General features: G+C 35.8%; 5 protein-coding genes across 10 annotated transcripts; 4 read left to right on the top strand and 1 right to left on the bottom strand.

The window, feature by feature from the left end:
- Positions 1 to 3,577: 3,577 nt before the first annotated feature.
- Positions 3,578 to 10,957, top strand: LOC136222312 (indole-3-acetaldehyde oxidase-like). Its single transcript, XM_066009938.1, has 10 exons — positions 3,578 to 3,890; positions 4,252 to 5,913; positions 6,241 to 6,500; positions 6,635 to 6,844; positions 7,009 to 7,227; positions 7,489 to 8,454; positions 8,740 to 8,835; positions 8,977 to 9,075; positions 9,612 to 9,801; positions 10,453 to 10,957. Exons 1-10 carry the CDS (start codon positions 3,740 to 3,742, stop codon positions 10,668 to 10,670), a joined length of 4,071 nt encoding a protein of 1,356 aa, XP_065866010.1. The 5' UTR covers positions 3,578 to 3,739; the 3' UTR covers positions 10,671 to 10,957.
- An 8,024-nt stretch (positions 10,958 to 18,981) lies between these two features.
- Positions 18,982 to 28,622, top strand: LOC136223264 (indole-3-acetaldehyde oxidase-like). Of its 4 annotated transcripts, none has more exons than XM_066011172.1 (10): positions 18,982 to 19,457; positions 20,109 to 21,482; positions 21,948 to 22,207; positions 22,342 to 22,551; positions 22,728 to 22,946; positions 23,636 to 24,601; positions 25,037 to 25,135; positions 26,615 to 26,713; positions 27,318 to 27,507; positions 28,075 to 28,622. In XM_066011172.1, exons 1-10 carry the CDS (start codon positions 19,307 to 19,309, stop codon positions 28,290 to 28,292), a joined length of 3,786 nt encoding a protein of 1,261 aa, XP_065867244.1. In that variant the 5' UTR covers positions 18,982 to 19,306; the 3' UTR covers positions 28,293 to 28,622. The 4 variants fall into 4 exon arrangements, with proteins under 4 accessions (XP_065867244.1, XP_065867242.1, XP_065867243.1 ...); XM_066011170.1 differs by having other exon boundaries at positions 19,821 to 21,482; XM_066011171.1 differs by having other exon boundaries at positions 19,327 to 19,457; positions 19,814 to 21,482.
- A 4,377-nt stretch (positions 28,623 to 32,999) lies between these two features.
- Positions 33,000 to 43,693, top strand: LOC136224460 (indole-3-acetaldehyde oxidase-like). Of its 2 annotated transcripts, XM_066012803.1 has the most exons (11): positions 33,152 to 33,283; positions 36,702 to 36,787; positions 37,554 to 39,179; positions 39,280 to 39,539; positions 39,614 to 39,823; positions 39,976 to 40,194; positions 40,558 to 41,523; positions 41,740 to 41,835; positions 42,096 to 42,194; positions 42,767 to 42,956; positions 43,351 to 43,693. In XM_066012803.1, exons 2-11 carry the CDS (start codon positions 36,751 to 36,753, stop codon positions 43,569 to 43,571), a joined length of 3,924 nt encoding a protein of 1,307 aa, XP_065868875.1. In that variant the 5' UTR covers positions 33,152 to 33,283; positions 36,702 to 36,750; the 3' UTR covers positions 43,572 to 43,693. The 2 variants fall into 2 exon arrangements, with proteins under 2 accessions (XP_065868874.1, XP_065868875.1); XM_066012802.1 differs by lacking the exon at positions 36,702 to 36,787 and having other exon boundaries at positions 33,000 to 33,283.
- Positions 43,694 to 53,400: 9,707 nt separating this feature from the next.
- On the top strand, positions 53,401 to 62,175 carry LOC136222166 (abscisic-aldehyde oxidase-like). Of its 2 annotated transcripts, XM_066009677.1 has the most exons (11): positions 53,700 to 53,819; positions 54,980 to 55,081; positions 55,227 to 56,912; positions 57,129 to 57,388; positions 57,495 to 57,704; positions 57,863 to 58,081; positions 58,778 to 59,746; positions 59,912 to 60,007; positions 60,148 to 60,246; positions 60,509 to 60,698; positions 61,417 to 62,175. In XM_066009677.1, exons 3-11 carry the CDS (start codon positions 55,448 to 55,450, stop codon positions 61,632 to 61,634), a joined length of 3,726 nt encoding a protein of 1,241 aa, XP_065865749.1. In that variant the 5' UTR covers positions 53,700 to 53,819; positions 54,980 to 55,081; positions 55,227 to 55,447; the 3' UTR covers positions 61,635 to 62,175. The 2 variants fall into 2 exon arrangements, with proteins under 2 accessions (XP_065865748.1, XP_065865749.1); XM_066009676.1 differs by lacking the exon at positions 54,980 to 55,081 and having other exon boundaries at positions 53,401 to 53,819.
- Positions 62,176 to 62,282: 107 nt separating this feature from the next.
- LOC136224785 (pentatricopeptide repeat-containing protein At5g16860) lies at positions 62,283 to 65,553 on the bottom strand. Its single transcript, XM_066013203.1, has one exon. It carries the CDS (start codon positions 65,398 to 65,400, stop codon positions 62,833 to 62,835), a length of 2,568 nt encoding a protein of 855 aa, XP_065869275.1. The 5' UTR covers positions 65,401 to 65,553; the 3' UTR covers positions 62,283 to 62,832.
- Between the last annotated feature and the right edge of the window lie 5,716 nt (positions 65,554 to 71,269).

Here is a 71,269-nt window from a genome sequence, read left to right as displayed (position 1 = left end):
AAATGTAAAATATTAAGGTCTCATTTGGTACATTGTAATGAGCATTGTAATGGAATGACCATTACAATAGTCATATCATTTTTTTTATCGTAATGGAATCATAAATATATGACTTAATTTTTCTTTGCAAATTTATATAATGAGCATTACGAACAAAATAGGTATGAATCCCCATTATGAGTAACCCTTGTATTTTTTTTTATTACTGATGGCAAAGTACGAAAAAAAACATGAAACTATAAAACCTAAAAAATGCGAAATATAGAAAAACATGAAAAAACCGAAAATGAGAAAAAATGCAAAAAACGAAAAAAGTGAAAATCGGAAAAAAGATGAAAAACACGAAATGAGAAAACACACGAAAAATGAGAAAAAGGAGAAAAACAACGCAAAAAAAGCGAAAAACGGGAAAGGCGAAAAAAAGAAGGTAAAAACATGAAAACACGAATAAAAGAAAAACCAAAAAACGTGACAAACGAAAAACATAAAAAATTGCATTTATCTATTATAGTGATAGTTGCACTTTGTGAATTTTATTAAAATTTGTCAATTAAACATTTGTAATGAAATTTTATAAAAGTAAATAAATAAACATTTTAATAAATACATATTATATTACAACATTTTAATAAATACATATTATATTACAACATTAATTAAATTACTATCAATGGAACAACATACCAAGTGCACCAACATACCAAGTGCATATTCTCTTAAACCAAAGAAAAGAAAAGTGCATTATTGATGGTTAATGACCTTTTTGGACACAATTGAGGGTCCTATTCACATATTCAAATATGTCATATCCATTTAATAATTCTTTCAACCTAACTGAACCTCAAGAATTTAATTGTATGATTGACATGTGTATCTGTAAGAGTAATATTTTTATTTGAAAATATTACTACCATTTTATAAAATAAAATAATATAAACACTTAATAATTTTTTCTAAGCATATTATTGTATTTAATATTACATTCTTTCAAAAGACAAAACCATTTAAATTCGAAAAGATGTGAATCCATGACCTAATTGCCGCGATGTTATTCAAAATGTTTGGAATAGTTCAGCTTTGGTTCATGAGAATGTTTTGTGTTAAATTATAATATTGTGGAGCTCGGTTAGCAATGGAACCGGGATTGTTTTGGTTTTATTGGAGCAAAATGGTAGCAATTATCTAAAGAGTTCATTGAAGCTAAAGGTAATTCATGTTCTATTATTAAAGCTAGGGAAATTTTATGTTTAACAAAAAATATTATGAAGTTATAGGAAGGTGAAGAAATTATATAGAAGCAACGTTCTAGAATTTATTGGTTACAGAAAGGTGACAAAAATACCAATTTTTTTTCTTCAATAACGAATGTAAGAAGAAAATTAAATTCTATTCAGCATTTGTAGGATAATAATGGTGTTTGACATAATAAGGAGGAAGATTTTGAGGAAATAGTTACCTCTTTTGGCTACTTGCTAGTGAAAGTGAAAAGACAAATGGGAGGTGAAAATTAGGTAAACAAACACCTTTTTATTCTGCAGACTTGTTTACTATCACAAATTTTGTTTGTTGTGTGGAAATACGTGATTCAGTTGCCTTGCACCTGACTTTAGATCAACAAAATGTATTACATGAGGTTTTCGAGGGTAAAAGCAAATTGATAGTTCAAAAATAGTATATCTGATTTATTTTACATGTGTTATTGGAATGTGGTGGGTGATAAAGTTATTTTGCTTGAATTCTAAAAAAAAATTAAAACTTCTTTTGTAATTTCATATTTCCATCTTATTCTTAAGTGGGTGTTTGTTTTAGCTTTTCGGAGGAGCGTTTAGCGTTTCACTCCAAACCGTAGAAAATATAACGTTTGGTTAGGTTTATATAACCGCAGCATTTAATATTTTCTCTAGAAACTGCAGCGTTTTGGAGTGTTTCACGAAAAGCTCCTATTTGGAGCTTTTCATAAACAGCTGTTTGTAGTTATTTGTTATTGACAAAATTATCCTTCTTATTTCCACAAAATATATTTATTCTTAGACATTATTTATATTTCTACAACATATAATTATTGGAAGAACAAGGTTTTGTTGCGTTCAATAAATTTTTTATTTTTTATATAGATTATTTTTATTAATTTGTGTAACACATTTTTTATTTTATAATAGAATAAGGTGCAAAAATACCCCTAATATTTATAGCTAGGAGTAATTTTACTTTTAACGTTTAAAATAGTGCAATTATACTCCTAATTTTGGCAGCCATGAACAATTTTACCCCTAATATTGACAAGTTGTGTCAATTTGAGAAATAATTTATCAAACTCCCTTATTGGTCATGAATATTGTCATCTACACTTCACATGTGTACCATTTTATCATCGTTAGTAGCAAATCACAAACATATGATTAGACATGAATTTTTTTTAAGAAAATAAAAAATATATTGTCTTTTGTATGAGTTGGACAAAAAAAAATTCAAATATTTCACCAAATTTATAGACATTAATTTTCAATTTTATTATTAAATCACAAAAAAATATTAAATCTCTTTTTTCAAAACTACCGATGTGTGCAATTGGTGTAGAATAAGAAATAAAATATCTATGTTTTCTAATAATATCTGAAATCGACCCAACTTGTTAATTTTAGGGGTAAAATTACTTTTAGCTACCAACGTTATGGGTAAAATTATACCATTTTAGACGTTAAGAGTAAAATTATTCCTAGTTGTAAACATTATGGGCATTTTTTCATATTTTTCCTTTTATAATTTCATCGTTGATTAATTTAAAACATGTCCATTTTAGACATTTTAAATCCGAACAGCAACAATTCAATATAATTTTACCAAACACTAGTAATTAAACAGCTAACAGCTTACTGCACCTACAAACAGCTAACAGCTTACTGCAACTGCAAACAGCTAACAACAACCGCAACAGCTATTAGCTAACAGCTGAACCAAACAGACCCTAAATTTCAATTCCAATTAGAATTAGATCGAAATTGTGTTTATATATTTTGTTCTAAAATTCTAATTTCAATTAGAGTGAGACTGAAATTGTGTTTATATATTGTTAGACGTGTGTTTATTTGGATTTTTTTTTTAAATGTGGAATAATATGTCAAAATTTTTAATAATGTTTTGTTTTAGTTAACAACAAACTATTTATTTTTATATTTAAAAGTACTAAATTGTATGGATTTTATATTACTTTAGAAAAAATATAATATGAAGTGGATATATTTATAGGAATTCCCACCATCTATTAATACAGAAATAAAGATAAATTTATCTATATTTTTTCAGAAGGACCGAGATGGAAAATCCCATTCTAAATAAGATGAGGATGAAATTGTTCGTCCCATTTCAACCGGCACAATTTATTAGCCTAATTATCAATAATAAAGTAAGGCATACCTTATAAAAAAACTTGTATTTTTTTTTTTTTTTTTTGTGTTGGGAAAAAAGATATAGCTTGTAGCTTATCCTAATAATAATAATAGTAAATAATAATAATAATAATAATAATAAATTACTACTATTTTTAAAGGAGCAGCTGACTTCTCAAATTCAAACGTATCTAATGCAGTACTCTGATTGAAAGAAACAGTGAAAGCGATTTGCTTGTGAGCTTTGACGAAGGACATTTTGTCTTCTTTCTTGCATTATCTTATACGATCGGTGGCCATTCGGCAATCATGATTCCTTTTCAGCATTTCTCCATCAGTCGTTGTCTTTTGAAATGGAAGAAGGAAGAGGAAAGACCACTTCTCTGGTTTTCGCTGTCAATGGCGAGAGATTTGAGCTCTGCAGTGTTGATCCTTCTACTACTCTGCTCGAATTCTTGCGCACCCAAACTTCTGTCAAAAGCGTCAAGCTCAGTTGCGGTGAAGGTACTATATCTCTCTATCTTGTCCACTCGTTTAATTTAATCTCTCTGTTTCGAAATTAACAAGTTTAATTCATAAACTCTTGAAAATTAATAGTTCAAAGATTCGCATAGGAGAAGATTTAAAGATTAGGCGAACAACCATTGTTTGAATATGTTTAGTTGTGAAATCAATATGTTTAAAGGCATTATGTCATTTCGTTTGAATTTCCACTTTTGACTTTTCTTGCTGGCCAAGTATAAGATCAAGGGGTTTAACTAATTGCTATCAGAATTTGGATCACTTCAGTGATTTTAAATTGCTCAGAGTTGAAAATTCAATTTATTGGTTAGTATCTAAACTAAATTTTAATTTGTGATTTTAGGTGGTTGTGGTGCCTGTGTTGTTTTGCTGTCAAAATATGATCCATTGCTCGACAAAGTTGAGGATTATACGGTAAGTGCTTGTCTCACACTGCTTTGCAGTGTAAATGGATGTTCAATTACAACAAGTGAAGGTCTTGGTAATAGCAAAAAAGGGTTCCACCCAATTCACCAAAGATTCACTGGTTTTCATGCTTCTCAATGTGGTTTTTGTACTCCTGGAATGTGCATGTCATTCTTTGGAGCCCTTGTTAATGCTGAAAAGACTGATCGACCAGAGCCTTCTCCAGGATTTTCCAAGCTGACAGCTGCTGAAGCTGAAAAATCTATAGCAGGAAATCTTTGTCGTTGTACAGGATATCGACCCATTGCTGATGCCTGCAAAAGTTTCGCATCTGATGTTGATATGGAAGATTTAGGATTTAATTCCTTTTGGAAAAAGGGAGAAGCAGAGGAAGTCAAGTCAAGGAAGTTACCTCAGTATAATAACGATGGGATTTGCACCTTTCCTGAATTTCTGAAATCGGAAATCATGTCTTCCCTGCATCTGGATTCAGAAAAGTCCTCTTGGAACCAACCTTCTAGCTTTAAGGAGCTAGAAGACCTATTATGCATGAATGACGGATCACATATGAAACTAGTGGTTGGGAACACTAGTGTGGGTTATTATAAGGACCATGAACACTTTGACAAGTACATAGATCTCAGGTATATTCCTGAGCTATCAGCTATTCAAAAAGATGAAACAGGTATTGAGATTGGGGCTGCAGTGACTATTTCTAAAGTTATTGAAGCTTTGAGGAAAGAAAATAAAGAGGAAATGATTTCAGAAAGTAATATAGTGTTCAAAAAAGTTGCAGCCCATATGGACAAAATTGCTACCAAATTCGTCAGAAATGTAGGGAGTATGGGAGGCAACTTGGTGATGGCACAAAGGAAGCATTTTCCTTCAGATATTGCAACTGTACTTCTTGGAGCTGGTTCGTTTGTTACTATAAGAACCGGTACTATGTCTGAGACAGTTACCTTGGAGGAGTTCCTGGAAAGGCCTCCTCTTGGTTCAAGAAGTGTACTCTTAAACGTTAAAATCCCAAATTGGACATCAAAGCCTGAAAGGAATAGTAAGTTGTTATTTGAAACATATCGAGCTGCACCACGGCCCCTTGGAAATGCTTTGCCTTATTTGAATGCTTCTTTTTTGGCTGAAGTTTCCTGCTCGAATTCATCTGGTGGAATTGTGTTAAATAGCTGTCAGTTGGCTTTTGGTTCTTTTGGAACCAAACATGCAATTAGAGCAAGGAAAGCTGAGTATTTTTTAAATGGAAAGTTGTTGACACTTTCTGTCCTCTATGAAGCTATTACATTACTGAAATCAACTGTCTTACCTGAAGATGGAACACCAAATGCTTCATATAGATCAAGCTTGATTGTTGGTTTTCTTTTTGACTTTCTTGGCCCATTAACGTGTACTACTTCTCTGGATGAATATCGTGGTGATATTTCAGTGTTTGAGTACACTAAATCAAAAGAGAAATATGACAAGCCAAATCTTGTTAAATTCCCCACTTTGCTGTCATCATCCAAGCAAGTGATTCAATTAAACCAAGAGTATCATCCTGTGGGCGAGCCAATTACAAAATCTGGAGCTTCTCTTCAAGCATCTGGTCAGTATTATTTTTTTGAAGATACAGAAAATTCTCTTTTGCATCTAATAGCATGGCTGTAATAGAATTTTGTCTCGTCTTGTTGAGGTCTATATCTCAAAGTTGACCCATCTTTGATTTAAATTTGTATAATTTTTGTTGTCAATAAATAATATGATCTATATGTGTGCTTGCAAGATAGACTCTAAAATTCCTTGTAAGTTTTCTTCACAAATAGTTGAATAAAAGAGTTTGTATTGTTTTTTTGCGTTCTGTTTCTAATATTTCATTTGACTTGGCTGACAGAACCTAATAAGCTAACAATTTTGCCACTTACAACTTGTGTAGGTGAGGCTGTTTATGTGGATGACATTCCCTCCCCCAGAAATTGTCTACATGGATCATTCGTGTGTAGCACAAAGCCTTACGCAAGGGTAAAGGGTATTAAATTCAACTGTACATCACTCCCAGATGGCGTCACTGGACTTATTTCTTTCAGAGACATACCAAAAGGTGGGGAGAACATTGGTGCATATTTTATGTTTGGTCCTGATCCTTTGTTTGCTGAGGATCTTGCTCTGTTTGCTGGAGATCGCCTTGCGTTCGTGGTAACTTCCTTATCCATCATCTCATCTTAGCAACATCCACTTGACTGTAATGTCATGAAGATGTATTAGACATCAATTTTGATGGATCATAGCAACAAATTTTCCTAATCTTGTTTATCAAATGATTTTCTTAGCTTGCAGATTCACAAAAACTTGCAGATCAAGCAGCAGATCTTGCAGTAGTGGATTATGACACGGAAAATCTAGAACCACCCATTTTAACTATAGAACAGGCTGTAGCCAGGTCTAGCTTTTTTGAGATTGTTCCATATATGCATCCTAAACAAGTTGGTGATGTATCAAGGGGAATGTTAGACGCTGAACACAAGATTGTCTCTGCCGAGGTAATTTTCAATGCCTGTTTCCTCTTCATTTGCCCTTGATTTCAAAGTTGTTGTTTTTTTCTCAAAGCATAACTGGAAAGCCTAGAAGGGCTGAGATAGTTGCTTTCTGTTTCATCTTTCACTGATTTCTTACTGTCAACTTTCTGCTGAACTATGAGATCCAGATAAAACTTGGGTCACAGTATTATTTCTGTATGGAGAATCAGACTGCCCTTGCTGTTCCTGATGAAGACAATTGCATAGTGGTTTACAGTTCAAATCAGTGCCCTGAGTATGCACATGTGACAATTGCAAGATGCCTTGGTGTTCCTCAAAATAATGTACGTGTGGTTACAAGAAGGGTTGGAGGAGGTTTTGGTGGGAAGTCAATGAAAGCCATGTCTGTAAGTATCTTCCTGTTCACATATCCATATTTCAACATGTTAATTATTATCTAGATTTAAAACCACTTTATCTAATGGTGGATTTTGTGTGAACCTACCTTCCTAATCCTTTGTAAATTGGTCTTAGATCAGAATCTGAAGGTTATCATTTTTTTTCAGTATCTTGCCTAAGCTAGCGCCTTAATTTGAAAAATATGTGTTATTCCAGCCCTATGTTTAATTGTTATTTGAAGTACTTACATACAGGATTTGATGTTTTAGGTTGCTACAGCATGCGCCCTTTCAGCATACAAACTACAGCGCCCTGTTAGGACATATCTCAATCGCAAGACTGATATGATTATGGCAGGAGGAAGACATCCTATGGAAATAACTTACAGTGTAGGCTTCAAATCTAATGGGAAAATTACTGCCTTACAGCTAGATATATTAATCAATGCTGGAATAACCATAGATGTGAGTCCAATGATCCCATTAAAACTTGTGTCTTCACTTAGCAAGTATGACTGGGGTGCTTTATCTTTTGAAATAAAGTTATGCAAAACAAACCTTTCTAGTAAATCAGCAATGCGGGCGCCTGGAGAAGTGCAAGGATCATATATTGCAGAAGCAATAATTGAAAATGTCGCATCTACTCTTTCTGTGGATGTTGATTCTGTAAGAACTATAAATCTCCACACGTACGATAGCCTTAAGTCATTCTATCACGATAGTGCAGGAGATCCTCTAGAATACACTTTAACTGCAATATGGGATAAGTTAGCTGCATCTTCTAACTTTGATCAAAGGACTGAAATGGTTAAAGAGTTCAATAGCTGTAGTGTGTGGAAGAAAAGAGGAATTTCTCGAATACCTATCATATTCGATGTGTTTGTAAGACCAACTCCAGGAAAAGTAAGCATCCTAAGTGATGGGTCCATAGCTGTTGAAGTTGGAGGTATAGAGCTGGGTCAGGGGCTGTGGACAAAGGTAAAACAGACTGCTGCTTTTGCTCTTAGTTCAATCAAATGTGAAGGAGCAGGAGAACTATTGGATAAGATACGAGTCTTACAAAATGATACCTTGAGTTTAATTCAAGGAGGTTTCACGGCTGGTAGCTCTACTTCCGAGTCAAGCTGTGAAGCTGTCAGACTTAGCTGTAATGTCTTAGTTGAGAGACTGATGCCTCTAAAAGAAAGGATGCAGGTGCAAATGGACTCTGTGGGATGGGAGATGCTTATTCGACAGGTAACTCTCTGCATTATGGAACATTGTACTCATAAATATTTTTTTACTTCATCCCATTTTGGACGTATTTATATCTTTTGAAAATTGATCCAAACATGGTGCTTTTCGTTTTTCGTTTTTCTTACCTTTATTGAAACATTTTTACATTGAAATTATTATATTTTTCAGTTTCTTGATGGCACCTTCTGTGAGAAGAACATCTTTTGTAGAATACTTGTTGTTAGTATCGTATTAGATAGCAAAAATACGCTTCCATCTAGCCCTGCTAAGTAATTTAAAATGCAGGCACATATGGAAGGTGTACACTTATCATCAAATTCTCACTTTGTCCCGGACTCTGCTTCCCAGACATACTTAAACTATGGTGCTGCAGTGAGCGAGGCAAGTTTGAACTCCAACATTATCTTTTTCTTCTTCTCTGTGCTTTACTTGATGCTCTGACACTGTTTCTTAATATAAGCTGGAGATGGGAGAAATTAGGATGATGTGATATTAACTCTAGCATCATAACATTTTGCACAGGTGGAGATAGACATTCTGACCGGGCAAACAACAATTTTGAGATGTGACATACTATACGACTGTGGACAAAGTCTGAACCCTGCTGTGGATTTAGGACAGGTTAGATTAGCACTTTATATACTTATTATGAATTTCAAATTCTTAAGTTTGAAGTTCATCCTTGTAGTTGCAATTCTCAAACCCTGGCCTGTTCTTGTCTATGGCTTGACAAGAGAAAATATATTCTGGTTTTTGGGGACAATACACCCATGGCCCCTCTAATTTGGCATTATTCACACGATGGCCCGTGTCGAAGTGGACATAAAAGTTTTTGAACTTTGACATATATTAATATAAAAGTCTAAAAGTCCAAATGACTATTCACTAGGTTAAATATTGGGGTTGACCACGTGAATTTGCTTATAAATCACACAGTTAAAATCCACTTATGACTCTTCAACTTTGGCGTTACTAACATGATAGACCCAACAAAGGAAGTATGATTTACCGGAAAATTCACGTGGTCAATAGGCATTTGGACTTATGTCCAGTTTTGAAGTTCACGGGACGTCATGTTAGTAACCCTAAAGTTAAAGGGTCGTAGTTAATTTTACCTTGTGGTTTTTATATTGAAAACTAAGAAATGGTATTTGCAGATTGAAGGATCTTTTGTCCAAGGAATTGGATTTTTCATGCTTGAAGAATACACAACAAACAAAGATGGATTAATAGAACAAGAAGGCACATGGTCCTACAAAATCCCTACATTAGACACCATACCGAAGCAGTTCAATGTAGAAATACTAAACAGCGGGCATCACCAACATCGTGTTCTCTCTTCGAAAGGTAGACTCTTTCGATCCTTGTGAATAACAAGCAGTATTTCTCCATAGATGCAACACATCAAATTAAGAATGCATTATCTGGAATTCTAAAACAGGCTATGATACATTCATTGTCAATGCTACTATTGCTTATAGGGAAAAATAATCTTGAGATCCCTGTTCCGATTATGGTTGAATCCTTCATCTTTCATCTTGACCGAATAAGCCATTGATCAACTATAATAGCACACATTGAGCCTATGGCTAACGAGACGAAGTTCAAACTCGGTTATGTAGTCCATTCCATTTGCATATTTTATTGTTCCAAAAGAAATTTTTATATGTTTGATGTTGCTATAGAAAAATTTTGAATTGTAAAACATAATTTTTAACCGAGTTTCATGTTCATAGTTAATAGGAGCTCAATGTTTGTTATTATCAATTGATCAATGGCTCTAGTGGCGGAGCAATTGCAGCTTCCCTAGGTAGAGGACCCCCTGGAACCACCCTTCTCAGGGTGGATTCCGGTGTCCGGATGCACTCTCTCCACCACTGAATGGCTTAATGTGTCAATTAATAGATTAAGAGCTTTATGTGTGAAAATTGAGAAAAAGGTGAGAGGATTTTTTTTTCCAAGATATAATTGTTAAAATCATATGTATTATGTATGCAGCTTCTGGGGAGCCACCACTGCTGTCAGCAGCCTCAGTTCACTGTGCTACAAGAGCTGCCATTAGAGAAGCAAGAAAACAGCTTCATTCATGGGGTTTTCTTGACAGTTGTTACTCAACATTCCAAGTAGGTGTCCCTGCAACCATGCCTGTTGTCAAGGAACTCTGTGGTTTGGACACTGTGGAGAGATACTTGCAATGGAAAATGACCACTCTTTGAATGCTTATTCAGGCCGGAATCAATAATATGTCATTGGAATAGTGACAGGACAATTGGAAATTTTTAAAATTTTTAAATATACAATAATTTGGGTGACAATTAGAATACCGAAGTTGTAATATTACTATATATATATTTCATTTTTAATAGGGAAAATTACAAAATTGGGTCAAATGGGAGATCCATTTACATTTTTAACCCACTTACTCAACATACTACATATCTAGACTATGTTTGTGTGACGTTACCAAAATACCTTCAATGTGTTTGCAATTTTACGGCGCGACTATCTTCCTCCCGTCTCACTTCGCGAATCGATGATTTCGCGAAGTCTGCAAAGCTAATGTTTGGTTTAGTTGATGATTTTTTTGCATATGCGAAATCTGGACGTGTTTTTAACAAAATTCGTGAAAGGGTATATAACAAAAAAGCCAAACAACAATGGATTCTAACATTAAAATCATAACATTATCAAAATTTACAACAAGATTGCTACAATAACAACATTAAAATCATAATATTATCAAAATTTACAATAAGATTGCCACAATAAACTTTTGACGAATTTGGATGGAAATTTCTCCCTGTATTGGAAGTCCAGACTTTTTGGGATGATAAATGGAAGTTCAGACCTTTTGGGATGGACATATCACATGGTACACAATAAGATTGGCACAATAACTTTTAACCAATCATTTTAAAGTAAATGTGACCAATCTTGAAATTGAAGTCCAGGCCTTTTGGGATGAATGTCTCTCACGGCATCTCAATACGCCGCCTTCCAGAAATGGATGTTATGTATTCAACTACCTTTAGAAAAATTTAATCTAGGCCGAAAAAATGACGATTTGGCTTCGCGAAATAAGGATTCGCGAAACATGCGAATATAAATGTGCAGGGAAGATGATGATTTTACTTCGCGAATCTATGATTTCGCGAAGTCTGCGAGGCCTGAAACATGACGATCTACTTCGCGAATCGATGATTTCGCAAGGTCTGCGAGTGAAAAATCATGAAATGTTCTACTCGCAGACTTTGCGAAATCATCGATTCACGAAGTAGATCGTCACGTTTCAGATCCTTTCTCATCGCAGATCTTCGTGAAATCATCAACTACGCGAAGTGATTTTCTGAAAAAACACAGAGAAAACAGTAGATACTTACATTTTTCGCGCCTTTCACCCTTAAAATCGACAACAACAGTATGATAAACTGGGAAAAACGATGAAAATAACGTAGAATAACCATTTCTTCAATGGTCATAAGAAGAAAGAAACCAAGGAACGAGCAGGAGCAGGAAGATGAAGAACCATGACTTCGTTTTCTAGGATTAGGAAGGTGAAGAATCAAGAGATGAAGAGAGGAAGAAGAGAAATACATGGTGATGTGGAGAAATGGTGCAGATTTCACGAAATTTAAAGGAAGAGAGGAATCAAAAGTCTGGGAGAGCAACCGTTTGCATAAGGAGGAGAAGCGGGAAGGGGGAAGATGAAAGGGTGAGGGTATTTTGGGAAAGTCACACAAATATAGTCTAAATATATAGTATGTTAAATAAGTGGATTAAAAATGTAAATGAGTCTCTTATTTAACCCAATTTTGTAATTTTCCTTTAATACTAAAGAATAAAAGAAGAGAAAAAATACTGAATGCACAAATGAGTAATACACAATTACACAAGCTGTATTTATAACAACTTTCCTAACTAACTAACTAAGGCTCTGTTCTTTATCGCTGAAAAAAACTGAACTGAATTGAATTGAACTGAACTGAACTGAATTGAATTGAACTGAATTGAACTGAATACTACTGAATACTGAACTGAATTGAACTGAACTGAATTTAACTGAATGCTACTGAACTGAATTTAACTGAATGCTACTGAACTTAACTGAATGCTACCGAACTTAACCGAACTTAACAATAATGATGATATTAGACTTTAAAATAATTTTAATGATAATATTGAACATTAATAAACTTATAATAATAATAATGATTCTAATAAATTTAATAATATCAATAATAAATAAATATATTATTAAAGATAAAACTAAATTGAATATCAAATAAAAGCTCGGGTTGATAAAATCTTGGCTCGATAAAAGCCTATGAAATTAAATAAAAATGAGTCTAATTTAAATTAAAAATACAAATTACATATAAACACAAATTTACATATAATTTAAAGCCTATGAAATTAAATACAAATTTTCATATGAATATCAACTCTTAACTTTTTATTCTAATTGAGGGTTAAAGTGCAAAAATAACGTTTTGGGTCAGGAGTAATTTTACCCCCAACGTCTAAAATTGTGCAATTTTATCCCTAACAGTGATAAATTCGGTAAATTTTAGAAACAATTTCTAATATGGATGCAATTTCTAATTTTTAAATATGGATGCATACTTTAGTTTTAATTTTTTATTAAATGATATATACTTTAATAAACTATTATTTCTTTACTTTTATCTAATTTTTTTTTTTTTTTTTTGGTAGAAAAGGAAAAGAAAAACGAATAAGATAATGATAAAGTATAAATAATAATAATAATAAATAATGATAAATTATAGATAAATAATAATAATTATTATAATATAATAAATAATGATAAATTACTGAATGCTGAAACTGGATGCTGAAACTGATTGCTGAACTGAACTGAATTGAATTGAACTGAACTGAACTGAATTGAACTGATTGTTACTGAAACTAAGTGATAAAGAACAGGGCCTAACTACTGGTTACATTAACTGAACCATATCATAAACTAGTAAAACTAATCTAACTATTAATCCTAACAACCCCTCAAGCTGGCAGTTGTGAACATTAATCAACTAAATTCTATGTAACAATGACTCAAAAGTTCGCACTCACAATGTGTTTGTAAAATGATTTGATTTGTTAGTTGATCCTTTGAAGCAATTGGAGCTTGCACCTTAGAACCAACGAAATGAAATGACAATTCATTTCTACGGTTTTCTCCTTTCATGAAAAGTATCATTTTTTTACCAAATATATTGTTAAAATATTGTTGCAATAGAGCAATGCTAGTTTTGAACGAGAAATTTGCATATATATATATATATATATATTTTCACCATTCCTGTACATATAGTGATATTCAAAACCAGAGTTTCTATTGATCTGGATTATTACTCCAAGAATACTAAAATTCAATGTAATTAAAATCTTAGTTTGTCCTAGTTGTAAACAAGTTAGGATCTCTATTAGATTGTTTAAAGGTAAAGGCTATGCTTTGTTTAAAACTAAAGTCAAGTAAAAACAATCTAATGCAATCAATTCATAAGACCAATATATTAAAGAAAATGAAAAATAATTTATTTATTATCTTTAAAAAATAATAAGATAATTAAGTAAGAAAACTAAAAACACATTATTAAGTTATTAAAATTTTAAGATTTTAAAAATTAAGTCATGATTATAAATTTTAATATTGATAAAATTGACATTGGAGCTCACAATTAATTAATTTATTGATTAAGCCGGATATATTAATTCCTTGATAAATTATTTTTAAACATATTAAGCCTTTGATCTTTTAAATTGATATGTTAAGTTCTTGATCAATTATTTTTTAATACATTAAATCTCTATTTAACACATCAATTATGCGAATATTTCAAATTTCGTATAGAATGCGTAACTAGATCATCTAAGAAGGGCTTAAAGTGTTAAAAAAATAAATGACCAATAGTATAAAGTCTCCATTTAAAAAAATTTAAGGGCTCAATACACATAAAAAATAATTAATCAAAGTTTAATATATCCATTTAAAAGATTAAAGGAATTTAATTTCATAGGTTTTTTTATTAGAGAGGTGGAGGCCGGAAAGGACAAAACCAAACCAGACCCAAAATAAAGAAAACAAGAAAATAAAAAGTTATACAAGCAATCAAAAACAGAAGATTAAATAAACCTATACTGAGGGAGGCCTAAAATGTCATCTGACACAAAGATTACACAAATGTCCCACCATACTAAATGATCATCAGTGAGACCGTGATGAGCAAGAGCGCCAGCGACTCGATTACCTTCCCTATAAATGTGTGAGACCGTGACAAGCATCTGTGAAATGAGGTGAAGACATGCCAACCAGTCATGACAGATTTCCTAGGGAACGGCATTAGATTTTGACTTAAACAGTTCCACAACAAAGGTTGAATCGGATTCCAACCAAAGTTTGTGCCAACCTCTATCCCAGGCCTGATTAATCGCAAAAATGGCTACACGCAGTTCAACAAGAAACACAAAAGAGGAGGAGATCGAAAAAGAGAACATACCAAGAGGAAAACCTTAACAGTTTCGAAAAATACCCCCACTTCCTTGAGTGCCTGGAGCACCAGTAGCCGACCCGTCAGTATTTACTTTAATCCAGTCAAAGGATAGTGCACTCCAACGAACCATAATAACAGATGGTGCACGAGGCGGGCGCCAAGGTAACAATAACTGATCTAAAATATGACGATTTACCGTAGAGGTGCCAGAGGCTCCAATATAAACTAAATCCACTTCTATGATAAAGTTCCAGAGTTTTCGGAGCACTAAAGAGATATTAGGAGTCACACCGTTGAAAATAGCATCATTCCTAGTATACCAAATAAGCCAAATAGCAGAAACAATCGCTGATGTCCATAAGGCACCAGTCTGAGGTCTGAAATTATGTTCCATTGCTTTGGAGACTAATCGCAACAAAGAATGTTGATAATAAACTCGACAACCAAAAAAGTTTGAAATTGCCTTCCAAATGGTGATTGCAAATTGACAATCTAACATGATATAAAATAAAGTTTCTGAAGCATTTAAGCAAATAAGGCAGCGAGAGACCATCGTGATGCCACGAGCCTGCAGATGATCCTGTGTAGGCAGGCGATTGAAAAGGGCTCACCAACATATCAGTGAACGGGAAGGAGGAAGAAAATGGTTCCAGATAAATTTATGCCAATCCACAATAGCATGAGGCAATGAGAGCGAGAGATAAAAAGCTTTAACCGTGAATTTCCTGCTTGAGCAGCCGGTCCAATAAGGAACATCTTCCTTATGAGACTCGATTTTAATATCCTTGATGTCATCCAGTAGAGCGGAATCCGAGAAAGGAAGGTGAGCCCAATTCGAGTTGATGAAAAAATGCGAAACAAGAATGTCCGCCAGAGCCACATCGTTTTCAGGAAGATGAAGACGTTGCGCTATTGAAGGGCGAATCCAGTCCCCATACCAAAAACTCAAAGCTGACTGTGAATCGAGCCACCAAGAAATGCAATCTTTCACCAAAGAATAAATGTGTCGAACAGAACTCCAGATTGAAGAGCAAATCGGTAATTCGAGGGGTGGAATAGGGTAAAAGGAAACGTTTTGTAAAGATATTAATGGGGAAATCCGATTTTGTAATGAGATGCCACACAATTTTACCAAGCATGACTTGATTAAGAACGCTGCAAATTTTTTATCCCAAGACCTCCTTCAATTTTAGGCCTACAACAAATTTTCCAAGGGACCGTAATAAGTTTCCTAGTATCAGGATTACCCGTCCAAATGAAGTTGCACATAGCTCTGTTTATTTTTGAGAGAAGACCGGCAGGCCATCTGTAAATAGCAAAACAATGCAAAAATGAACTAGTAATCACAGAATTGACGAGCATAATTTGACCTCCCATCGAGAGCAGTTTCCTTTTCCAAGCAGTAAATTTAGAAAGTTGCCGATCAGCAATTGGCTTAAGAAACCTACTCCTTAGAGAACCAGCGAAAAGAGGGACTCCAAGGTAATTGATAGGTAAGGACCCGACCTTAACCACAAGAATGTTGACAAGAATTCCACTCCCACGCACACTGATTTTATCGCTGAAACTAACTTCAGACTTGGACCAATTAACTAATTGTCCTGAAATGTCCCCATATGAATTGAAAATATCAGAAATAACCCTTATGTTCCGAATTGTGGCTTTGCAGAACATTAAAATATCATCCGCATAAAGCAAATGACAAGGAAAATTCACATTTCGGACATAACGCATAGGCTCTAAAATCCCAGAGTCCACCATCATCTCTATTTTCCTACTCAGGAAGTCTTCCGCTAAACAAAAGAGGATCGGGGAGAGGGGGTCTCCTTGGCTAACCCCTCGAGAGCAACAGAAATAACTATGAGCCTTCCCATTGATCATGATTGAAATTCTTGCGGAGGAAAAAATATTCAAAATCCAGTCACGAAAAAGAAGAGAAAATCTGAAAGCTTCAAACACCCCTAGAATAAAATTCCAATCCATAGTGTCAACAGATTTTTTAACATCGATTTTAAGAGCCATGTTACCTCCGAAGCAAGGCTTATTTAGGACGTTAACCCCCTCCGAGGCTGTTGCAATACAATGATGTATGTTACGGTTTCAGATGAAACCAAACTGATTTTTCGAGGTGATTCTAGCAGCAATGGAAGCAAGTATGTCTGCAAGAATTTTAGTAATTATCTTGAAAACAAAATTACCCAAAATGATGGGTCGGTAATGATCAATAACACTCGTATCGGGAGTTTTGGGAATGAGGACCAACAAATTGGAGTTCAGACCAGGATGCATAAAACCTGTGTTGAAAAATTGTTTTACCACAGCACAAACATCAGAGGAAACCACATCCCGGAACGATTTATAGAATATTCCACCAAACCCATCAGGTACAGGCGCACTGGATGGATCCATAGTGAACACAGTGCGCTTAATTTCGTCACTAGAGGGGCAAGCCGTGAGGGAAGAATTTTCATTACCCGAGACTAAGGATGGAATATAATCCTTGATAACCTCAATTGAAGCATCATGTCTGTCTCGGGAGTGAAAGAGATCAGAATGAAATCTAATAATATGGTTTCTTATGTCTTCAGAATTATTTGTGACTTCCCCATTCACCATAAGAGAATTAATACCAATTTTCAATTTTTTAGCTGAAACATACCGATGAAAAAAGGCGGTGTTACGGTCTCCCGCTTTAAGCCAGTTAATACGGCTCTTGAAAACCTAACTGAAAAAAACTCTTCTTCATCCAGGTTTTGAGTTTTTATTCTGGCTTTTAGCCCTTCTTCTTTACTTTGCGTTGTTTTTTAATTGATTTACTATGGTAGATTTGATAATTTCTTCTTTATTTGTAGTTTTTTGTTATTTCTCCCTTTACGAGTAGTTGTGTTCGGTCTTGTGGTTGTTGTATGTTTCCCATAAGAGTTTTATTACTGGCTCGTTGAAATAACATGAAGTCATTACTGAAGAAAAAGACTATAGAGTCGATTCCACGTACGCGTATTCTCGCTAATATGCCAAAAATAGTTTCAATCATTGCCTACCATTATTGTTTTATCACATTTTATTGAGATCTTATATTAAGTGCCCGTTTGTTTTACTTACTGTTTGCTGTTACGGTTTGCTATTTGCTATTGCTGTTGGTTGTTGCTGTTTGCTGTTGGAAAAAGCTGCTTTTCCAAAAAGCAGATTCCACGTACGCGTATTCTCGCTAATGTGCCAAAAATAGTTTCAATCATTGTCTACCATTATTGTTTTATCACAATTTATTGAGATTTTATATTAAGTGTCCGTTTGTTTTACCTATTGTTTGATGTTTGCTGTTACGGTTTGCTGTTTGTGGTTGTTGCTTGCTGTTGCTAGTTGCTATTTGCTGTTACGGTTTGCTGTTTGCTGTTGGAAAAAACTGCTTTTCCAAAAAGCAGAGATTATCTGCTTTTGTAAAAGGCTGCTTTTCAGGTGTAAAAAGCAAACAAGAGATCACTAACCAAATACCTAATACTACTTTTCAAGTGTAAAAGGCAAACATGAATATCACTAACCAAACACCTAAAACTCTCCATTTCGAACTGAAAAGGCAAATAGAAGCACGAAAAGGAGCACCCAAACACCCCCTAAGCATCCGGTATTCCATGTCACTTGGAAGGCTCCCAATTTACATTTGGACACGTGTAGTGTGACCCCACGTAATAATTAAATTAGTGGGGTCTCTTATAATATATGTAGGTCCGTATTACACGAGTCAAAATATGTATGGAATGTGCTCCATTTGACATGGAGAACCGGTTACTTTTAATAATTTGCCCAATTTATCACACGGGAGATGGAGAAACTTATGGTAATCTTAGATTTTTTAATTTACAAAAAAATCAAAGTTTTAACTAATAAAACTTAAATTGATATAGATTTTTCGTTTAATTGGGAGTCATCATTCTTCACTTAAATATTTCCAAACCACCTTAGTTATAACATATACGTAGGCACATGAAACTTTAGAACAAAGAAATTTGATGAAATCCCAAACGTAATGATATTCAGAATGAGATTGCGAGAAAAACATTTATGAGAAATAAATGCTCATAGCTATAATAAGAAACCTCATAGTGTTTGCAAAGTTTTAAGATCTTTGAATTTTATGAATTTTTTGCTGAGTTTATGAATTTGTACATACGTATCTAACGCAGCACCTGATTGAAAGGAACACTGAAATCGATTTGATTGCGAGCTTTGACAAGGAGAAGGAAAGTTTCTCCTCGTTCCTGCATTATCTTATATACGATCGGTGGGCATTCGAAAATCATGATTCCTTTTCAGCAATTCTCCATTACTCGATATCGTTTGAAATGGAAGAAGGAAGAGGAAAGACCGCTTCTCTGGTTTTCGCTGTCAATGGCGAGAGATTTGAGGTCTGCGGCATTGATCCTTCTACTACTGTGCTCGAATTCGTGCGCAACCAAACTTGTTTCAAAAGCGTCAAGCTCGGTTGCGGTGAAGGTACTCTCTCTTGTATATATTCATCTTGAGTTGTGCAGTTCCATTCTGTTTTAATTTTTATATTGTTCATTTCTTGTTGCAAGTTGAAGGTGATTAATGCAGTCTTCTCCCAGTAAAAGAATATCTATTGTTCTTTATCCACATATAAAATTAAATGAAAAACTATTGTTTTAATGCGTCTAGTTCTGAAATCAGTATGTTGGAAGGCATCATGTCTTTTGGTTTTGAGTTTTTTTGTTGGAGATCAAGGAGTTTAATTAATTACTGTCAATTTTGGATTACTTTAGTGATTTTAAACTGCTCAGAGTTGAACATTCAATTTATTGGTTAGCATCTCAACTAAATTTTAATTTAAGATTTTAGGTGGTTGTGGTGCCTGTGTTGTTTTGCTGTCGAAATATGATCCACTGCTCGACAAAGTTGAGGATTATACAATAAGTTCTTGTCTCACACTGCTTTGCAGTGTAAATGGATGTTCAATTACAACAAGTGAGGGTCTTGGTAATACTAAAAAAGGGTTCCACCCAATTCACCAAAGATTTGCTGGTTTTCATGCTTCTCAATGTGGTTTTTGTACTCCTGGAATGTGCATGTCATTCTTTGGAGCCCTTGTTAATGCTGAAAAGACTGATCGACCAGAGCCTTCTCCAGGATTTTCCAAGCTGACAGCTGCTGAAGCTGAAAAATCTATTGCAGGAAATCTTTGTCGTTGTACAGGATATCGACCCATTGCTGATGCCTGCAAAAGTTTCGCATCTGACATTGATATGGAAGATTTAGGATTTAATTCTTTTTGGAAAAAGGGAGAAGCAAAGGAAGTCAAGTCAAGGAAGTTACCTCAGTATAATAACGATGAGATTTGCACTTTTCCTGAATTTCTGAAATCGGAAATCATGTCTTCCCTGCATCTCGATTCAGAAAAGTTCTCTTGGCACCAACCTTCTAGCATTAAGGAGCTAGAAGACCTATTAAGCATGGACAACGGAGTACAAATAAAACTAGTGGTTGGGAACACTAGTGTGGGTTATTATAAGGACCAGGAGCACTATGACAAGTACATAGATCTCAGGTATGTTCCTGAGCTATCAGCTATTCAAAAATATCAAACAGGTATTGAGATTGGGGCTGCAGTGACTATTTCTAAAGTTATTGAAGCTTTGACGGAAGAAAATAAAGAGGAAATGATTTCAGAAAGTAATATAGTGTTCAAAAAACTTGCAGCCCATATGGAGAAAATTGCTACCAAATTTGTCAGAAATGTAGGGAGTATTGGGGGGAACTTGGTGATGGCACAAAGGAAACAATTTCCTTCAGATATTGCTACTATACTACTTGGAGCTGGTTCATTTGTTACCATAAAAACCCGTAGTATGTGTGAAGCAGTTACCTTGGAGGAATTCCTGGAAAGGCCTCCTCTGAATTCAAAAAGTGTACTCTTAAATGTTAAAATCCCAAATTGGAGATCAATGCCTGATAGAAATAGTAAGTTGTTATTTGAAACATATCGAGCTGCACCTCGCCCCCTTGGAAATGCTTTGGCTTATCTGAATGCTTCTTTCTTGGCTGATGTTTCCTTCTCAAACTCATCTGGTGGAATTGTGTTAAATAGCTGTCAGTTGGCTTTTGGTGCTTTTGGAACCAAACATGCAATTAGAGCAAGGACAACTGAATTTTTTTTAAATGGTAAGTTGTTGACATTTTCTGTCCTCTACGAGGCTATTACATTAGTTAAATCAACTGTGGTACCTGAAGATGGAACACCAAATGCTTCATATAGATCAAGCTTGACTGTTGCTTTTCTTTTTGACTTTCTTGGGCCATTAACGTATATTAGTTCTCCGGAGAGTTATCATGGTGGTATTTCATTGTTTGAGTACATTAAATCAAAAGAAAAATGTGACAAGCTGGATCGTGTTAAATTCCCCACTTTGCTGTCATCATCCAAGCAAGTGATTCAATTAAACAAAGAGTATCGTCCTGTGGGTGAGCCAATTACAAAATCTGGAGCTTCTCTTCAAGCATCTGGTCAGTATTTTTTTTTTTAAGATACAGAAACTACTCTCTTTCTTTCATCTAATAGAATGGCTGTAATAGAATCTTATCTCGTCTTGTTGAGGTCTATGTTCTCAAAGTTTCCCCATCTTTGATTTTGAATTTATATAACTTTTGTTGTCAATAAGATTTTTTTTTAAGTAAAGGCAGAGAGCAAGAAGGTTGAGAGGCAAGACTCATCCCAACTAGGTTGGCATCAGCCCCTACCCACAACCTCCAAACCCCTAAATTTTATTAAATGATTTGTTGTCAATAAGATGATCTATGTGTCTGCTTGCAAGATAAGACTGTAAAATTTCTTGTAATTTTTCTTCACAAATAGTTGAATAAGGCTAAGAGTTTGTATTGTTTTGCTGCGTTCTGTTTCAAATATTTTTTTTTTGACTTGGCTGACAGAACCTAATAAGCTAACAAATTTTCCACTTACAACTTGTTTAGGTGAGGCTGTTTATGTGGATGACATTCCCTCCCCCAGAAATTGTCTACATGGATCATTTGTGTATAGCACAAAGCCTTACGCAAGGGTAAAGGGTATTAAATTCAACTGTACATCACTCCCAGATGGCGTCACTGGACTTATTTCTTTTAGAGACATACCAAAACGTGGGGAGAACATTGGTGCCGATTTTATGTTTGGTCCTGATCCATTGTTTGCTGAGGATCTTGCTCTGTTTGCCGGAGACCGTCTTGCGTTTGTGGTAACTTCCTTATCCATCACCTCATGTTAGCAACATCCACTTGACTGTTATGTCATGAAGATGTATTAGACATCAATTTTGATGGATCATAGCAACAATTTTTCCAAATCGTGTTTATCAAATGATTTTCCTAGCTTGCAGATTCACAAAAACTTGCAGATCAAGCAGCAGATCTTGCAGTAGTAGATTATGACACGGAAAATCTAGAACCACCCATTTTAACTGTAGAACAGGCTGTAGCCAGGTCTAGCTTTTTCGAGATTGTTCCATATATGTATCCTAAACAAGTTGGTGATGTATCAAGGGGAATGTTAGAAGCTGAACACAAGATTGTCTCTGCCGAGGTAATTTTCAATCCTGTTTCCTCTTCATCAGCCCTTAATTTTAAAGTTGCTTTTTTTTTTCTTTCTCAAAGCATAACTGGAAAGCCTAGAAGGGCTGAGATAGTTACTTTCTGTTTGATCTTTCTCTGTTTGGATTTCTTCTAACTGTCAACTTTCTGCTGAACTATGAGATCCAGATAAAACTTGGGTCACAGTATTATTTCTGTATGGAGAATCAGACTGCCCTTGCTGTTCCTGATGAAGACAATTGCATAGTGGTTTACAGTTCAAATCAGTGCCCTGAGTATGCACATGTGGTAATTGCAAGATGCCTTGGTGTTCCTCAAAATAATGTACGTGTGGTTACAAGAAGGGTCGGTGGAGGTTATGGTGGAAAGTTCATGAAAGCCATGCCTGTAAGTATCTTCCTGTTCATATATCCATATTTCAACATGTTAATTACTTCAATCTAGATTTAAAACCACTTTATCTAATGGTGGATTTTGTGTTAATCAACCTTCCCTAATGCTTTGTAAATGGGTCTTAGATCAGAAATTGAAGGTTATAATTTTTTTCAGTATCTTGCCTAAGCTAGCACCTTAAATTCAAAATATATGTTCCATTATATATTGATTTTTTAGTAGATCAACTAAAGTTAAGCCTTTCGTTTACGGAGATTGTTCCATTATAAATTTTCCTTGTGGAGAAACTTCTCTTTCTTTTTGTTTTTTGTATTTATTTTTTTTATGCATATTTTGGAAATAAAAGTAGCTATGGTAAAAAAGAGGAGTGTACCAAGTCTGACTTGGACGTGATTATATAAAAAAAAAAGGACCTGGAATTGCTAGATTTCTCAAAGGATCATACTTCTATAAGAACTTGTTGGAAAATAGAAATGTTAATAAGATCCCGACTACTTAGGATTATGGCTGGTTGTTGATGACATTTTAAAGGGAGCATGCATATATGAATTAGTTCTGTGAACTTTGTGCTACATCATTTTTATATTGAAGTGTGCACTCCGCATTATGTAATAAGGGATGCTGTTATTCCAGCCCTATGTTAATTGTTTTGAAGTACTTACATACCAGATTTGATGTTTTAGGTTGCTACAGCATGCGCCCTTTCAGCATACAAGCTACAGCGCCCTGTTAGGACATATCTCAATCGCAAGACTGATATGATTATTGCAGGAGGAAGACATCCTATGGAAATAACTTACAGTGTAGGCTTCAAATCTAATGGGAAAATTACTGCCTTACAGCTAGATATATTACTCAATGCTGGAATAACCATAGATGCGAGTCCAATAATCCCGGGAAACATTGTGTCTTCACTTAGCAAGTATGACTGGGGTGCTTTATCTTTTGAAATAAAGTTATGCAAAACAAACCTTTCAAGTAAATCATTCATGCGAGCGCCTGGAGAAGTGCAAGGATCATATATTACCGAAGCAATAATTGAAAATGTCGCATCTACTCTTTCTGTGGATGTGGATTATGTAAGAACTATAAATCTCCACACATACGATAGCCTCAAGTCATTCTATCACGATAGTGCAGGAGATCCTCTTGAATACACTTTAACTTCAATATGGGATAAGTTAGCTGCATCTTCTAGCTTTGATCAAAGGACTGAAACTATTAAAGAGTTTAATAGCTGTAGTGTGTGGAAAAAAAGAGGAATTTCTCGAATACCTATCATTTTCAAGGTGTCCCTAAGACCAACTCCAGGAAAAGTTAGCATCCTGAACGATGGGTCCATAGTTGTTGAAGTTGGAGGTATAGAGTTGGGTCAGGGACTCTGGACAAAGGTAAAACAGACTGCTGCTTTTGCTCTCAGTTCAATAAAATGTGTAGGAGCAGGAGAACTATTGGATAAAATACGAGTCATACAAAATGATACCTTGAGTTTAAGTCAAGGAGGTTTCACGGCTGGTAGCACTACTTCTGAGTCAAGCTGTGAAGCTGTTAGACTTAGCTGTAATGTCTTAGTTGAGAGACTGATGCCACTAAGAGAAAGGATGCAGGTGCAAATGGGCTCTGTAGGATGGGACATGCTTATTCGTCAGGTAGCTCTCTGCATATATGTAACATTCTACTCAAATATTTTTTACTTCTCCCCATTTTGGACTTATCTATATCTCTTGGAAATTGATCCAAACATGGTGCTTTTCATTGTTCTTATCTGTGCTGAAACTATTATATGTTTCAGTTTCTTGATGGCACCTTCTGTGAGAATAATATCTTATGTAGAATACTTGTCGATCTTATCATATTTATTATTTAGATAGCAAAAATACGCTTCCATCTCTTGGAAATTGATCCAAACATGGTGCTTTTCATTGTTCTTATCTGTGCTGTAACTATTATATGTTTCAGTTTCTTGATGGCACCTTCTGTGAGAATAATATCTTATGTAGAATACTTGTCGATCTTTTCATATTTATAATTTGGATAGCAAAAATACGCTTCCATCTAGCCCTTCTAAGTAATCTAAAATGCAGGCATTTACAGAAGCAGTACACTTATCATCAAATTCTCACTTTGTCCCCGTTTCAACATTATCCCAGAATTACTTAAACTATGGTGCTGCAGTGAGCGAGGCAAGTTTCAGCTCCACCATTATCTTATTGTTTTTCTTTGTGCTTTACTTGAAGCCCCGGCACTTTCTTAATATAAGCTATGTTAGAGTGTATGTCAATGTAATTGTTAGAGTATAAGTCAATGTAATTAATGAATAACATGCCTAAGGCTGCTGAAGGGCTGTTGGGGCATGCTTAGGCTGCTAGTAGGGTCAGTATGTCTCCTTGACTGTAGAAGTAATATCAGGAGCTACTACTTGTATATATATCTGTGTATTTTTCCCAAGTAAAATATATCAATGTAGCATCTTACTCTACATGGTATCCCATGGATTGCTCTCTATTTCCATGGTTTGTTACATGGTATCAGAGACTAAGGTCTAAGGTTTCTGAATTCTTTTTTCTGAGTAGTATTTCCAGAGTTGTGAAGTATTTCCAGAGTTGTGTTTCTGCAAGGATTCAATATTTTCTCGGTAGTATTTCCCAGGGTTCAATATTTTCTGGGTCAGGATTCCATTTCTGTCAAGAGCTTGGGTCTCTTGAATACTCACTATTGGGACATCATTCTATCTCATCACCCCTCTGGTTTATCCTCTCCGCTTCCGATCATCGTTTCCTCACATTCCGGCCACCCTGTGTCGTCGTCGCTGTAAGAAAAGTCCTCCTTATATGGGATCAGAGCCTTGTTTCGGCTTCTCTCTTGGGTTTCTGGATTAAGATTCCAGAATTTGTTTTCTGCCTTGTGAGCAGAATTTGTGGGTTTGTAATTTTGGCTGTTTCTTTCAGCATTTCTGTCTGCCTTGTGAGCAGAGTCTAATTTCACCTCAACGGATTGTCGCTGTTCCTCTTCTGCTGCCATCGCCTCTCTGTTTCCAACCTGTCTGTCCGGTTAGTTTGCCGTGAATCTCCTTTTATGCAATTACGTTGCTGGCAGCCTCTTACGGGTTGCTTCGACTGAGTTTTGCTTGTCTGTTTCCTACGAAGTTTGATGTTTCTCTGGCGTCTCTCCTGTTCGATCTGTTCTTCTAGGTTGTATCTCCCGAATTATGTTTTTATATTCCAAAGTATCTTGAGTTTCTTGTTTTGAGTTGTATCGTCTTAAGATTATATTATTAGTATCTATAGCAAGCTGAGCATGATTAAAATCCATCCTTCAGCTTGAGGGGGAGTGTTATAAGTCAATGTAATTGTTAGAGTATAAGTCAATGTAATTAATGAATAACATGCCTAAAGCTGCTGAAGGGCTGTTGGGGCATGCTTAGTAGGGTTAGTATGTCTCCTTGACTGTAGAAGTAATATCAGGAGCTACTACTTGTAAATATATATCTGTGTATTGTTCCCAAGTAAAATATATCAACGTAGCATCTTACTCTACATGGTATCCCATGGATTGCTCTCTATTTCCATGGTCTTTTACAAGCTGGAAATGAGAGAAAGTGAGGATAATGTGATATTAACTCTAGCATCATAACATTTTGCACTTTAATTGTGATAGCACAGGTGGAGATTGACATTTTGACCGGGCAAACAACAATTTTGAGATGTGACATACTATACGACTGTGGACAAAGTCTGAACCCTGCTGTGGATTTAGGACAGGTTAGATAGCATTTCATATACTTATTTATCAATTTCAAATCCTTAATTTTGAAGTTCATCCTTGAAGTTGAAATTCTCAAACAATGGCCTGTTCTTGGAAGCAAATAATTTTTCTGAGTTGAGAGAACGTTGTTGTCTATGGCTTGACAAGAGAGGTTGTACTGTGATTTTTGGGTACAATACACTCATGGCCTCTCAACTTTGACATTACTAACATGATGGCCCCTGTTGAAGTGGACCGAAAAGTCTTTAAACTTTGACATATACTAGTATAAAAGTGCAAATGACTGTTGACCAGTATAAATATTGGTTGATCACGCGAATTTGCTGGGAAATCACATAGGTAAAACGCACTCATGGTCTCTCAACTTTGGTGTTACTAACATGATGTCCCCTGAACAAAGGAGTATGATTTACCGGAAAATTAACGTGGTCAACCGATATTACACTGGTCAACAGTCATTTGGACTTCTATAGTTCAGGATCTTTCATATCCAGTTTTGAAGTTCAGGAGCCATCATGTTAGTAACGCCAAGGTTATTGGCCATAATTGTATTTTACCCTGTGGTTTTTTATATTGAAAACTATGAAATGGTATTTGCAGATTGAAGGATCTTTTGTCCAAGGAATTGGATTTTTCATGTTTGAAGAATACACAACAGACCAAGATGGATTAATAGAACAAGAAGGCACATGGTCCTACAAGATCCCTTCGTTAGACACCATACCGAAGCAGTTCAATGTAGAAATACTAAATAGCGGGCATCACCAATATCGTGTTCTCTCTTCAAAAGGTAGACTCTTTTGATACTTGTGAATAACAAGTGACAATATTTCTCCATAGATGCATTCTCTGGAATTCTAAAAACAGGCTATGATAAATTCATTGTCAATGCTACTATTGCTTATAGGGAAAAAGTAAAAATAATCTTGAGATCCCTGTTCCGATCATGGTTGAATCCTTCATCTTTCAGTTTAACACAAGGCATTGATAAACTATAATAGCACACATTGAGCCTATGGCTAACGAGACGAACTTCAAACTAGCGTATGTAGTCCATTCCATTTGCATATTTTATTGTTAGAAAAGAGATTTTTATATGTTTGGTGCTGCTATAGAGAAATTTTGAATTGTAGAACACGAAATACACCACGCATTTGTAATTTTAATCGAGTTTGATGTACATTCCTAATAGGAGCTTAATGTGTGTGATTGATTATCAATTGATCAATGGCTCCAGTAACGAATGGCTCAATGTGTCAATTAAAATATCCGAAGCTTAAAGTATAAGAATTTGAAAGGTGAGAATGATGCATTTTTCCAAGATATAATTGTCAATGTATTATATGTATATATGCAGCTTCTGGGGAGCCACCACTGCTGTCAGCAGCCTCAGTTCACTGTGCTACAAGAGCTGCCATTAGAGAAGCAAGAAAACAGCTTCATTCATGGGGTTTTCTCGACAGTTGTTATTCAACATTCCAAGTAGGTGTCCCTGCAACCATGCCTGTTGTCAAGGAACTCTGTGGTTTTGACATTGTAGAGAGATACTTGGAATGGAAAATGGCCACTCTTTGAATATATATATAATATGATACTGTGAAGGACAAAAGTCCTCGTTCAGTCACCCGTCTCTAAGAAGAAGAAAGATGTCACGAGTATGATGTGTTTTCTGCAGACATTCAAAATATTTTATTTGAAGATCGTTGTGAGATTAGTTCGTAATGATTTGTTTGTAATTTTTTTTTTTGTTTTGTTTTTTTGGGGCTTGTTTCGCCTTATTTTGTAATTAAAGAAAATTTAAGTCGGGTGATCGTGAGAGGACTATACGATGTAATGGGTGTAAAAATACGTATTTGGCTACTTTTCAATATTTCTATCAGTAATAACATACCCTTCTTTACTAGACATCTACTAGTAGCTTTTCTTTTTCCCTCTCAAGCTCTCAAATATCTCCTTACAAATTCAAGGTAAATAAGGGGCTAATTGCAAATCTAACTCAATTAAAAGGGTCATTTACATATCTAACCCACTTTGCTTTCATCTTACCAAATTAGACACTTTCAATCACTTTGGACAAAATTACCCTTAGTTCTATTCAATGGATCGACCTACTCCTGCTTCTTCTTCTTCTTCTTCGGTTCATCTTCTTCAATTTCTGATACCAATCATTAGCGATTTTTGAGATTATTGACGTATTATGTTCAATTTCCCGTAGAAGTGATATGTTTTTAGCTTATACGCTTGCTTTTCTCGTTGGTCTTGCCTCTTTCTTCATCCGTAATGGTATCATTTCAATTTCCTCTATTTTCCACAATTTTGCTCCATTGTTGTCGCATTTGTGACAAAAAAATTCGTATTTGTGACAAAATTTTATCGCATTTGTCACATTTCATCACAAATGCGACAAGAGTTGTCACATCTACGACAATAGTTTTCACATTTGTGACGAAATGCGATAAATTTCGTCACAAATGCGATAACAATGGAGGAAAATAGAGAAAAATTGTGGAAAATAGAGGAAATTGAAAAGATATTATTACACATGAAGAAAGAGGCAAGACCAACGAGAAAATCAGACGTATAAGCTAAAAACATACCATTTCTACGGGAAATTGAACATAATACGTCAATAATCTCAACATAATATAGAAGAAGAAGAATATTTCGCAACTCCCTAAACTTGTCTAAAATAGTAGATTGGCTCCCTGAACTTTGCAAGTGTCTCACCAGCTCTCTAAACTTGCTTATTTTGTATCACCAGCTTCCCAAACTTGTCCATAAAAGTAGACTCCCTGAACTTTGTAAATATCTCACCAACTCTCTAAACTTGCTTATTCTGTAACAACTAAATACAAAAACCATAATACTAACTCTCGATCCTCATCCATTCAATCTCTCAAACCTGCAACACTAACTCTTATAATAGGTTGAAAGGTAGGAGAAACAAAAAATTTACCTCTCAAATAGATAAAGACGTATTTTTAGAATTTAGGTTTAATAAGTTTTTGTATTTAGTTGTTACAGAATAAGCAAGTTTAGGGAGTTAGTGAGACACTTGCAAAGTTCAGGGAGCTAATCTACTTTTATGGACAAGTTTATGGAGCTGATGATACGAAATAAGCAAGTTTAGGGAGCTGCTGAGACACTTGCAAAGTTTAGAGAACCAATCTACTATTTTGGACAAGTTCATGGAGCCAGTAATGTATTAGGCCTAATATATATCTTTAAAAATAGGCAAACATCAACATTTCAACAACAATATCATTGAAATCTTTCGTGGCGCAATACAACTTTAACACAATGCTTAAAGTTACGGTAAATGAGCTTGAGAACACCAAGCAGAAGCAGGGTGAGACTTTCTCTGACTATGTTAGAGGATGGAGATCAAAGGTGGCTACCATGGAAGACCGGCCAAGTGAGAAGGAACAAATCCGGATGGTGATAAAAAAAGCCCAGCCGTATATTAATGAGAAGATCAAGTACATGCATTTCCCTGGATTCAATGAAATGTATGAAGTTGGTTTGACGGTCGAAGCAGACCATGAACCTAAGAAGGCATATACGAATTATAATAAAACAAAAAAAAAATAAATTCACAATAACGTCTAGAAGGACCAATCGGAAAAAACCGGGTTTCCATCATCTAAATAGTGCATGCGACCTTAATTTTGAACCGTGTTTATACACAATATTCAGAAATAATAAGCTAAGAAATTTAGGATAAAAAATTTTATTAGACTATATTATATTTTTATCTAACATAAGTTTTAAACTTTTATTATATTTAACAATTTAGTTTTTAAAATATTTAAATTTTAAACATTTAAATCTATAGACTTTTTTTTGGTGACCAATCTATAGACTTAACTATAGAATAAAACAAAAGTTCATCTCCTCCTTTCTTCCCTCTTCTTCAAAAGTTCATCTTCATTTTCTTTTTTCTTCTCTTTTTCTTTTTTATTTTTTCCTTAGTTTTCTCCTAACTCCTTTCTAACTGGATCTATCTCGAGGAGGAAGAAGGAAGCTTGTCTTCCTTCTTCCTCCTCCCATCTATGTTTTAGATTTGCATTTTCTTAGTTTTGTAACTTTAGTTGGTTTGAAATCTATTACTTTTTTTTGAAGTTTTTTTCGTCAGATCTACATCTGCTAGCCATACTTCTATCTTTTATCCTTGTTTCGGTTTTAGCACAAGCGGAAAAGATTTATCTTATCCGTAGATCTATAGATCTGCGTGGTTGCACAATAGAAACGGACTCAGATCCGAATGTCCGAAGGAGTTTGAAGGATGAAGAACGGATTGCAGCAGTATTTCAACGAGATTCGACTTTCAAGGAGTATATAGTTTCTAGTTTCTTTGTATTGTTTCTACCTTTAATGGTTTTTATTGCTCATTGTAGTTTTTTTTCTTCCTGTAATGGATCTTGTACTGGCATTAGCCTGTATGGGTACGGGGTTTTATTCCTCCTTTTTTATGTATCTGTATCTCTAAACTTTTTTATCTAATGAAAAGATACCTACTATTTTATTAAAAAAAATATAGAATAAAACAAAAGTTAAACGATTAAATAATATATTATTAAAATAATATATTATATATTATTAAAATACAAAGGTCAAAGAGTGGATTAGATAACAAACATTATTAAATTATTTACCTAAACTTTACAATAAAAAGAGACCACTTACATGGCTAAATGTGTGTTTTTCCCTTGTTATAGTCAGCTAAAAATAATGAATATATATTTGATAAGGAAAAATGTCACTTTCAATATTTCAATCAGATGGTAAAACTGTCAAAGACAAAATTGTCCTGGACAACTATTTTTAGTTTCCAAATGAATGCATGGCTTAGTTATATGAATTTCAAGGTGTCATCTAAATTTTAGGTTTTAATAAATTTAGTGGGTATTTGTTAGAGAAAAAAAAAAAAAACTGAGATTAGTTATTTTATGTTTGTTTTAGAGATAGTTTAGGAAGATAAGCCTGAAATCCTATAGGCAAGAGGGGGTTGTATAAGAAGGTGGAATAAACTCCTGCCATTTTAATAGGATGAAAATGTCTATATTATCTCTCAAATTAATGTTATGTAGTTTAAATAAGATTAAAATAGTAAAATGTATTGTTTTATCCCTATTCTTATTCCACATGTCAAATATTGAATAATAATTCTCAACTATTATATTTTTATCTTTATCTCAACCATTTATCTTGATCCATATCTCAACCTTTATTTAAGGGTAATTCATTGACGTTGAAAATAAGATGAAAAATCAAATCAAATGAAGACTTGAAGACTGACAACGAGTTCAGAAAAAAAATAAACAATTAGGTTAATATTGCATAAAGTATTTGTATGTTGATCAATTTATAAGATGTTAAGTCGGTTAGAGGATAGACATTAACGCAGTCTATGAACGCATGTCAACTTTTAAGTGGTAAATATCTTTTTGTACGACAATCTCTAATCTATTTTATCGTATTTTTTTTATTTGCTCTCTCTATTTTGATGTTGCTATAATGTTTTTAGTTAATCCCATTTCCTCGTTTCTTCTCTCAAAGCACAAGATTCTTTACAAATAATAATATTATATAACAAAATTTATCATAACTATTTTTTTTGTAGGTATTACATCTATTTGGGTAACTTTAAACTATCAAAATCATCAATTAGGTTTCTGAACTAAGCAAAAATCATTAATTGAGTCATCATCATATCTTAAAATCAGAAACTGTGACTATTTGATATTGACTGTAATAATCTCTGTGTTGGTTCAAAATGGGTTTAGAGAAGAGAGTCTAAAACTGTTCAACAAAATGATTTTCGATGAGGCCTTAATTGAAGATTTTTGTTTAGAATGAGAACTCAGTTGATGATTCTTTGTTAGTTGAGAGACCTGATTGATGATTTTGATAATTTAAGTTCTAGTTGATTTTGAAGCCTTAGTTTAGGGATCCAAATGGATATTATGCTTTTTTTTTTTTAAGTAAACAAAAAAAAGTAAGAATATAATAATAAGATATTATTTAACATTATATCAAATCAAATTTGATGGAGAAAAATTATATTCATCAAAATAAAAATACCATTTGATGATGGTTGGAGATGTCTAATAATAAAAGTTCAAAACCATTAAAAAATAGTATAAAAAATTGAGGAGGGCATAATTGTAATTTACCTGTGAGATGTCATCTTTCTGACTTTTCTGACCCTATATACCAATGATTTTTAGACACAACTAAAAACCACAAATATGCTATCTTGGACTGTTTATCTGAATAGATTGAATAAATGGAAAGATATGCCTATCAATGTTGACTATTTTATATTTTAATTTTGTTTCTTCTGTTATATGTATCAATGGAGGTGTCTGGAATTTGAGTTTTTAGAGAACAGAAAATGGAAGAAGAAAAAGGAAAAAGAGGAGGAAAGAAGACAAGTGTTGTTTTTGCAGTAAATAGAGAGAGATTTGAGATTAGTAGTAGCAGTTTTGATGCTTCTACTACTTTGCTCGAGTTTCTTCGTACTCAAACTTCTTTCAAAAGCGTTAAGCTCGGCTGTGGTGAAGGTACCTTTTCCTTTCCTTTCCTTTTCAAGCTATTATTTAGACTATGATCTATAATAGAAATGTTTACGTTGACATATGACAATCAATCATATTTGATGTACGTGTAGTAATCAAACACGTTTGATTTAATTTAAACAGAAATTAACGTGTATATATACAAGGAGACATGTTAAATTAGGTGTGAGATGATAATTGATAAGGTAATTGGAAAAAATTGTCCTTATAGATGGCTTCTTGGAAAGTCTGGTTCTGCGTTGCTTTGATATTTTTTATAAGATGGAGATTGGTCGGATTTTGGGAAGAGACTTTTTCATGTCCAAGTTAGTTGTATCCTTAGAGAAATAATGAAATAACAACAAGAGTAATATTACAATCAGAGTAAAGATATAAATAAGATGTGTATATCTATTTATTTTGGGATAAGGTACTAAAATAGGTCTAAAGTTTTTTGGAAAGTATCAATTTAGGCTCAACGTTCAAAATAGCACCAATATAGGTTTAACGTTTACAACATAATATCAGTTTAGGTTTAACGTTTATAATATAGCATCAATTTAGGCTTCACGTACAAAATAGCACCAATATAGGCTTAACGTTTACAAAATAATACGAATTTAAGTTTAACGTTTACAAAAATATATACAACTTAAGCTAAACGTCATAATTAAATTAATCATATTATATTTTTTTCCCTATTAACTTTATATGTTATCTTTTTATTTAGTTCTATATTTTTATTTATTATAATACAAATATTGTGGATATTCAATCACTTTTAGTTTGCATATATTACATGAGCCATGGAATTTAATAGTCATGGAATCGTTGATGAAAAACAAATATAAGATCTTAATGGGTAAGGATACTAATTAATTGTATTATAATAAATAAGAATATAAAACTAAATAAAAAGATAACATATAAAATTAATAGGGAAAAAATATAATATGATTAATTTAATTATGAAGTTTAGCTTAAATTGTATATATTTTGTGAACATTAAGTTTAAATTCGTATTATTTTGTAAACGTTAAGCCTATATTGATACTATTTTGTACGTGAAACCTAAATTGATGTTATATTATAAACAAAATAATTGCTGACGATTCTCTATCCCCTTGCTGTATAAAAAGCCAAGCGGTGCCTCATTTTGTTGCAAGGTAAAAACACATAAATTTTGGTAGTCTCATTATTTTGAAGTATTTTTGAATTACATTGTTGTAATTTTAGAAAATTGCTTGGAGAACCTCGTCTTTTTATTCCTACTATTTTATAATTGAAAAATTTACTCTTGAGCTTGGCCATAAACATATCCCAAAATTAAAGGGTGAATCACATTAAATGTGTCATTTTTATTGATTATTTTATATGTTTTTATTTTACGGAATATATATTTCATTTTATTCCCAGCAAGATGTACACTTATTGTGACACTTTATATAGGAGTAGAGAGTGCTATAAACTCACTCTTATCTATTTAGGGAGTGTTTGTTTCAGCTTTTCGGAGAGCGTTTAACATTTCACTCCAAACTGTAGGAAATATAACGTTTGGTTAGGTTTATATAACCGCAACATTCATCATTTTTTATGGAAGCTGCAGCATTTTGGAGAGTTTCACAAAACGCTCATATTTGGAGCTTTTCATAAACAGTTATTTGTAGTTATTTGTTATTAACAAAATTATCCTTCTTATTTCCACAAAATATATTTATTCTTTAACATTATTTATATTTCTACAACATAATTATCGGAAGAACAAGATTTTTTTGCGTTCAATAAATTTTTATTTTTTATATAGATTATTTTTATTAATTTGTATAACACATTTTTTATTTTATAGTAGGATAAGGTGCAAAAATACTCATAACATTTATAGTTAGGAGCAATTTTATCCTTAACGTCTAAAATGGTGCAATTATACCCATAATGTTGGCAGCCAAAATCAATTTTACTCCTAAATTGTCTTATTGGTCATGAATATTGTCATCTACACTTCACATGTGCACCATTTTATTATCGTTAGTAACCGATCATAAATATATAATTAGACGTGAATTTTTTTTAAGAAAATAAAAAAATATTGTCTTTTGTACAAGTTGGACAAAAAAATTTCAACTATTTCGTCGAATTTATAAATATTAATTTTCAATTTTATTATTAAATCACAAAAAATATGAAATCTCCTTTTTAGAACTACTCGTATGTGCAATTGGTGTAGAATATGAAATAAAATATCTATGTTTTCTAATAATATCTAAAATCGATCCAACTTGCCAATGTTAGGGGTAAAATTGCTCTTAGATATCAGCGTTATGAGTAAAATTGTATAATTTTAGACGTTAAGAGTAAAATTATTCATAGTTGTAAACGTTATAGACATGTTTTCACATTTTTTTTATATAATTTCATCGTTGATTAATTTAAAACATGTCACATTTTAAATCCGAACAGCAACAGTTCAATATAATTTTACCAAACCCTGGTAATTAAACAGCTAACAGCTTACTACAACTGCAAACAGCTGAACCAAACAGATCTTTAGAAAAGAGTTTTTAAAGGGATAAGAAATTTCGTATTTTCAGGAGATAATTGTATTCGATAAATACTCCTAATTAGAGTAGGATTGGTAACACTAATCTAGAAGAATCGCTTCTCTAAATAAGATAATTCGTTACTTGATCTTAGTTACGTATCCAAACCGCGATACTGACCTAACATCGTTTGAGCCTATAAACAGTATGCAGGTTAGACGAGGCCGAAGTCCGATAAACCCGCTCCGATGTCTAGGTCAGTTTGTGATTTAGGACCGAATAGAAGGATATAGACAAGTTTAGATATAGTGGTTAATGTACTGAACATTGTGTCAATACATGTGTATTTATAGTGTTCGATTAGGTTCAAGGTTGTCACCTTCTTTGGGAATCTTATGGAGCTATATAGGATTCATGATCCCACAAGAAGTCCGAATAGTGAAAGAAATCATTTGTCTCGTAGGATTTTAAAAGATTCTTTGAAGTTCTGAGGTTAGAACCTCATAAACCGCCGCTCGTTGAGCGTGGACCGTAGTAGTTGTCTTTTACTTGTTGAAATGAGTTTGGCGCCGTTCGGAACGTGTTTAGACTGTTATTATGCTTGAACTTAGACCGTAATGAGAATAATAATAACATCACACATGTGACATCATTTAGTCAGATATCATTATATAATAATGTTTTTTAGTCTTATACCGATTCTAAGTGATTTCTGAAAAATTTATTGTACAATCATCTTGTATCAACCAACCAAGTTATAATAAATTGAATCTCCTTAATTTATTTTTGTTTTTATATTACAGATAAAAAAATTATATTTAAACCTCTTACCTTTACAAATTTTTCTATTAAGCTGGTGATATTTTTTTGTTTCAAAAAAAATTTAGGTAAGGGTAGGTCTACCCACTCTCAAGATCAGGCAAACCACAGATCTCGATGAAGATTTACAGTGGAATTTACAAATCACCTACCAGTGAGGACTAAATTTTGATACACATTTAATTTGCACACACTTCTTTTTTTTTCTTTTAATATGCACACACATTTTTAGTTATTCACTAAAACCTAAGAAATTCTAAGGGCTTAATTATAAGTTTAGCTTTATTAAAATATCTTTAACCAACCATAATAACCGTCGGAACTTGGAAGTTGCAAATGCAAATGCAAATTCCATATCCCTGTTTAGCCATTTTATCAAACACTTCATGCGCGCGCACCAAATACGGCAAAAATCAGTGTCCTTGCATTAGAAAATAGTATCATCGTCTTCTACTTCTGATTGTAATTCACGCGGCAGAAAATTCGTCAGTAGTAGTATGTGGAATTTGAGTCGAGATCAAGGAAATGAGCTATTACCAAGCCGATTTCGAGGGGACTGCTTGTACCTTTGTGAGTTGCATAGCTTTCTTCACATGGAAAAGAAGAGGAATTGCATATTAAAAAAAAAAAAAAAAAAGTGTGTGCAAATTAAATGTGTGTATTTTAAGCGTTGGTGGAGGTTGATAAACGGCGGGAATAGAAGCAAGATTGATCTCAATTTCGCCTAATCTGCACCCAGCGTCTGCTTGACGAGGTTTTTTGGTTAATTAGCAGAGTAGAAAAACAATACAACACTCAATTTTAGCCAACTCGAGTTTTCTATTTTTCATGCTATTTTTGTCGAGTAATTCCATTTTGAAATTGTCTAACATTTTATAGTTATGCTTTGTGTTTGTACTTATTTGGATTTACGATTTTAGGTGGATGTGGTGCTTGTGTTGTTCTGATATCTAAATATGATCCAATTCTCGACAAAGTAGAGGATTTTACAGCAAGTTCTTGTCTCACACTGCTTTCTAGTGTAAATGGATATTCAATTACAACAAGTGAAGGTCTCGGTAATAGCAAAAATGGCTTCCACTCAATTCACCAAAGGCTCGCTGGATTTCATGCTTCTCAATGTGGCTTTTGTACTCCTGGAATGTGCATGTCACTCTTTGGAGCCCTTGTTAATGCTCAAAAGACCGATCAACCAGAGCCTTCTCCAGGATTTTCCAAGCTTACGGCTGCTGAAGCTGAAAAATCTATTGCAGGAAATCTATGTCGCTGTACCGGATATCGCCCCATCGCTGATGCCTGCAAAAGTTTTGCTGGGGATATTGATATGGAGGATTTGGGATTCAATTCTTTCTCGGAAAAGAGGTTACCTCCGTACAACAGTAATCATGATCAGATTTGCAGTTTCCCTGAATTTCTGAAAAGGGAAATTAGGCCTTCCTTTCAATTAGATTTTGGAAATGCTTCTTGGTGTCAACCTTCTAGCTTTGAGGAGCTTCAGAGCTTACTAAGAGCCACTGATGTCAACGGCAGATTACAAATAAAACTGGTGGTCGGAAACACGAGCGTCGGTTATTATAAGGAACATGAACACCATGACAAATATATAGATCTGAGGTATATTCCTGAGCTCTCAATTGTTCAACGGGACCACACAGGTATTCAGATTGGGGCAGCAGTAACTATTTCTAAAGCTATTGAAGCTTTGAGGGAAGAAAGTAAAGATGAATTGATTTCAAAAAGCAAGACTGTGTTCGAAAAACTTGCTGCTCATATGGAGAAAATTGCTTCAAAATTCGTTAGAAATTCAGGCAGTATAGGGGGGAATTTGGTGATGGCACAAAGGAAACATTTTCCTTCAGATATTGCAACTATACTTCTTGGAGCTGGTTCATCTGTTACTATAGCAACCGGTGCTATTCATGAAACAGTTACCTTGGAGGAGTTCCTGGAAAGGCCTCCTCTGGATTCAACAAGTGTACTCTTAAATGTTAAAATCCCAAATTGGGGATCAATCAATGGTTTATCTTTATCTCCTGAAAGAGACAATGAGTTGTTGTTTGAAACATATCGATCTGCACCCCGGCCCCTTGGAAATGCTTTGCCTTATATGAATGCTGCTTTCCTGGCTCAAGTTTCCAGCTCAAAAGCATCTGGTGGAATTGTGTTAAATAGTTGTCAGTTGGCTTTTGGTGCTTTTGGAACCAAACATGCAATTAGAGCAAAGAAAGCCGAGAAATTTATAACAGGGAAGTTATTCACCATTGGTGTCCTCCAGGAAGCTATTGAATTAGTGAAAGCTACTGTGGTACCTGAAGATGGAACTCAAAATTGTGGGTATAGATCAAGCTTGGCTGTTGGTTTTCTTTTTGAATTTTTTGGTCCATTAACAAATACTACTACTAAATCTTTGCTGAATGGATATTACCCTGATGATGTTGAATTTCCCACTTTGCTTTCATCATCTAAGCAAATGATTCAATTAAACCAAGAATATTACCCTGTTGGAGCACCAATTACAAAATCCGGTGCCAATCTTCAAGCTTCCGGTCAGTATTAGTCTGCTCATGATTCAACATTTTTTTTTCTAAATTCATAAATGAGAACTAGAAATCAGGAATCAACTTCCTCATTTAATGACTTGTATAGGGGAAGCTGTTTATGTGGATGACATCCCCTCACCCAGAAATTGTCTACATGGAGCATTCATATATAGTACAAAACCTTATGCTAGAGTAAAGAGCATAGAATTGAAGTCTAAGTCAGTCCCGGATGGTGTCAGTGGACTTATTTCTTACAAAGACATTCCAAAAGGTGGGGAGAACATTGGTTCTTTGTTTGCTTTTGGTCCTGAACCTCTGTTTGCTGAGGAAGTTGCTCAGTATGCTGGACAGCCTCTTGCCTTAGTGGTAATTATCTTAACCCTTGCTATTGCAATGGGATTTGTACTGATCAATCTTGTCAAATTGAATGAATTTTGTAGCTTGCAGATACACGTAAGCATGCTGATGTAGCATCAAACCTTGCAGTAGTAGATTATGATATGGAAAATCTAGAACCTCCTATTTTAACTGTTGAAGATGCTATTAAAAATTCTAGCTTTTTTGAGGTTCCGCCTTTTATCTACCCCAAAGAAGTTGGTGATGCATCAAAGGGAATGGCTGCAGCTGATCACAAGATTCTCTCATCTGAGGTATTTTTCACTTCCTCATCCCTTTCTAGTCCTTTGTTTGCTCCAACAATGTGAAAAAAAAGTACAACCTTTTTCTTTTCAAGGCATACCCACAAGCCTAAAACGGTTCAGTTCTATTCCAGTTTCATTTTTAACTAATTGTTGATATGCAGATAAAACTTGGGTCACAATATTATTTTTATATGGAGACCCAGACTTCCCTTGCTGTTCCAGATGAAGACAACTGCATAGTGGTTTACACTTCAAATCAAATGACTGAATACACACATGTTGCCATTGCTAGATGTCTTGCGCTTCCTGAAAACAATGTGCGTGTCATTACAAGAAGGGTGGGAGGAGGTTTCGGTGGGAAGGCTCTAAGAGCTATACCTGTGAGGTTCCTTATCTAATAGATCTCTTTTTATAGTACTTATTTATATGAAAGAGATGTCCCATTAATGATATCCTAGTTACTTGTTGATTTGAAGTATATGGCATGCCGAATGATGCTTTGAGAAATTCTTTGAAAAAATGAGTCCTGATGATATGGTAGTATGTGCTATTATATCATACAGGCCTCACTTTTCCCTCTTCTTCCTAGTTAACCAATTCTATGAAGAAACATTTTATTTCTTGGGGAGCTTGTGCATCTTATTTCTATTGATGTGTGTTCTCTGAATTATTTATTGCGTGATGTATTTGATCCGTCTGTCTATTTGTTCTTTCTGCAAGTACTTACAGTTGACATGTTTTAGGTTGCTATAGCATGTGCACTTGCAGCATACAAGTTACAGCGCCCTGTTAGGATGTATCTCAACCGCAATAGTGATATGATAATGACTGGAGGAAGACATCCTATGAAAATAATTTACAGTGTAGGTTTCACATCAAATGGAAAAATTACAGCCTTGGAGCTTAAGATATTAATTAACGCCGGCATATCTCCCGATGTAAGCCCAGTGTTGCCAAGTGCTATTGTGAGTTCACTTAAAAAGTACAATTGGGGTGCTTTATCTTTTGATATAAAGGTGTGTAAGACAAACCTTCTAAGTAAATCAGCAATGCGAGGTCCTGGTGATGTTCAAGGATCATATATTGCAGAAGCTGTAATTGAAAATGTAGCATCTTCTCTTTCTATGGATGCTGATACTGTTAGAACTGCAAATCTTCACAATTATGATACCTTTAAGTCATTTTATGGTTCTAGCGCAGGAGATCCTGCAGAATATACTTTAACTTCAATATGGGACAAGTTAGCTGTATCTTCTAGCTTTGACCAGAGGATTGAAATGATTAAGGAGTTTAATGTGTGTAATGTGTGGAAGAAAAGAGGTATTTCTCGAATTCCTGTTGTATATGAGGTGAGGCTGAGAGCAACTCCAGGAAAAGTTAGCATTTTGAGCGATGGATCCATTGTTGTTGAAGTTGGGGGAATAGAGATTGGGCAGGGGCTCTGGACCAAGGTGAAACAGACAGCTGCTTTTGCTTTGAGTTCAATCAAATGTGATGGAGCCGGAGACCTCTTGGATAAAGTACGAATTATACAGAATGATAGTCTGAGTTTAACTCAAGGAGGGTTCACTGCAGGCAGCACGACTTCTGAGTCGAGCTGTGAAGCAGTTAGACTCTGTTGTAACGTGTTAGTTGAGAGGCTTACAGCTCTGAAAGAGAGGCTGCAGATGCAAACGGATCCTGTAGCGTGGGAGATGCTAATTCACCAGGTAGAACAATTCACTATTGTTTGTTGTTTGTTAAATGTTTGGTGGTATAGATATTAGCTGATTTTCCTTCCAAAATAGCTATCTGTGACTTTCTCAATCTTAACCAAACACTTTATATCTACCTTTTGCAATAAGAACGTGAACTGTAGACGGATTTTGTTATGAAGAGAAGTTGCAGAACTTGATCTCATTTTACAATAATTTGTAAAATTGCAGGCATATTCAGAATCTGTACACTTATCAGCAAATTCTTACTATGTCCCTGAGTCTGCTTCTGCAGTATACTTAAACTATGGTGCTGCTGTGAGTGAGGCAAGTTTTTATTACCCATCATCATCTTCTACTTTTTACCGTAGAGGATCTCGTGTCATAATTGTATTATGTGATTTATATATTTCATCTCATTTTATATGATATAAATGACATAAAAATAATAATCGTGTCAAAAGGGTCATGTTTAAGTGGGTTGTTGCCATGTCAGAAAAATTGACAGCCATAGCGATGAACTTCAGAACCGTTGCAATTCTAAGAAGTGATTATTTTCCATTTCATATGAATCTATGATGACACAGGTAGAGGTAGACCTGCTTACAGGACAAACAACAATTTTAAGATCCGATATTTTATATGACTGTGGACGAAGTCTGAATCCTGCTGTGGATTTGGGACAGGTTAGTTATATATGCACACACATCAGAATCAAGTTTCTATGTCTTAAATTTGTACTTATATTCTCAAGTTGTAATCTTTCTCAAATATACTTAGAGATTAAATTTCTTTGTAAATGTTTGAGGACACAAAACAGTTGTACTGAGATGGGAAATTGGCACATTTGTGGTTAATTACCAAAAAAATTTCATCATTCAAGGTGGATTTCAAACTATTTCTAAGTATTTGGTGATTTTGGCTCGCCCCACCCCTGAGGAAGACGAACAAGAGATCTGGGAGAATTTTCTATCAGTCCGCCTATCACACGGGCGGATTGATATTTCACAATTGTAACTATCAGTACTCTTGTGTGACAGGTGGACTGATATTGGTCCACCTGTCACATAGGGGGGCTAGTAGAAACTTCATGTAGCTCTCTTCCTGATTGGCGGGATGATCGAAAATTACTATAAACGCGGAAATAGTTTGAAATTTGTTCTAAATGAAGAAATATTTGGTAAATTTAACCACAAATGTGTCAGTTTGCCTAGTGAAACAGTGAGATATAGTGAGAAGTATGAATTGACAATTGCAGATTGAAGGAGCATTTGTCCAAGGAATAGGGTTTTTCATGCTTGAAGAATACACAACTAATTCGGATGGATTAATGGATGCAAACGGCACTTGGACGTACAAGATCCCTACAATAGACACCATACCAAAGCAGTTCAATGTTGAGATACTTAATAGCGGACATCACCAGAAACGTGTCCTCTCTTCAAAAGGTAGGCTCTTTGCTAGTAATAATCTGTTCACTGTTTCAGTGAAGTCATCAAAGTTTCAATCTTTGAATTTGTTGTTTTAATTTCTCAGAGCATGAGAACAATATATAATTCTTTTATTGAAAGAACGAAAATTTTAATCAGAGATGCCACAACCCAGGTTCATATTACTGTGTCTTGTGATTAAATCAATAAATAGGGCTGTCAGGAATCGAACCTAGACCACTTGGTCAAACTAGCTCCGATACCATGTCATGGAACCAATTGAACTAAAAAACCAAACTCTTAGTTAAAGGTCCACTTCATATTAATATCTAACAAGTAACAATATTGAAGAGGATTCAGTCATGATCTGTATATAGATAGAGTTGAATGTTGTGTATGTGGTTTTGTGCAGCTTCTGGGGAGCCACCATTGCTGCTAGCAGCATCAGTTCACTGTGCAACAAGAGGTGCTATTAGAGAAGCGCGAAAACAGCTTCACTCGTGGGGTTTCCTCGATGGTTCTTACTCGAAGTTCCAGCTGGGTGTCCCTGCCACCATGCCTGTGGTGAAGGAGCTCTGCGGACTGGACAGTGTGGAGAAGTATTTGCAGTGGAAAATGTCTTCTGGTATTTGAATATTCTTATTCAAGCTCAGTTTAAGACTACATCATCACAATTCCCATCCCATTATCTTGTTTCATAGATTAAACTTTATTTGTCATGTATTTGTTTGGTTTGTTTAATCATTTTTATAGCTTCTTTTTGTTTTACTTAAAAAAAAAATTAGATATAAAATGTTTGGTTAGGATTAAGAAATAAATGCTTATTAAATTCAATTCACACTTACTAAAAAAACATATATGCTTATATAACTCAATTTCGAACCATTAAAAAAACTAATAAAAGTCTCTCCTGGAGTGAGAGTTTCATTTTTGTCTCTCCGGTTGTGAGAGTTTGTTAATTTCTTTGCTTTTCTTCGGCGATCTTTGCCCGGCGGTTCTTGTTATTTTCTCCTTAACCCTAAGACGCTTTTTGTCTGTGGTTTCTTTGCTCTATATTTCAACTGTTGCTGCTGTGATATGGAATCGGCGATGGATGGGTTGTTAATCACCGAGGAAGAAGAAAACGCCCTTGATTTCTCTGATCGAATTAGGCCGGCGGAGATCAAAACCCGAAATCTTTCTATGATAGGCAGGTTTGTTTCTGATAAACCAATTAATTTCAATGCTATGAAAAATCGGTTAGCAAGTTTGTGGAGGCCTGGGAAGGGTATTGCCATTACTGAATTAGGGTCTAATCTCTATGAATTTGAGTTTTTTCATATAATTGATCGGGATAGGGTTGTTGCGGGGGGCCCTTGGTCCTTCGACAATTATCTTTTAGTTTGGAGTGAATGGCCTGATGGTGTATTACCAAAGGATATTCCTTTGCAATTTGCAGCTTTTTGGATACAAGTATATGATCTACCTTCAGGGGCATTTTCAGAGAGTATTGGGAAGCAGATTGGAGATTATATAGGAATATTTCAAGAGTATGATAATTCAGAAGAGTTAGGGGTAAGGCGTACCTTTTTGAGAATCCGTGTTAAGCTGGATGTTACTCAACCACTTAAGCGATGTAAACGAATTAGAAAAGCTCAACATGAATGGTCATATATTCATTTTAAATATGAAAGATTGAGTATCTTCTGTTATATCTGTGGTATTCTTGGACAATCTGAAAGATTTTGTGATTCTTTATTCACTACTACTGATCTTCCAATCAAGTAGGAATGGGGTGAATGGTTAAGGGCTCCTATGAGAAGAGGAGGAGAACAGATTGGAGCCCGATGGCTCAGAGAATCTAGTGCAGGGTCGGGTCCTAGTATAAGTGCGGATAATCGAAGGTTTGTGTTAGGAGGTAAACTACAATCTGATTGTATAATGAGAGCAACCTTAAGAATGAAATTTGGGAAGGAAAATTCATCTTCTGTTGGGGGTGATCAACAAAATGAGTCTGAACCAACTAACGTGTCTATGGATCTTGGGGAAGAGGAGGGGATGGATTTAGTGGAACAAAGGAAAAGGAGACGAGATGATGCTATTATGCGTAGCAAAGGAGTTGGGAGTTCACATGAAGGGATGAATTCAATCAATATGGTGCTGGAAGTTTCTGGTGGTAATACAGATCTTTCAAGCCCCTCTGTCACAGAACCGGTGAGGCCTGCAGAGCAGGCTCACCGAGCATTATGAATTGCTTGAGTTGGAACTGCCGGGGCTTGGGGAACCCTAGGGCAGTTCGTGCACTGGGTGAGTTAATTAAAGCTCACAACCCTAAATTGATGTTCCTTATGGAAACACTTGTCAATAAAACAAAAATTGAAATGATTAGGAGGCAATTTAAGTTTGAAGGTTGTTTAGCGGTTGATTGTGTTGGTAGGAGTGGGGGTTTACTCTTTTATGGAAAGAGAATCATGGTGTGTCAGTACAAAGTTTTTCCTCTCATCATATTGAGGTTATTGTTCACTCGGAGGACGGTGGTGATTAGAGATTGGTTGGTTTTTACGGATATGCTGATAGGGGTCGTCATCAAGATTCATGGCAATTGGTCAGGCAGCTGGCTACTAGATCAGATTTCCCTTGGTTCATGGTTGGGGATTTTAATTGTATTATCAACTAGGAGGAGAAAGTGGGTGGAGCTCTATATCCAAATAATCTGATGAACGCTTTTAAAGAAACAATTATTGATGCTGGCCTTGATGAATTAATTTTGACAGGAGGTCGTTTTACTTGGGAGCGTGGTCGCGGAACTGATATGTGGATTCAAGAGAAGCTTGATAGAGGTTTTGGTTCGGCAAATTGGTTTGAGAAATTTCCCTTTTATAATTTCACTATTCAAACCGCTGCATATTCTGACCATACTCCTTTGCTACTGCATACAACACCGAGATAGCAATCTGTCTTCAGTAATAGATTTCGTTTTGAGTCGGCTTGGGTGAAAGAAGAAGGATTTAATGGTATGTTGAGGGCGTGTTGGCAGGCTGAAGGGTCTAGAGCTGTGCTCCCAAAGCTTGCGGCGTGTGCCGCGTTGATGGAGCAATGGGGAAGAAAGTTTAAACACCGTTTCACAAATCGAATTGTTCATTTTAAGCATAGGCTCTCAGTTTTAAGGGAGAGAACTGATCATCAATCTATTACGGACTACTTATATGCTAAAAGTCAGTTAAATCATTGGTTGGAAGTTGAGGAAGCCTATTGGAAACAAAGAGCCAAAGCGTTTTGGTTGGTTGGAGGTGATGGAAATACCCGATTTTTTCATGCTCAAGTAAAAAATCGACAGCAAATGAACAAGATGAAAGGCTTGAGAGATTCTGAGGGTATACTTCAAAAAGGAAAGGTTGAAATGGAGCAAATTGCACTAAACTATTTTAGGCAATTATTTGTTGTATCCAATTATCAACCTAATGATATTATGTCGGTAATGCCTCGAATTGTTACAGATGAAGTAAATAGAGATTTAACAGCCCCGTTTGTTATTTCTGAATTTAAAGAGGCTATTTTTCAAATGCGTGCTGACAAATCGCCGGGGCCTGATGGTCTTTCTCTAGGTTTTTATCAACAGTATTAGGACTTAATTGGTCCTGAGATTTTCAATGCGTGTAAAGGCTGGCTCGATAGAAATGAATTTCCTGCTGAACTTAATGACACTATTATTGTGTTGATTCCAAAATGTGAGAACCCGGAACTGATGTCTGAGCTTCGTCCGATTGCGCTCTGTAATGTGCTATATAAACTCATTGCTAAGGTACTTGCTAACCGTCTCAAATCTTTTCTACCTGATATCATCTCTGAATCACAATCTGCTTTGTTCCGGGTAGATCGTTAGTGGATAATGTGCAAATTGCATTTGAATCTCTGCACTATATGAAAAGAAATACCAGGGGTCAGTTTGGTGAGGTGGCGCTTAAATTGGATATCAATAAGGCGTATGATCGGGTTGATTGGCAATTTCTGAGGGATGTCATGAGTCAAATGGGTTTTCAGGATAAATGGATTGAATGGATAATGATGTGCGTTTCGACGGTGTCTTATAGTAGTGGTATGAGCGTCGGACCAATTAAACCTGAACGGGGTCTTAGGCAAGGGGATCCTTTATCACTATACTTATTCATTTTGTGTTCTGAAATTCTTTCTCGTTTAATCTTACAGGTTGAACAAGAGGGTAATTTACACGGGTGTCGTGTTAATAGGGGTGCCCCGAGTGTGAGTCATTTGTTGTTCGCGGGTGATAGTTTCTTATTTTTTAGGGCAAATCTGGATGAGTGTCAGACGATCAGTAATATTTTAGCTCGATATGAGGAATCTTCCGGGCAGGCTATTAACCATAGCGAATCTGGAATTTATTTCAGCAGCAACGTTTCCAACGATTTGAGGATTGCTATTTCTGATCATCTGCATGTCCATAATCCGTTGGACACAAGTCGTTATTTGGGTTTACCGTCATTAATTGGTAAATCTAAATCTGATGTATTTGCATTTCTTCGTGATCGGTTGAGAAAACGTCTGAGTAGTTGGAGTTTCCGGTTTTTATCTATGGCTGGTAAAGATGTATTACTCAAGTCAGTATGTCAGGCTATTCCTGTATTTTGTATGAGTACTTTTCTTATCCCACGGGCTTTGTGTGAGGAGCTCCAACGCATGATGAATTCGTTCTGGTGGGGGAAAAAAGCAAATGGAAGTCATAATATCCATTGGGCTAGTTGGAAGCGATTGAGTAAGCAGAAGAAGAATGGTGGTCTTGGTTATAGAGAACTACATGAATATAATTTGTCTCTATTGGGTAAACAAGGCTGGAAATTTATTCAGGATCCACACAGGTTGGTAAGTCGTATTTTCAAAGCTAAGTATTTTGCTAATGATGCTTTCCTTTCCTCTGAATTGGGCAATAACCCCAGCTATGTTTGGAGGAGTGTGTGGAGTTCAAAATCAGTCTTGAGTGTTGGTTTAAGATGGTCTATCGGTTCAGGTAGGCAGATTAGTCTTTGGAGTGATCCTTGGGTTCCTGGTAATCAAAATTTTAAAATTCAGTCTTCGTGTCCAATAGGTGCTGAAGACCTTAAGGTGGCGGATTTGTTTATTGATGGAACTCGTATGTGGGACAGGGACAAAATTGAGAGTTTATTGATCCCAAGTGAAGCTGCTGAAATTTTGAATATCATTGTTCCTTTTTCTACTCGTAGTGATCAATTGATTTGGCATTGGACAAAAGATGGTATTTACTCCGCGAAATCTGGTTATAGAGCTATTGAGGTTCATAATGAAATAATGAATCATCAGGACGGTTGGGTTGCTGTCTAGAGGTTAAAAATTCCTCCTCGGGTTCGTATGTTTTTATGGAAAGTTTGTTCCAATCTTTTTCCGACTCGGTGGCGTTTATCTTGTCGACATGTTCCGATTGCGTCATCCTGTATCTATTGCCCATTGGAAATTGAGTATGATTTTCATCTTTTCTTAGGTTGTCCGGATGCAATTCGATGTTGGGAGGCAGCGGAGGTTATTGTGCCGGTATGTGGGAATGAAGACTTTAGTGATTGGTTTCTCAATTTTTGCTCTACGGCATCTGAGGTTCAAATTCGTAAAATTGCTCTAGTTATATGGTGTATTTGGCAAAAACGGAACATGTTAATTTGGAATCAAAAAGAGGAATCTTGGGCTGTGTTAATCAGAAGAGTGAAGGGCTGGTTTGAGGACTGGTTAAAAGCGCAGTGTCCGTGTCCTTCGTCGTCTTTGTCGCACAGCAGCGGGTCGCGGGGAGGTCGAACGAGCTAGAGTCCTCCACCTGTAGGTTCCTGGAAATGCAATTTGGATGCTGCCATCTTTATGGATGTTAATAAATGTGTTTTTGGAGCTGTTTTGAGGGGTTCTGATGGGAATTTCAGGGCATTATATAGTTCTCATTGTGAAGGGAGAGCGGAACCGAAATTTGCTGAAGCTTTAGCTTTACGTCAATGTCTTCAATGGATTAACTCGATGCGGTATCAGCAGGTTTGTTTTGAAACTGATACTAAATCTGTTGTGGATAGTATTCATTCAAATCGTGTTGATTTATCTGAGTATGGTCAGATAATTCTTGACTGTAAGATCACTTTACAATCTAGGCCTGATTTTTCTGTGTCATTTGTACCAAGGTTAGCGAATAGGGTTGCTCACATTATTGCTCGCAATGCTTGTTCTTATGCTAGCTCTTATGTGTCTTTCTTACTCCCTAGTTGGTTAGAGGAGTGCATTTGTACGGATTCTGTATCCTTTGTTTCTTAATTGATGATTCCTTTATTCAAAAAAATAAAATAAATGCTTATTCTTATTTTTGAAAGGAAATTTTATTCCAAAAAACACGGAAAATAAATTTGTTTAAAGCAACATATTGATCTTATAGTGATCTGTTGACACTGTCTTATACTTTTGAACTAGTTCTCGACCATTGCATTTGTTTTAATCGGTACGTGTTTGCTTTTCATATAGAATTTAGGATAAAGGCTGTGGTTACTTAGTTTTTGACAAAGTAACCCTTACTTTGTGTGTTTTTACCATTGGATGAATTTTATACTCCATTATCCAATGATGAAAATAACCAAGTAAGATTTACTTTGTCAAAAATAAAATAACCATAGAAAGCACGTAGAATTTAGAGGGCTAATCATTTTTTTAAGCAATTTTAAATTAACGAGACATTTCCAAAAGCTTAGAGTACTCGAATTAGTTAGTCAAATACAAATACAAAAGATCCATGCTATATTAAGTCAATATAAAATTTAGGGTTAATATTATTAGTTGTATGGTTTTTATATATTACATTAGTTGGTCCATTTACTTTAAAAAAAACATAATTTTGATAAGACTAATTACTTGATTGGTCTTTATCTATAAATTTTATATAAATAACAAATTTTATTCTTTTATTATTAATTAATTTATATAAATATTATTTAATTAAGTTTTACATGAAAAAAATTTATTATATTAATGGAAATATAAAAAGTAATATTATTATTTAGTATTTTTTAATTAAAAATAGATAATCAAATTTATACTAATATAATATCTTTTTTTTAAATGAAAGATTGGGACGCGACATCCCAACTAGGTTGGCACAACTAACGCACTTAACCAACCCTGAATTTTATTAATAAAAAAATAGAAAATTACAAAAGAGGGAGAAAATTAAAGGAAACGAATATGAGCAACGTTACAAAGGTCATCGAAAACATGAGATTGGCAAAAATAAGGCGCAGAATGCCACCAGTGGAGCGCTGACGCAGATTTGCCAAAATAGGAAAGACGATCCGCAGCTTGATTACCTTCCCTGTAGATATGAGTGATTCTGCAGTTCATAGACGAGCAACGTGATAAGCAACTTAACCATTCTTGCTTAATCCTCCATGGAACCACAGTAGATTTTTCACTTAACAACTTAACCGCATATGCCGAGTCAGATTCAATCCACAAATTGTGCCAACCTCCTTCCCAGACAGCTTCAATAGCAAAGACGATCGCTATCAGCTCAGCCGTATGAGCATAAGATTCGGCAATGTGAAAGGCGAAACAGCCCGTTACAAAACCTCTTCCGTTTCTCAAAACCCCTAAACTGAAATAAATTGCAAGACTAAAAGACAGCGGTAAGGCAGCCCACACGCGCCGAGCTTCACACGCCAAAAATGAGGTGGTCCTTATATGTTGCGCATGTGGCAACGCGCCAACCACGCCACGATACGGGGTAATTACCGGTCAATCTGCATGCACCATGTGGCACCTAGTTATATGATTTTACATTTTTTGATGTACATTATGATGTGTATGAGATCATATATATGTCACGACATTAGGATAGTGAGAAGATATGAGTCCAACTCAGCACAAGCACGTTGGATTGTTATAAAAGAGTACTAATGTACCTTAGAGAAACCATAGTTTACTCTCCGTGTTATCTAAAAGAGTCTACGATTAGAATTACGCAGATGCAAAGTGGATAAAAGACTTGGATGTGAGAAAAATCATGTATACTTCAATTTCCTCATTAGGTTAAGGTGTCATACTGACTGAGTAGTGAGAAAACTAACGATTCCCATCTGCCATAGGAGTTGAGTATGTGTGATACTCGTCTTTAATACAAGTGGTAGTATAGTCAAATCGGTTTGTCAATCATTTATGTACTAATACCTCACATACTTATGTAGTGACTAATAATGATATACCATCTGCTATGAGCTTTTGCTAAGGATCAATAGTTCTATAGCAATCCAAAGTACATTGAAATTAAGTTTTGTTAGAAGTTTAATTGCACGTAAAGAAGTCAATATATGAAGTATGTATCTATTCATGACAAGATAGCATATCCATTTACCAAAACCTGTCATGAGAAATGTTAGTGAGAAACATGTAAGATCTCAAGATTTGTGTTGGATTTTAACATACTTTTATTTTATTTATTTTGAAGATATGATTATCAATTAGGGTTGAATTTTTACAATACACTAGTGAAAGTATCATTTGTTAATATTTGTTGTTATTTTATTATGCATGTTAGACAGAGAAGTAGCTCACTCACACGAGTGTTTACCCTTATTTTGTCATAACGCTGACAAAAGGAGTAGAAATGAGGTTGTTTTTAAGCAAAACGTGAACTATCTTGCATAAATGATGAAATTAGTTTTATTTAAATCGTAAGATTGATATATATGTATGTTATAACATATAGACATATAAGAAAGTTATATGGTATCAAAATCACAAGTTAAAGGTAACTTGAGATATTATGTCTTTATACAACGGAAGTAATCTCTGTATGGAGTAGACTAAAGTTAGATATTTTGACATATCTGAACTGAAACTTCTGTATGATGTTACTGAGATAGACATGACATTCTTTCAAAAGGAAAAGAAAAAACGTCATAACACATGATCGCGTACCATGTGTACTTTATAACCACATGATGGAAAAATATTATATATAATGGATCTCAACTTTTTCTATTGTGAGACTCACACCGTGAAACTATGGTTTATCGATTTATACTATCCCGAGGACCTTTAACTTGTTCTGGAAGTATGATTTGATTTTACTTATCTTAGAAGAAAAAATTCTCAAGGCTATGAGATCATTTGGACCATAAAAGAACTCGACCATTTAAGCAAACTAGATCATGATGGAAGGAACATAATAAGAGGAAAGATTTCTATTTTATCACGTCTAAGTGTTTCTATATTTCACCATCATGACATTTATACATACTGTATGTATATACTTGTGAAAATAGAAAATTATAATGAGATCAATATATTGCATATGGTTGTGATCTGGGATAAAACATACCACATGTAGCGATCTATGAATCAAAATGCTATATATCTCCAACGAGTGTATAGTTATAGATTTGATACATGTTCATCGAACAGTTATATATCTCCAACGAGTGTATCAAGTTAGAGCTCTTGAGTGTATGTCAGTCGCACGGACTATTTGCAAGTGTGAATAAGAATGAGAAGAGATAAAGAATATGTTTCATTACGTGCGAGTGGAAGATATTAGAAATATTCGATATAGGTCAATATAATCCACCTAGAGGGGAAATGTGTCGGATTTTGGCCTAGTTAATGGCTATAAATAGATAAACACACTCAAAATTTAACTTTTTGGGAGGAACCTCCTCCCCATCCACCCTCCCTGCTTTGCGCCTCCCTATTTTCTATTTTCTCACTGATGCTCTTAGTTTGTGGATCTATCAAGTCATTTTGCGATTAACCTCAACATAATTGATTCGTGACCGCTAATATGAAGATCATGGTTCCACTACAATCAACTCAATGAGTTTCGCACTATAAGAGGTACTAGATAACTCGTATTTGTATCCGTTTATATATGTATTATATAAACCTTCATAAAATGACAAATTTACCTATCTATCATAAAATAATATTCTATAAATTAATATAATAAATAAAATTAAGTGTTGTATATTATATTAAACTAATGATGTAATATTTAACTATTTTATTTTGTTTTGAACCGTGAAACGTCTCAAGTGGTTAAACTAGATATTTCGAGTTCGGTTTCTAATATATATAGAAAATTTTAATTGATATCTACATAAAAAGTATCTGGTGAGGATTGCGAACAATTATATGTAAAAAAACTATAGTATGTATTAAAATTAGTTTTTAATTATTTCATAAATTTTAATTTTACTATTAGATTACAATTCATGAAAGAACTGGGTCTGGAAAATAGAAAAACTTTGGGTCAAATCATGTCTATATCTACCTTACGTGTTGGGTTGTGTTGGTACCGAGTGATGAACCGAGTCGGTGAAAATGCAATCAAATCGAACTCATTCTATCCTAATTGAAAAGTATGTTTTATTCAAAAGTTGAAATCATTGGGTTGGGTCATTTCAGCAAAAAGCATACTTCCAGAATCTTAAATTCATGAACGAGAGAAAAAGACTGTAACTTTGTCTTTATTCTCATCTGCTGACTTCCTGTGGACCTCTTCATGACTTCACTGTATTCTTTTTTAAAACTATTTCTTGCTACAAGAGATCAGAAGATAATGAATTTAAAAACCCCCCTTTCATTTTTTCAATCTAACCATTTTGGATATTACTTACTTGTATTTTAACTACCCACCTCCAATCCCATGTGACTGTGTTACCGCTTTTTATCAGTGCCTGCATCTTCTTCTTCTATCTCTCACCATCCAAAAAATGGAAGAGGTGAAGAATAATAATCTTGTTTTTGCTGTAAATGGACAGAGGTTTGAGGTCTTGACTGTTGACCCTTCTACTACTTTGCTTGAGTTCCTGCGTTCTCGGACTTCTTTCAAGAGTGTCAAGCTCAGTTGTGGTGAAGGTACTATTTTTTCCTGATTATTTGGATTTCAATTTGGGTAAGGGTTTTGCTTGAATGGGTTGATTAGCTGCTTCAAGTTTTGTATTTTGTGTATAGTGGTAGATTGTTTTCAATTGAGTTGTTCTTTGGTTTTTTCGTTAATGGGTTGTTCTGTTATTTTGAGATTTTGATTGTTGAATTGCATTATTTCATTGATAGACTTCAATTTTATGTTATGCACTTCACTTTTTGATGGTGTGACTCTAGCTAATGGGTTGTTGATGCCTTGAAGGGGATGGGATTTAATTGGTTTTTTTTTTTATGTTATTGAGAAGATTTGCCAATGGATTTTTGAAGTTGATTTACTAGTTTTCTGCTCACTGTTGTTAGAATCCTACAATTCACAGGATTCGATTCGAGCCGAATATATAGGGTGAATCTAAATTGTAACAGAACTTTACTATTCGCGATTCAAATCAAGATTTGATTCGATTCAACTCTATTTCGAGTCGGTTCTTCATCACTGTTCATCAAAAACTTAAACAATACTAACTACTAAATCCACTATCCTCTAGTCCGATTCCGATTCCGATTCCGATTGTTATTTATCAAGTTATCAACTTAAACTAGTTTCATTCCATCATTATCAATTTGACAATAAGGGGAAAAAAAAAGTAAGAAGCTCAAACTCTCCATCTCCACTAAGTTATTAAATGGAGTCCGAGTTGTGAACTAGTTTTATTGGGATTGCATTTGTACTAGATTTGAATTGTAACTACTTGGATGATATGATTTTTTTTTTCTTTGACATTAAAATTTCATTTCTAGACAAATATTTGATAATATTTTGAGTTCAACTTGGTAAATATTTTATTTTTTATAATATTATGAATTTGAACTGAATCTTACAATTCGATTCAATTCACGAGTCACGATTCACAAAATGTGTTCGATTTATGAGTTGAATCTCGATTTGGCAACTGTGGTAATAAGCTTTAAGATCACAGCTTTGAGATGGAAGTGAAGATTCTTATCTGTTGAAGAGTTCATTTCACTGTACTGCACATCATAAGTTTTCGGAGATATCCTTCATTCATATATGTGATGCAAAATGGAAACTTTATTGCTCAATGTTCTAAGCTTTTAATAATTGAATGCACATTTCTCCCTCTCCTCAATAGATGTTGCAAAGTAGGAAACGAAAAATATAACAATCAGCCGAGAAGGAGGAATTTCAAAATCTATGAGCCATGAGTTTCAAATTTATCTGATCTTTGCTTGAGGTGTGTTGTCAGTAAGTTTTCATATTTTCCAGGTGTGCTACTAAGGATTTACTAGTCTTCTTTTAGAACATGGATTACTCGAATGACTTGAAACCGAGTAACATGTAACTGGTTTTTAATGATGTGTTCTAATATATGGTTTTAGGTGGTTGTGGTGCCTGTCTCGTGTTGCTCTCCAAATATGATCCGACTACTGATCAAGTTAAGGATTTTACAGTAAGTTCGTGTCTCACACTGCTTTGCAGTATAAATGGATGTTCAATTACAACAAGTGAAGGCCTTGGCAATAGCAAAGACGGGTTCCATCCTATTCATCGAAGGTTTTCCGGATTCCATGCATCTCAATGTGGTTTTTGTACTCCTGGAATGTGCATTTCACTATTTGGGGCCCTTGTTAATGCTGAGAAATCTGATCAGGAAGAGCCCCCTCCCGGATTCTCCAAGTTGACAGTTGTTGAAGCAGAAAAAGCCATTTCAGGAAACCTTTGTCGTTGCACTGGATATCGACCCGTTGCTGATGCATGTAAAAGTTTTGCAGCTGATGTTGATATGGAGGATTTGGGATTTAACTCTTTCTGGAAGAAGGAAGAGAGCCGGGATGTAAAGGTAAGTAGGTTACCGTTGTACGAGTCTAATGGCAAGATTTGTACTTTCCCTGATTTTTTGAAAAGGGAAGTAAAAACGTCGTTGTTTTTGGATTCCAAAAGATACTCTTGGTACAAACCGAGTAGCATTGAGGAGCTTCAGAGCTTATTAAAAAGCAGCAACACCAATAATGGTAACCGAATCAAACTACTGGTTGGGAACACTGGAATGGGTTACTATAAGGAAATAGAATGTTATGACAGATACATTGATCTCACGAATATTTCTGAGCTCTCGATCATCAGGAGGGATCAGTCCGGAATTGAAATTGGAGCAACTGTCACTATATCTGAAGCTATTGAAGCTCTAAAAGAAGAAAATAAAGATGAATTTCCTTTAGAATTTAAGATTATGTTAGAAAAGATAGCACTACATATGGAGAAAGTTGCTAGCGAATTCATTCGAAACACAGGCAGTGTCGGGGGAAATATAGTGATGGCACAAAGGAAATACTTTCCTTCTGATATCGTTACAGTTCTTCTAGCAGCCGGTTCAACGGTTAATATAGTAACCGATAACACTCACGAAAAGCTTACATTGGAGGGGTTCTTGGAAAGGCCGCCTCTGGATTCTGCAAGTGTACTCTTAAGTGTTAAAATCCCCGTCTCTAGAGCAGTTAAGAACAAATCTACTGAAAGAGAATCTAAGCTGTTGTTTGAAACATATAGAGCTTCACCGCGACCACTGGGAAATGCTTTGGCCTATTTGAATGCTGCTTTCTTGGCTGAAGTTTTCTGCTCATCACTTTCCGGTGGGGTTGTCTTAAATCGATGTCGATTAGCTTTTGGTGCTTATGGAACTAAACATGCAATAAGAGCAAGGAAAGTTGAGGAAATTTTGACTGGAAAATTGTTAACTATTGATGTCTTATTTGAAGCAGTTAAATTAGTTAAAGATACTGTGGTACCTGAAGACGGGACTAGGAACCCCGAATATAGGTCAAGCTTAGCTGTCGGTTATCTTTTCGACTTTTTTTCTCCTTTAGTAAATTGTAATGGCTTATTGAATGGATTTATACATAATTCAGTGTCCAAAGAAGTAGAGTTAGAACAGTGTAATGACAGGCTGGACCGTTTTAAACCCTGCACTTTGCTATCATCGTCAAAGCAGGTGGTGCAAATAAACGACGAATTTCATCCCATTGGTGAGGCAGTTACAAAATCCGGTGCTGCTCTTCAAGCTTCTGGTTCGTATGAACTTATTTCCTAATTACATTTTTCTTAAATGTAAATTACAATTTAGTATGAATCATTATTCTCATCTTATCTACTTTGTCACATTTAATGACTAGCACACTTCTCTCTTCCAAGCTAAGTTCTTAAATTTATCTTGATTTGATAATTTCCGTCTACGCATTCTCTCTTCCAATGACAAACGATTCCTCGTGTAACAAATTATGCAGGTGAGGCTGTTTATGTGGATGACATTCCCTCTCCAAGTAACTGTCTGCACGGAGCATTCATTTACAGCAAAAAGCCTTCTGCAAGGGTAAAGGGTATAGAATTCGACTCTAATTTTCCCCGTGATGGAGTCACTGCACTTATTTCATTTCAAGATATTCCAGAAGGTGGGCAGAACATAGGTGCTAAGACCATATTTGGTCCTGAACCTTTATTTGCTGATGGTCTTACTCAGTCTGCTGGAGAGCGCCTCGCCCTCGTGGTAATTTCCTTCAACGTCTACCTTAGTTTTGTTTGTAAGTAATGTTATTCGTATGACTATAATGTTACTGCTGTGTCTAATGCAGTCTATGAAATGCTATTGATAGGTTGCAGATACACAAAAACACGCAGATGTAGCATCGGACTTTGCTGTAGTTGATTATGACCTCGAAAATCTAGAGCCTCCGATTTTAACTGTAGAAGAGGCTGTTGAGAGATCTAGCTTCTTTGAGGTTCCTCCTTTTTTATACCCCAAAGAAGTTGGTGATATATCAGAAGGAATGGCTGCAGCTGATGACAAGATTCTCTCTGCTCAGGTATTCCTTCTACAACTTGAGAAAAAGGAAACGATTTTTTTTCTTTCTGTTAGAAAGAACAATTACACGAGAAGGCCGACGAAGAATTTCAGTGTCTTCTAAGATCATCTTTTGGCATCCACTTGTTGCATTACTGATTGCTGAATTATGACATCCAGATGAAACTTGGATCACAATACTATTTCTACATGGAAAATCAAACTGCCCTTGCTGTGCCTGATGAAGACAACTGTATGGTGGTTTATAGTTCAACTCAATGCCCGGAATTCGCACATGCTGTGATTGCATCATGTCTTGGTGTTCCGGAACACAATGTGCGTGTGATTACGAGAAGAGTTGGAGGGGGCTTTGGTGGAAAGGCCATCAAATCCATGCCTGTAAGTATCTCTTTGTTCAATAGAGTTAAGCAACTCAATTAATCATAAGGCATACAACCACTTCATGTTCTAGGAGTGCAAATATCTGGTTAATGCGGTGTTCGTGTCATGTCAACGGGTAGTGTCAAATGAGTCAACCATGTTACCCTAATCGGGTTAGTGTCGATTTCATGTCGTGTTTACGGGTCACATGTAATTATTACTACTAATTTTAATTGTGACATTAAAACCCTTATTGATTAAGTTGACATGTAAAAGCATGAAAAAATATATAATAATTTTAAATATTCGTGTCATTTCGAGTTAGCAGGTCAACCCAAAAGTTTATGTGTCTGATTTAGTGTCAACCCAAAAATAACCGGTACTTGTTTAATAAAACATGAACTCACAAAATTCATGTCAATTTTGTATTGTGTTGTCGGGTCATGTACATAATTGCGACCTTTACATTTTTCTCTAAAAAAAGAAAGATTAACCTAGTTTGAATCCATACTTATATATACGTAGAGTAAGCTATACATAGAAATTAAATATTAAACCTAATCCCTATTCATGACAATTTGCCTGCATCTTGTTTTCATTGATGTTCTTCTCAATATCAATATGGGCTCTCTGCATTAACTTTTCTAGTGATTTCTGATTTATTCAAGTTTTTAGTTGCTGATTTAAGGACTTATGTAGGGAGATACTTTTTAGGTTGCTACTGCCTGTGCACTTGCAGCATACAAACTACAGCGCCCGGTCAGGATGTATCTTAATCGCAAGACCGATATGATAATGGCAGGAGGAAGGCACCCGATGAAAGTAACTTATAGTGTAGGATTCAAATCCAATGGGAAGATTACAGCCTTGAAGCTTGATATACTGATCGATGCTGGCATATTCTCAGACATTAGTCCGGTAATCCCACATAACCTTATGAGTCCACTGAAGAAGTACGACTGGGGTGCATTATCTTTCGATATAAAGGTATGTAAAACGAATTGTCCGAGTAGATCAGCTATGCGGGCTCCTGGTGAGGTTCAAGGATCATTTCTTGCAGAAGCTGTAATTGAACATGTAGCCTCTTCACTTTCCATGGATGCAGATTCTATTAGATCGGTAAATCTTCATACTTATGAAAGCCTTAACCGGTTCTATGATGCTAGCAGCATCGGTGAACCTGTAGAATACACTTTAACTTCGATTTGGGAGAAGTTAGCTGCATCTTCAAGCTGTATGCAACGGGCGGAAATGATAAAAGAGTTTAATAGGTGTAATTTGTGGAAGAAACGAGGTCTTTGTCGAATACCGATCATACATGGTGTGCATGTAAGGCCAACACCAGGAAGAGTGAGCATTCTAAGTGATGGGTCCGTTGTCGTTGAAGTTGGGGGAATAGAGCTGGGGCAGGGACTCTGGACCAAGGTAAAACAGATGGCTGCATTTTCACTTGGGTCGATCAAATGTGATGGAGCAGGCGACCTCTTAAATAAAGTACGAGTCATACAATCCGATTCCTTGAGTTTAATTCAAGGGGGGTTTACTTCTGGGAGCACTACATCAGAATCAAGCTGTGAAGCTGTTAGAATTTGCTGTAAAACCTTAGTCGACAGGTTGTCGCCTTTAAAGGAGAGGTTACAAGAGCAAATGGGTTCTATAAAATGGGAGATGCTAATTCGCCAGGTAGCTATTCGCATATTGTGAACCTTCCACTTATTATCTTTGTTACTTTAGCCATTTTCGCAATGGAATTCGGTCATGCCATGATGATTTATTGTTTTCTGAGTTCTTCATTCCATGTCATGGAAAATCTATGCCATCTAACTATACAGTCAACAAAAATCGCAGGCATATTTAGAAGCTGTGAACTTATCGGCAAGTTCATTCTTTGTCCCCGACTTTGCTGCCATGACATACTTAAATTATGGTGCTGCAATGAGTGAGGCAAATTTCTTCTCTGCACCTTGTACTTCTTACATTTTCCATTCGGCATTACTACTGAAGATTATGTGTTGTAAGTCCACAAGTGTAGAAGTCATCAGAACTAATAAATATGCACCTAATATGACTCTGCGGTAATACAGGTGGAGATCGACCTTCTGACTGGACAAACAACAATTTTGAGATCAGATATTATATATGATTGTGGACAAAGTCTCAACCCCGCTGTGGATCTAGGACAGGTTAGCAATATATATAGTCAAGTCAAATTCTTCAGTCTTGAGCCCCTGTTTGGGAGAGGGAGGAAATGAGGAGGAAGGGAATGTGGGAGGAGAAAAATGAGAAAGAAACAATTTTTCTTGGTCCATACCCCGTTGTCCTCCACCTTTCTCTTCTTGCCATTTTCCTAACTCTTCCAAACAAATGGTAAAGTCATGTATTGAGAAAGTAATGAGTGGATTTTCATGGTATTATATACTGAGGGGTTGTAATTGTTGTTTGCAGATTGAAGGGGCTTTTGTTCAAGGAATAGGGTTTTTCATGCTTGAAGAATACACAACAAACTCAGATGGATTAGTAGACACTGAAGGCACTTGGACGTACAAGATCCCTACGATAGACACTATACCGAAGAAGCTCAACGTTGAGATAATCAACAGCGGACATCACCAAAAGCGTGTTCTTTCTTCGAAAGGTAAAACTTTTTCCATATTTGTAGAGCTTCATTTTAGATAAGTAATGTGGTATTATTTCTCAAAAGCACATAGGCGACCAGTATCTGTGCAGAGGTATCTGAGCAATTCTGCACGTTGCCTCGAGCTTCCCTCTTGTATCACTAAACCATCACCCGTTAATACCACACTGACTGGGTTGATCTGGCAGCTGCGCAGCACCCCCTCGATCCATCCGAGAAGAACAATTAGGATCATAATATATCCTTTCTACACTGCTCATAATCTTTGGTCACTAACAGTTACTCGATTGATGATAAAAGAAAGAAGACTTGATTCAGTTCTCCACCTGAACGAATAGCAAGATGAGAAAATGACAGTGTTATGCCTGTGCTTGAAGGATGCTTGTTCTCTGGATTGATGTTATAAGCAATAAAGGAACTCATATAGAAATTGCAACATAAGATGAAAATGAATCCATTCAAGTTAACAAAAGAGCGTCATGAAAATACGAAGCTGAAAAGTTAAGAGAAACTTATGAGACTAGAATTAACATTAAAATTAAAATATAAGCTTAATCTACTGCACTTTGAGTCTAAAATCCAGTGTTATTGCAAGTAGTCTAGAATTTCTGCACTTGTCGAGGCTTACTTGCAAAGAATATCAATGTAACAAATTTTCAAGGAGCTTTTCTATCTACAGACACAAAGATTTAAGCTGTTATATATATACCTTTTGCAGCTTCTGGTGAGCCACCATTGCTCCTGGCAGCCTCAGTTCACTGTGCCACAAGGACTGCTATTAGAGCAGCCAGAGAACAACTTCATTCATGGGGTTGCCTAGATGGTGTCAGTTCAACATTTGTCTTGGAAGTCCCTGCTACCATGCCTGTTGTGAAGGAGCTCTGTGGACTGGACAATGTGGAGAGGTACTTACAATGGAAAATGAGTAGTAAGTGAATGGTTGTAGAAAGGGAAACCCCATATTTTGGTCCCTGTACTTGTCAAAATTTCTTCAACAGACCTCTATATTTCGATTTAAGCCTTAGTCCATGTACTTGTAATTTCGGATAATATACCTGATTAACAAATATGTCAGAGCATATCTCTCACTCACTCTCAGCTAATTAGCTCGACAAAAACTAAGATCGCGCCTGATCTGGATCATGATGCGTCGGTTTACAGATAGTGGTAGATATAATAATGATGATGTTGGTCAGGGGCCAGATTATCAGAAAATTATGTTCGCAAGGGCTAACTAAGGCTGCTAAAGCAAAGTGCATGGGCTTGTTAAAAAATTTAGACAAGTAGAGAGGCAAAATATGGTTTTGCCCTTGCAGCACTATATGCTGGGTGTAAGGGGACTATTGTTGTAATCATATTAAATAATGGGGAGAGTGACTATGTAAACGGGACGGGACAGTACAAGTGTTGATGGTACATTGTACACAGTACTTGTAAAATTATCTATATTTTGTTATGGAAATGGAATGTTTCTTCATCTTCCTTCATACAAGAACTTGTTGGACTCTAATCAAAGAGAAAGGCGACTATCTATTTTAAAGTTTTAATCCATTAATAATGCAAGTAACCAATTAAGCTTACATTGATACTTTCGGTCTAAAAATAGCTTTTATTATTATCTTTTTACATTTGAACTCTCTAACTTGATTTAAGAGCTTTGATAATATGTCTGTGTTTATTAGGCTTTTTCATTCCAAAAACTAGCTCAAAAGATGAGATTTCTCTCACATTTATTAACCAAACACACTTTCTTTCCGCAATCTATGTCGGAAAATCCAACAATCTTCCCCTCACACATTGTGCCAAGGTGGGACAACAACCATGAACTCTGATATTAGTTTTGGGTGCCGTTGGGCTATCTCACCCTAAAGAGAATTGTCTCATGAGGAGTCATATAGTTCAATAGTTTCCTTAACCAATATGAAATATCTAGCACACCTCCGCTCTACAATCATTTAGAGCATGAAGCAAATATCCAGATCAGCTCAACATTGACTATGAAAGCTCTAATATCATGTAAATGAATCAACTAACCTAAAAACTTAAACTGATAAGTACTCAAAAAGAGCTTTTATCATTATCTTTCAATGTACCTTTTCATCAATTTCTGAACTGTACATCAAAAATTTAAGAATCACCAGTAGCCCCTGCAGGAGCAGGATCCTTTCTTGAAATGATGGAAGCGACTAGAATCTCTCAATATGATTTCATGATCAACGATCATAGATATATAAATAAAAGCACTATGGCAATCACCACATATGCGCAAATTCTTGGTGATCCTTATAGGAGCAGCTGGAGCTGATGTTAGGATGCCATATGCAAGTGCTAACTTCTCACTATGTTCAATAAGAAGATTACCTTTCTCTTCATCATCCACATCATGGAGTGCAAAGCTCGTCTCCGGAACATATCCGAGAACTTCAATTCTTCGAATCAGTTCCCGGAGGATTTCATGTATCCGCTTCGACTGTGGATGTGTCCAGTCTCCAGCAAAGAATGTTGCAGTGCCTTTCTTGTCTTGCACCCAACTACAACCAGGCCTCTTCCTTATTCCTGTATGTTTCATCAAAGATCGGATTCTGCTCACATCGTCCCACCGTCTTGCATTCGCGTATATGTTAGACAACAATGTGTATGATCCATCGTTTTCGGATTCTAACTGTAATAATTTATTTGCAGCGAATTCCCCAATTTCCACATTTGCATATTTTCTGCAGCCACTAAGCAATGCCACCCATACTATTTGACCTGGTTCCATTGGCATGCCTTTTATGAGCTTCATTGCTTCATCTAAGCGACCAGCGCGACCAAATAAGTCTACCATGCAAGCATAGTGTTCTTGTCCAGGGGTAATCCCGAATTTCGTGCTCATGCTGTCAAAGTATTTAATCCCTTCATCAACCATTCCGGAATGGCTGCACGCATAGAGAACAACAAGGAAAGTTACACCATCAGGAGCAAGACCGTCTCTTATCATCTCATCGAAAACCTTCATTGCCTCTTCACCATGACTGTGCATTCCATAACCGGTCATTAGGGAGGTCCACGAAACAGCATTTCTCCGCTTCATGTTATTAAATACTACTCTAGCAATGTCATTATCTCCAGATTTAGAGTACATATCTATAAGGCAATTATCCACAAAAAGCACATCAGAACTGTACTGATTGCGCAATGCATAAGCATGGATTTGTCTACCAAATCTCAAAGCAGCTAAACGAGCGCAAGCGATCAAGGCACAAGAGATAGTATAGGCATTTGGTTTTACTGATCGATCTTGCTTGAGCATCCAGGAGAAGAGTTCTAATGCCTCGTTTGCTTCTCCGTGTTGAGCATACCCACCTATCATAACTGTCCAAGTCACTACATTCCTATCATTTGTTGCTATAGAATCAAAAATTGCACGAGCTACATTGATACTTTTGCATTTAGTATACATGTCAATTATGGCATTGATCACCAAAAGCTCATCCCTTGGATCACTCCTGTCAAAGTTCAAAAAGCATTTTATGGCATAACAATGAGCCTCCTTCCCCTGACATAATGCTCCAACCGAAGCACAACCAGAAAGGAGTGACACGAGAGTAACTTCGTTTGGCTTCGATCCAGAAACCTGCATTTGCCTAAAGACATCCAATGCCTCATAGCCATGCTCCCTCTGTGCATATCCTGCAATAACCGCGCTCCAAGATACAACATCCAAATCGATCTTGGCCTCCCTCATTTTCTTGAACAAACCAAGAGCATCCTCAAACCTGCCAATTTGAGAATACCCAGTGACCATTGAATTCCAAGAAACAACATCCTTCTCCTGCATCCGCTCAAAAACCTTGTTAGCTTCATTCATCATTCCACACTTGGCATACAAATCCACCAAAGAATTAGCCACAAACACATCTTCAAATAACCCACTCCTCATAGCAAACCCATGCACCTGCTTACCATACAACCAATCACCCATAGACGCACAAACAGGAAGAATATTCACAAGACTAACAGCATCTGGCTGCATATCAGCATAACCCACTTTGCACATTCTACGGAACAACACAAGCGCGTTCTTTGAATCCCCATTCTGCATATAAGCAGACACAATTGAATTCCACGATACCAAATCAAATACCTCCCTCCTACACATTTCATCAAACACTTGGCGAGCACAGCCTAATGCTCCACACCGACCATACATAGCCACAACCGCATTGCAAACGAAAACATTTGATTCAAATCCAGTTGACCAGACAACAGCATGAAGACAACTACCATGGCGAAATGACGGAAGCTCCCCGCAGGCCTTGAAAACAAAGGGAAGGGTATAGTGATCAGGGGACCATCCAAGACAGAGCATTTTGCGAAAGATAGAAAGGGAATTGTGAAGAAGGCCATGACGGAGGGCACGACGGATGAGAGCATTCCACCAGAAGACGGCGAAGGAAGTGGGAGAGAGAACTTGGAGGAGGGAAAGAGAATGGGAAGGAGAATTTAGGGCTAAGTAAGTGGAAATTAGATTGATAGAGAATTGAGGAAATAAGCCTTGGATTAAGGCTTGCTGGTGGATGAGATTTGCTTGGAGTAAGGATTTGCATTGCTTGAGTAGCGCAGGAGAGATTGAAGGAGCGACAATGGAGGCTGTAGAGAAGTAGCAGAGGAGGTGGAGATGTTGCTGTGGAATCAAGCGAATGAAGGAGCGGAAGAGCATACTAAGAATTCAATAGCATCAAACAAGTTTTCCGGTAACAAACCAAACATTTCAAGAAAGGAACCATCTTTCTGTTCTTTCTTCCCGCTATAAATATTTCATATTTGAGATTTAAATTAAATAAATAAGATACAAATTTAGCCCTAATAAAATGTAAAGAGCCATAAAGATATTAAAGATTAAGGGCCTGCTGTTTGACGTTTGCTACCGGAAAATTGCTGTTTTTAAAAAAAAAAACACATATCTGTTTTTGTAATAAAAAAAAAACTGTTTTTCAATTATAAAAGCCAAATAATACGTGTCTAACCAAATACTTAAAACTCTCAATTTTAAAATGAAAACGCAAACAGAAGTAGAAAAGTAGGTAACCAAACGCCCCCTAAATTAAAGTGTCATGGGTGTAATTTACTCATTAGTCAAATGGCATGAATTCAAAAAAAAAAAAAAAAAATAGAGAGGCTTTCAACGGTACTTGTGTTGGGATGAATTTCCGTGGAAACTCAATTGCTAAAGTTAGTAAGAATTCTAAGAAAATTCCTGTAATGGGTTAGGACCAGTACTACTCTCATATAATGTTATGTCAACTCAATTGCTGATGTTATATTATCTGATTGGATTGACCAGTAATGGTCCCGGTCCACAATAGAACTTCTCGAATTCTAGAGAGATAAAATAGAGAAAAATGTATAAAAATATTGAATGAATTAGCTAATACAACAACAACAACAACAACAAAGCCTTAGTCCCGAAATGATTCGGGGTCGGCTAACATGAACCATCATATAAAACCGTGAAAATCAAGTCGTGTCAGCGACACAGATTCGCTCCCTCCACTCCGTCCTATCCACTACCATATTTTCCTCAATTCCCAATAAACTCATATCACTCTCGATCACCCTCCTCCAAGTTTGCTTAGGTCTTCCCCTACCCCTCACCACTACATCCCTTTGCCACTCTTCGGTTCTCCTAACCGGCGCATCAAGCGCTCTACGTCTCACATGGCCAAACCACCTTAGTCGGTTTTCTCTCATTTTATTCTCAATAGATGTAACCCCTACTTTTGTCCTAATTATTTCATTACGCACCCGGTCCTTTCTCGTGTGACCACACATCCATCTCAACATACGCATCTCCGCCACCGACATCTTATGGATGTGGCAGTGTTTCACTGCCCAACACTCCGTACCATATAACAATGCTGGTCTAATTGCCGTCCGGTAGAATTTTCCCTTCAATCTATTAGGCATGCCGGGATCACAAAGGAAACCCGTAGCACTCTTCCACTTCGACCAACCAGCTTTAATCCTATGGGCAACATCTCCATCTACTTCTCCATCCGTTTGGATAATAGATCCTAAATACCGGAAGCAATCCGAGGCCTGAACAACTCTCCCATCTAGGGTGATTGTCCCTGCCTCCCTACTCCTACGGCCGCTAAACTTACACTCCAAATATTCTGTCTTACTTCGACTCAACTTAAAGCCTCTAGATTCTAGAGTTTGCCTCCATAGTTCCAACTTCATCTCCACTCCTTCTTTCGTCTCATCAACCAACACAATATCATCTGCAAACAGCATGCACCATGGTATACCATCTTGAAGTGAACTTGTTAGTTCATCCATAACGATGGCAAAAAGAAATGGGCTTAGTGCGGAACCTTGATGCACTCCAATCGTAATAGGAAACTCTTCAGTTTTCCCAACACTAGTACGTACACTCGTGCATACTCCCTCATACATGTCCTTTATGATGTCAATATATTTCCGCGAAATGCCTTTCCTTATCAAGGCCCACCAAAGTACTTCCCTTGGTACCTTATCATATGCTTTCTCCAAGTCAATGAAAACCATATGCAAGTCTTTCTTCTTATTTCGATAGTGCTCCATTAATTGTCTCATTAGATGGATGGCTTCCATAGTTGATCTTCCCGGCATAAAGCCAAACTGGTTTTCCGAGATCTTCACCGTCCTCCTTAGCCTTTGTTCAATCACTCGCTCCCAAAGTTTCATAGTGTGACTCATTAATTTGATTCCCCGATAGTTGGCACAATCTTGGACATCGCCTTTGTTCTTATACAAAGGGATTAAGGTACTTTTCCTCCATTCTGATGGCATCTTATTGTTTCTCCAAATTTTGTTGAAGAACGTCGTCAACCATTCGATTCCTCTTTCTCCCAAACATCTCCAAATCTCAATAGGGATGCCATCAGGTCCTACTGCTTTCTTCAACTTCATCTTACTTAATGCCATTTTGACTTCACCCTTTTGAATTCTCCGCAGGCATTCATGATTTATCATATCGTGATGGATACTTATATCTCCAACATCTTGTTGGCGATCTCCATTAAATAAGTCATCAAAATAGGACCTCCATCGTTCCTTGATATCCTTATCTCCAACTAGGACTTTCTGGTCCACATCCTTCACACATTTAACTTTTCCGAGATCTCGCGTCTTCCTATCTCTCATCCGAGCAATTCTATATATGTCTCTTTCCCCTTCTTTCGTATCCAATCTTGTATACAGATCCCGATTCACCTTTGCTCTAGCATCTCGTATGACCTTCTTTACTTCCCTTTTAGCCTCTTTGTATTTTTCGTAGTTCTCGTCACTCCTACATTTCCCCAATAGTTTATAGGATTCTCTCTTACTCTTTACTGCTTGTCGTACTTCTTCTGTCCACCAAGATGTGTCCTTACCCGGTGGCATGCTACATTTAGATTCCCCTAGAACTTCCTTCGCTACTTCCCTTATACTATGCTCCATCTTATTCCATATTGAATCTATATCTGAATCCATATTGCAAGTCCAAATATCTTTTTTGGTCATCTCATCCACAAATTTTTGTTGATTCTCCCCTTGCAATTTCCACCACTTAATCTTAGTCTCTACTTGAGGTGTTTGTTTTCTTATACATTTCCTACTTCGAAAATCTAGCACCACTACTCTATGTTGGGTTGTCGTACTCTCACCAGGGATCACCTTACAATCAATATAACTCTTTCTCCAAGCACTCCTTACTAAGAAGAAGTCAATTTGGCTCGCATTACCGCCACTCCGATAAGTCACTAAGTGGGATGTTCTCTTCATAAACCATGTGTTCATGATACTCAAGTCATAGGCTGATGCGAATTCCAAAATATCATTTCCTGCTTCATTCTTATCTCCAAAACCATACCCTCCATGAACACTCTCAAACCCATCTCGCCTAGAACCCACGTGTCCATTGAGATCACCCCCTAGTACCATTTTTTCATCCCTAGGAACCTGTTGCACCACTTCCTCTAAGTCATCCCAAAAAGCTTGTCTTATAGACACATCTAATCCTATTTGTGGCGCATATGCACTAATGACATTCACAACCTCATCCCCTATCACTAGCTTAACACTCATAATTCTATCGCTCTTCCTAGACACCGCTACTACCTCATCAATATACTCCCTATCAATAAGAATACCTACTCCATTTCTACCCTTATCCTTTCCTGAGTACCAAAGCTTATAACCCCAAGGAGCTATCTCTCTAGCCTTGGCTCCAACCCACTTGGTTTCTTGTAGGCATAATATATTTATTCTCCTCCTCTTCATAACATCTACAATTTCAGCTAATCTTCCTGTCAAAGAACCTATGTTCCATGTCCCAAAGCGTAACCTACTACCCTTACCCCTACCCCTACCATTACCGTGGACTAGCTTATTTACCCGCAACCCTTGCATATTTGACATCACCCCCGGGTCCTGGGGTGGCGCGCCGCTTCGGGGCGACGACCTAGCAACCCTTGCACATTTATCACTACACCCGGGTCTAGGAAGTGCAGCGCGTCGCTGAGTAGGGAACGCCCCAACGGTATTTATATTATGGTTCATGTCATTAGCTAATATGAGAATAATATTTATAGTCCTTTTGAGCCATGCGGTAAAGACAAAAATGTTATAAATATGCGACTAAGGGTCTATAGAAACCCATATGCTAAAGTTAGTAAAAATTCTAGAGAGATAAATAGAGAAATATGTAAAAGTTTTCAATGAATTAACTAATATGAACACTATATTTTTAGTCCTTTTGAGCCCTGCGATAAAGACAAAAATGTCTTTAAAGATAGGCGGTTAAGGATTTGCATAATTTACATGTGCAAGATGTTAAACGGTTTAATACTCCCTAATGGGTTTTTAACGAGTCTTTCCGTATCGAAAGTCCTCCCTCCCTCTGATTGTGCTTTTAATGAACACAATAGTGAGTTTCTTCAAAAAAAAAACATGTTCATCTTTTTTGACATTTCTGTTATTTTCTTATAAAATGGGTTATTTCACTAGTAATCCTTTCTTTACATTTTGGTACTTGTATAAAGGATTTTTCTTCTTGAGGTACTTTTGTTTTTCTTTGAGGACGTCGAGAGGGTTCTTAGAAGAAAACTATCCACTATTTTGTTGGGTTAGTTTTCTCTCCTTAATTTTGCATTTCGTTTTTCCTTTGTCCATTATGCTTATTTTCTTCTTTTTTATGATGGATAATTTTCACGTATCAGCATATCTAAGGAGAAAATTGAAATGTCCTTTGTCGAAAGAGTAGTCTCGTTTCTAGTGAAGGTTGAGGTTAGGTATGGATTATCAGACTCAAATGTCCTCTAAAATATGCAATAAGGTTTGCGCACATTAGAATCATCATCGCTGTAAATCTTTTGGGATTAGTTTGGCCTATAGGATAGGTGTGCTTTATGGTACAAGAACATTAGACTGAGACTTTCGTGCTGACCATCACATGGAATCCGTTGAGTTGATTATATATGAGGATCAATTTGAGGATGGCATGTATCTTCCCACTACAACAAAATCGATTTTTAGTGGCGAAACATTAGTGGGAGAAATTAATTCGCCACTGAATGTAAGACCTTTGTGGCAAAAACCATCTTGGCCACAAAAAGTGATTCTTTAATGGGGAAATTTCGAAATCGCCACATAAAGTAATATATTAGTGGAGGGTTTTATAATTGCCATAAATAATATACTATATTATGGGAAAATTCGAATTCGCCACTAATCAAAATATATTTTGTGGGGAAATTTTTATTTTCCCCACAAAATTTTGTGAAATAAGAGCAGCAGTTTTAACCGCCCAAAAAAAGGAAATTTATTGTATAGACTCTTTTGATATTTATTTTATTTTTAATATAATATTCTATGGAAATGTGATTATTTCTCTCTTTCTCTCCATTGTAACCTAATTCATCTGTCTCAGTCTCCAGCGCCGCTTCTCTTTTTCTCAATCCAGGATGGCTCTCTTTTTCTTCTTCACCGCGACTTTCTCTTACCATCTAAATAGAGGTGATCATTCGATGGTGATTCTGCATCTGCCTTCCTCTGATCTCACTGATATTTCTCCTTCAAATGGCGGTGAGTTCTATCTTGTGTGTTTTTCCTTGAATAAACTTCCTTCTGTCAAACCCAAACTTGCTTTTGGTAAACGCTTTATTATACCCAAAATTTTTATTTACTATCGAATTTTCTTATTCTATTTCGATGTTATAGAGTTCCTGAGATTCCCTATTCAGTTTGCTTAATGGGTCATTTTGTTGCTTGTTAAAAGTGAGCTCTTTTCCGAATTTGGAACTAGGGGTTGTCTTTATGTATTTTGATTTCAGAATCAAACAGATGGCTTGGTTACTTGATGAAATTGATGAAGTGATGTCAAAGTTTGAGTCATCGCTTGGGCAATTAATACGCAATGCCTAGAGGTTGATGATGAGTGTATATAAAGTGTGTCAGTTGAATGTCTTTAGAATGACTGGGGTCCTATTTTGATGATTGGTATGAAAAAGCAATATGCATTTTCATTCCATGATCGAACAATTCTACAATAGCATGATATATAC

Source organism: Euphorbia lathyris, chromosome 3 (assembly GCF_963576675.1).
Source record: "Euphorbia lathyris chromosome 3, ddEupLath1.1, whole genome shotgun sequence".
In the NCBI taxonomy this organism is placed as follows: Eukaryota; Viridiplantae; Streptophyta; class Magnoliopsida; order Malpighiales; family Euphorbiaceae; genus Euphorbia; species Euphorbia lathyris.
Note: the sequence above shows the minus strand (reverse complement) of the source record. Positions and strands in the feature narration are given on the sequence as shown.

What these genes read in the sequence shown, in the direction of transcription:
- LOC136222312 (XM_066009938.1), top strand. Translation starts at nt 3,740, where the DNA reads ATGGAAGAAGGAAGAGGAAAGACCACTTCTCTGGTTTTCGCTGTCAAT. An exon ending in GAGATCGCCTTGCGTTCGTG is followed by an intron (nt 6,501 to 6,634) that starts GTAACTTCCTTA and finishes TGATTTTCTTAG; the next exon opens with CTTGCAGATTCACAAAAACT. An exon ending in GGGAGATGCTTATTCGACAG is followed by an intron (nt 8,455 to 8,739) that starts GTAACTCTCTGC and finishes TTTAAAATGCAG; the next exon opens with GCACATATGGAAGGTGTACA.
- LOC136222166 (XM_066009676.1), top strand. Translation starts at nt 53,675, where the DNA reads ATGGAAGAGGTGAAGAATAATAATCTTGTTTTTGCTGTAAATGGACAG. An exon ending in GAGAGCGCCTCGCCCTCGTG is followed by an intron (nt 57,389 to 57,494) that starts GTAATTTCCTTC and finishes TGCTATTGATAG; the next exon opens with GTTGCAGATACACAAAAACA. An exon ending in GCGTGTTCTTTCTTCGAAAG is followed by an intron (nt 60,699 to 61,416) that starts GTAAAACTTTTT and finishes TACCTTTTGCAG; the next exon opens with CTTCTGGTGAGCCACCATTG.
- LOC136224460 (XM_066012802.1), top strand. Translation starts at nt 33,115, where the DNA reads ATGGAAGAAGAAAAAGGAAAAAGAGGAGGAAAGAAGACAAGTGTTGTT. An exon ending in ATGGTGCTGCTGTGAGTGAG is followed by an intron (nt 41,836 to 42,095) that starts GCAAGTTTTTAT and finishes ATGATGACACAG; the next exon opens with GTAGAGGTAGACCTGCTTAC. An exon ending in CTGCTGTGGATTTGGGACAG is followed by an intron (nt 42,195 to 42,766) that starts GTTAGTTATATA and finishes TGACAATTGCAG; the next exon opens with ATTGAAGGAGCATTTGTCCA.
- LOC136224785 (XM_066013203.1), bottom strand. Translation starts at nt 65,400, where the DNA reads ATGCTCTTCCGCTCCTTCATTCGCTTGATTCCACAGCAACATCTCCAC.
- LOC136223264 (XM_066011170.1), top strand. Translation starts at nt 19,307, where the DNA reads ATGGAAGAAGGAAGAGGAAAGACCGCTTCTCTGGTTTTCGCTGTCAAT. An exon ending in CAAGCTCGGTTGCGGTGAAG is followed by an intron (nt 19,458 to 19,820) that starts GTACTCTCTCTT and finishes TTAAGATTTTAG; the next exon opens with GTGGTTGTGGTGCCTGTGTT. An exon ending in ACAAGATTGTCTCTGCCGAG is followed by an intron (nt 22,552 to 22,727) that starts GTAATTTTCAAT and finishes TATGAGATCCAG; the next exon opens with ATAAAACTTGGGTCACAGTA.